The sequence below is a fragment of the Ictalurus furcatus genome, unplaced genomic scaffold (genome assembly GCF_023375685.1).
Source record: "Ictalurus furcatus strain D&B unplaced genomic scaffold, Billie_1.0 scf3, whole genome shotgun sequence".
Classification (NCBI taxonomy): domain Eukaryota; kingdom Metazoa; phylum Chordata; class Actinopteri; order Siluriformes; family Ictaluridae; genus Ictalurus; species Ictalurus furcatus.
Genome location: NW_026521052.1, coordinates 915,728 through 987,816, shown reverse-complemented (window position 1 = coordinate 987,816; position 72,089 = coordinate 915,728). Strand labels below are relative to the sequence as shown.

Here is a 72,089-nt window from a genome sequence, read left to right as displayed (position 1 = left end):
ATTACGAGGTATAGAAGATGGATGGATGGAAATGTAACTTTTATCCTTACCTGGATATACACAACAACTGTGGAAAAGGGGGGCATGAATTGGGACGTTCGTGAGGCAGCATGCTGTGGCCAAAAAGCGTTGAAATACAGCTCATGTTTTATAGATGATGATGAACAGTGCAGAAGAGCCGTGTATTGTCCTTATGTAAAAACTAGACAATGCACAGTAATAACGCCGATGAGCTGTGTCTGTGTACAGTAGCCCAAATCTGCCTTCTGTTCCAGGCGGCGTTGTGTCTTGTGCTGGATGGAGCTTGACTGCCCTCGTGTGTCCAGTTTAAATATTAGAACGTGGTATGGAGAGAAAAGGATATATATATATATATATATATATATATATATGTAAATGATGTAAAAGGCTTTCTATCAACATTAGAAAAAGGTTAGTTATTAATTTTGTATTTTTATGATAAATATAGTGCTATGAATATTACATAATGTTTGATTTTATAGAAGAGCCGTTAATTGTGGTTATGTCCGAACAATACAATGCACAGTAATGAGCTGTATCTGTAAAATAGCACAAACCTACCTTCTGCTTCAGGTGGCATTGTGTGTTGTGCTGGGTGGAGCTTGACTGCCCTCCTGTGCCCAACCTCGGGAACGGCAATTTCCCAGCAGCGGTATTCTGTCATAAGAGTACATTTGTAGTTAGGCCCGAGTGGGGTAAGAAATATTACATGGTTTATATTACTGTGTCCCCTTTTTAACCCGTTCATGATCATTATTGTATACATTACAAAGATAAAGGTAATGTTCTTCCCTATTTGTGGATATTCTCGAAGTGAAATAGATGAGGCCACCTAGGGAACACTAAGTTATCTAGGAGCAGTGATGAGAATGACATGTCTAATAACATTAGAAATACATTAATAATGTTATTATAATAGAAATCAAGGTGTGCACTTTAACATTATAAAATATACATACACAGCAAAATCCACAGAAACAAATCCACTCTATTGGAGTTTCATTTCAACACTTTTAAAGTGTCCGGAGGGGTCCACACTCCACACTGTCATTTTAACACTTTAATAGAGTTCACATCAACTCTTTGTATAGTTGAAATTGAACACTACTCAAGTGTTAGTTTCTTAACACCAGTGTGTAGTGTTAGAAATTAATTCTCATAGGAGTAATTCATTAAATCTCATAGTGTTAATTGCATACTATTAAATGAGTTGCCTCTAACACTATAAAGTGTTAATATGCTACTGCACAATTAAAATAACATTTAAATGATTACAAATCTAAAAGGCAAATAAAGAAAAAAACCAAGTTGGTTGCTTTATAATAGTTTTCTTTTTTCAAGGGCGTTAACATTACTGACCCCTCAGGTCAAGTCTTTCTAAATATAACAATCGGGCACTATGTACTCTCTTTGATTAATCTCATTAGAGCACTGCTGGTCAAATGGCCTAAAGTGTGTCAGTTCATTCACAGAGATGACAGAAAACTCATCCATTTGGTTATCTTCTATACAGTATGCATTGAAGTGGTCATCATAGTACATCGTTTTTACATTGCAGGAAATAATGAAAGCACTCTCTTCATATATTATTATATCACAGATCTTTTTGAACACAGGGAGATCATAGGTACATCCAGTGCATATGAACACACCAACCTGATACTCAGTACCATAATGTCTGACCCACTTTGTACTTGTAACACTCAAACAGGCTTCACTTTCTATTTTATGTCCGCTCTGTCATCACACTGAAGCGTGATAGTTATGTCAGTATTATTCATTTCTCACAGACCTGCCTTTCACCTTGCTAATATATGGAAGCACTGAATAAACAGTCAATTTGTCATGTTTTTGTATGAAGGTGTTAAAATGTTGAGTTGTACGGCCTTTCCTGCCTCGTGGACTTTTCACCGGTATCGTTTGAATAAATCAAACTGGTAATGAAAAGTGTCGTTACTGATAGGGAAGCAAAACAGAGACAAAGATCTGAATGTGAAAATCCATTGAATTTGGAAATGAAATTTCGACACCATTGAATTAATAGAATCCGTGTATCATATCATTCGTTCTTTTCGTATTCAATTATCCAATTATCCGAAAATGGAAAAATGGCTTATTTTATTATTCATTTACAGATCCAAAATGAAACAGACGAAAAAAAAAAAAAACAAGTAATTTTCCATTCTTTCAATGTCACGCTCAAGTTAAAAATAAGCGATTAGAAAACGGGTCAAATGTCCAGGTTTCATTTGAACATTTTTTTTTTCGATTGACTATGACCCAGAAGTTACTGGTTTCTTCACGTGTTGTGCTGGATAAAGGGGTTTTTATTTTGGTTTATTTGTTTAGTTTTTTGCTGAAGAGCATGGGGAGATTCGTACTGTTTAAGGGAGCCAAATGTGTAACCCTCAAAGAAGACTGCAAAAATATTAACTCCAGTTAAACCAGTCAATAATTCTTTATAATCCTATAAACGTTTTTGCATTTACGCTTTTACATTTTAGAAAATGGGCAAAATCAAGTTTAAAGAGAGGCTGTAATAAAAATACAGTTTTTGGAGTATCAGGGTCGGCGCAGTGGCTTTGTAGTTAGCTTCTTTGCTTCACACCCCCAGGTTGTACTCTGGTTTCCTCCCCTAGTCCAAAGACATGCGTTGTAAATTGTCCGTAGTGTGTGAACAGGTGTATGATGGGCTTACACCTCGTCCACGGTGGCCCCCGCCTTGTGCCCCGAGTCCCCTGAGATAGACTCCAGGGTGACCCTGTGTAAGATCGATGGAATATCTGATTTAATGAACACTGAAAAACTTTTCATTTCTTTTTTTTGAAAGCATGTAACATCAGCACGACGTTTGGGGTTCACCGAAATGGGACTATTGAAGACTCGAATAACCGGCTCTTTTTCCAGTCTGTGTAGCCTCACATTCCTGTTATTGGGTGACACGGGTGGAATCCAATGAGGTTTTCTACTGTTCTCAAGGTTTGGCATGCTGTACATCCTGAGATGCTTTTCCGCTCACCATGTATGTAAAGATAGGTTATTTGATGTTACCATGGCCGTCCTATTAACTTGACCCAGTCTAGCCATTCTCCTTTCGTCAACAAGGTGTTTCCACCCCGAGAACTGCCACTTACCGGATGTTTTTCATACAAGTATGTGTGTGTGGAAATCCTAGGAGAGCCGCAGTTTCTGGAATACTCAAACCAGACCATTTACAACCATGCCACGGATAAAATCACTGGATTACATTCTGGTGTTTGATGTGAATATTGACTGAAGCTCTTCATCTGATCCTGCTTGATGTTGTACATTGTGGTGTTGCCATATGATTGGCTGATTGGATAATTGTATGAATGAGCACATGTACAAGTGATCAGTGAGCACATCTATCTACCATAGAGGTATTTTGGGGCAATACTTGACAATGTACCTGACTTTGTTAGATTTGTGGCCAAGTTGAAGAAGCTTTTGACATCCCAATGGAAAAAAATTAATAAAACATTCCAAGACAAATTCACTTTCAGTCTTGTTTTTTGTTTTGTTTTTTTTCCCCCTTCATGTTAATCTCTTTCTACAGAACTCGTCCAAACTTCATACGTCAATGCAGTGAGCAAGATAAACTGTCTACAGCTGAAGAATCTAAGCATGCATCTGTTTTCACCCTTATAGAAAAAGTTTTGCAGTTCCTATCCAAAAGACACCAAGAGCCCAGATGTCCTTAGAAACTAAATGTAACCTCCAACTCGTGGCCTTTTCAGTAACTCGATTCCCAGACGTCGCCACACTGATCACAGTGCATCCTTCAAATCCACCGTGCAGCGGAAACGGACCAGTCGATTTAAACGGATTGTTGAAAATGTACGTTGTTCAAGGCATTTGTGAATTTGAAATTTCGCTACAAACCGAGTCTGAACAGTCGCCAGAATCTGAGGCAAAAACACACGAAGGAACGAGATCACGTCGTCATTGCCTTGTCTTTGGTGTTCTACATTTTTGACAAAAGTAACAACAGAGATGCTGCGTTAAAGTGGTCAAGAAAATTACACCAGAGTAAAAAAATCCCATTGGGTTAGATGATAAACATCGACTGAAACTCTCGATAGGACGTGACATTGTTGGAGAGTTGCATACGAGCGGACATTCAACAATATTTAGTAGAAGCCTTGTGGATGTTTTCGTCTGTGTTTGTCTGTAATATACTGGACTGTCCTACCAAGAGTTCGACCACGTACACATTCAACTGAAGCTCATACAGTCAGCATACTGAACTCTCCTTTTTGCCATAGTGCGGCCGCTTAACAGGATAAGGCCTCAGAAGTCAAGCACCAGTAGCTTGTGGCTAAAAAGCTGCAGCAGAATTGAGCTCGGCTAGGAGGTGACGGGTGACGGAAAAAAGCTGGGGAACCTCGGAAAGGAACACAGGGCTGTGTTCCAAATCTTTTATTGCCTCCTCTTCAAACTCCAAAAACCTCTGGGCCCTACAGCTAAATCCAAAGCTGAGGAAAACAACCATTCAACTAAGAAGGCCTTCTCAAACACAATGTTTGAGCGAAGGGAGGAAATGATCAAACACGGATCAATTGGAACACAGCCCATACAGCAAAACCGTAAAAAGTTGCCATAGAGTGTAAATGATTCAAAAAGACACAAATCTAAGCCCAAACACTTCATATGACCATTGATATGACTGCTAACGAAATCTATTGTACTGTAGCTACACTGCTACAAGTGTATATAAAGATACACCGATACAACCAGTTGAACATGAATAACACGCAAAGCACATTTCACAAGCACGATATCTTTCAAAAATGTCCAAAAGCACAAATTCCCTAATAAAGGAAAAAGACATGTTTGTGCTAACATGTAAGACTTGAGTTTCTACATCTTCCAAACAAGTACACTTGAGCGTCTTCGTTACTGTAAGCTCGGCTCTGAAAATCTGCTACCACTGTTGTACCAGTAAACACACACACAGACAGAGCAAGTTAGCAAAGATTGGTCAACAAGGTTTCTTCAACACAACCACCTTTTCATACACGTACGCTCACTTCATATTGTCAGTCCCTTTTTAAAAATGAATTAAACCATGAGCAGCTGTCTTCTCAAAAGTCCTGTTAGATAGACTGATAGAGTGCACAATTTAAGAAATAGGAACCAGTCAGAGAGAGGACATCGTAATAAGAACAGGAAGCACTGACCAAATAAGGAAATAGATTAAACCGGTACACGGCGTATGGGAGGCAGGAGATCGTGACCGTTATGTTGAATTATAATGTGTTGGATTATAGAAATAAATAAAGTGGTACTGATGTGTGTGTGTGTGTGTGTGTGTGTGTGTGTGTTTTAGGATGAGCTGGAGTGGGGCAAAGAGAACTGCATTCAGATCAAACGGTCACGACTCTCACTCACTCGCACACATCTATACACACACTTCTTGACACAGATCCCTAACTATCATTTCTGGTGTGTGTGTGTTACAGGTGGCTGAGTCGTTTGAGGATCTGAAGAATTGAGTGTCACAATTCAACATGCACATCAGCGAAACTTCTCCCTCTGACTACACCGGCGCGCGCACACAGAAATTCATAGTGCAGGTAACACACACACACACACACACACACACGAGTAGAACAGGTGTAGTTTAACAGCATATGTGTATAAAGAGGCTTTTTTCTTCAGGTCAAAATATATACAGCAGCGGTGCCCAATATGTCGATCGCGATCGACTGGTCGATCGCAAATGAAGTGCGGGTAGATCGCCATTAAAAAAAAAGATGTTAGTTGACATACAGGGCAGCCAGTCTGAGATCTCGTCTTTTCTCTCACCACGCGTGTGCGATCAAGCGTGCCAGTGCTAAAGGCTAGGGAGCGAAATCGCGGGGAGAGGACATTTTTCAGTCTTTTAAAGACTTCATTGACAAAACCCAGCTCCCAGTGTGCAAATTGATATCAGTCAATGGTTGAGCAGCGCAAATGGATTCATTGCCAAGTGCAGGGAGGACGATGCTTTCCCTGACTTCCTTAACTACCACTGCATAATACACCAAGCCTTATGTGCAAGAATGCTAAACATGAAAGAGATCATGGATGTGGCAACAAAGATCGCCTGTTCTATACGTGCTAGATCACTTCAAAGACGGCTGTTCCGTGCGCATCTGGAGAAGGCACACTGCGACCAATCAGCTCCTGCTACACACTGACGTGAGATGGCTTAGCAGGGGTAAATTCCTGCAGAGATTTCGAGAGCTCTGTCCGGAGATAAGCGAGTTTCTTTTTGCTGTTAAACATGCAGAATACACCCAACTCAATGATGATCAGTGGTTGCTGGACTTTTTTTAACCGAGCATTTTTAACCGATCTGACCAACTTAATTTGGAGCTGCAAGGAAAAGACAAAAATTAAAGGCAGTTAATGCCTTTAAACGGAAAATGCAACTTCTGTTCTCAAAGCTGCAGCACCATGTTTTTGGGAACTTCCAAAACCTCGCGTCAGAGCTGGAGACACAGCGGAAGGCTTGTGCGCAGTTTAACATTGCACGCTACACGGAGCAGATTGACAGCTGTCGGTCAGAGTTTGACAGACGCTTTCAAGACTTTGCTTTACTGGAGCCATTCGCCACATTCATGTGCTACCCGTTTAGGGACAATGTTGAGGTTGATTCACTCGCATCGAAAATTGCAACGCTGTTCACCTGAACTCGTCTGAAGTGGAGGATGAGATTTTGAAACTACAGACTGACATTCAGCTGAAGTCCAGGGCTCATGGACAGTTTTGGAACTTACTCACAGGGGAAAAGTACCCAAACATGAGGAAATGTGCCACCTCCTTGACTGCATTATTTGGCTCTACTTATTTATGTGAGTCAGCCTTTTCCCACATGAAGATCATTAAGTCCAAATACCGTTCCACAATGACTGATCATCATTTGGAGGCCTGCTTGAGGCTGGCTACCAGCAGCTACTGTCCGGACTATGCAACCCTGGCTGATTCTATTCAGTGCACGTCGTCAGAGTAAGGTAATGACCAAAAATGTACTGAATTGTAGCGTCCCATAAGGGTTCATTCAGTTATGCAAGGTACATGAACATATAGTGTGTGTGTGTGTGTGTGTGTGTGTGTGTGTATATATATATATATATAAGTATACGCAGTGTATATATAAATATGTTTCGCATTTTTAGTGTAGGTAGATCTCTTTGACTGGTCATGTTAAAAGTAGCTCGCAAGTCAAAAAAGTGTGGGCACCCCGATATACAGTAAATATAAATATTAGTCATAATTCGCAGCCTTAGAAGCACAAGCATCCAAAGTAAAATTGCAAATGCAGAGTGCAAAATTTTCACCATGATGACAAAGTCCAAGAAGTGTAACTTACTCCTGCAGAAAATAAATAATAATAATAATTAAGTATCAGTGATGTTTCCATTGTTCAGGTGGCGATTGCAGGCGCATTTTATCCGAACTGCTTCCTCCAGGGAACTGTGGACGAGGAGCTCGCCTCCAAGGAGCTCTATGGAAATGACCCCAGGACCACCATAGTGGTATTCAGTCAGCTTCCATTTAACTAGGGGATTAATATTATTATTAATAATATTTCTCTCTCTCCCTCCCTCTCTCTCTCTCAGGTGTGTAATCTCCCTCCATTTGCATTCCTCTACTATAAACAGCTCCAGTCTCTCTTCAGACACTGTGGTTAAGTCAAATCCATCTCCTTTGACAGCTCCAGGTGTGTGTGTGTGTGTGTGTGTGTGTGTGTGTGTTTAATTGTGATTTTCTATAAATATGTATTGTGGGTCTGTGTGTATCAGGGCCTATGTAGAGTTCTACCGCTCGTCAATGAGAGGTTCTGGCGTTCTCCCAGAGGTCTCTCTGTCTCTCCTCCTCGCGCAGCAGAGACTTCCTCTCCATCTCAACGTTTAACCTGCTGGAGAGGTGGAGACTTGGGCAGGGGGGTAGTGTATCTCACACCTCAGATATACACGGTACACACACACACACACACACACACACACACACACACTGCAGCGAGCATCATCAGATGAGTCATAGTTACATTTTAAGTGAGAGTAGTCATGTGACCACATCCCCTAGACAGTGTGATGTTTAGATGATGTTCTGTACATTAGTGCTGTTCTGTTACAGGTCTCTCTCTCTGTGTCTCTCTCACTCACTGTGTGTGTGTCTCTCTCTCAGGGTGAATGTGGATATTCAGAATCAGTCAGTGAGCCCTGTCGGGGTTCTGAGCAGCTCCATTGAGTTGGAGAATCTTCCGTCTAACCCTGTCTTTATCGTCAATATCACCGAGGTGTCTGTTCCGCCTCTTTCACTTTCAGTGCACAAATAAAAAAAAAAAGCAGTGGCTCCTGTGTGTGTGTGTGTGTGTGTGTGTGTGTAAGTCTGGAGAAACAGAGGTGGCTGACAGTGGCCGTTAATACACGGGCGCTCTGCCCACTTCCTGTCTCACTTTATCCAAATCTTCTGTGTCTCTCCCCTTTCTCTGAAACTCACACCAAACCTGGGAACTACTACAGAGCCAAAATACTGCATGTCATGGGGAGTAATGTGGAGGTAACATCTGTACACACACACACGTACACCTACTAAAGCGCCTCCATGATGGAGAATGGAGTGGTTACAGGAAAAATGCACATTGAGTGTACACGTGTGTGTGTGTGTGTGTACAGGTGTTCTTTGTGGACTTTGGTAACACTTCCAAGGTGCCATGTAACTCTCTCTGGAACTTCCTGCTGACCGGCAAGCTCTGCATTCCAGGTATTGTCTCCATGGCAACAATTTAGGCTGTAAACATTAAACACTTAATCTCCAACAACACGTAGTTAATCCAAAATAGTGTGTACCAGAAGTGTATATACTGAGGGGAGTGTGTGTGTGTTCGTTCAGGCTCAGGAGTTCAGCGTGACGTGTTTGGCATCGTCGGCACAGTCAAGAAGTCAGTGTTACAGAGTAAAAGTCTTTTAATTCTTTCAGTACAACAATTTCAAGAAACACAATCAAACATCACAAGCTCATCACACAACTTGGTGACGTCTTCCACGTCCTTCATCTGAAAACACACAGACGAAATAGAAATCACACGCTGCAAGGACACAGCCAGGTTCTGTTTTACACACACCTGAGAGGAGATAAACCAGCTGAACTTTCTAATCTTACATTAAACATCCAACAAGCAGCTTTCGGGTCACAGTGACTACGTTTACATGGACAGCAGTAATCTAATTATTGACCTTACTCTGAGTAAGATCATAATGTGATTAAGGTGTTTACATGCGTCGCGTTTAGAATATTCCTTTCATGTTCCTGTTTTACATGTTTTAGAACATAATTAGATTAACAGCACGCGTCATTACGTCACCGCGCCACGCTGTCCGACGTCCCTCCAGAATTTCACGTATCAACATGCAGTTCGTCTTCGTTATGGAACCGTATACAGTTTTGCATGTTTTTATTTAATTTTTTTACGAACGCTTCAAGTGCAGTTAATTGTCATGCCATACATGCTAATACACAACTGCTTGAAGCCGTGGGCTGCGTCCCAAATCGCGTAGTTACCGTCTATATAGTAGCCGAGATACATGTATTTTTCCCCATTACAGGCCTATAGTAGGAAAGTATGCGATTTGGGACACAGCCGAGCTCTCTTGTTCGCCGTAAAACTGCCGTGTGTGATCGTGTCCTGTCGCAAAATGCGGTGAAAACTCTCACACGACGTTCATAGTGTGATTAAGGTGTTTACATGTGTGTAATACACGTCCATAATGCGACTAAAACAGGAATACTCCACCTGTCTTAATTAGATTAGTGCTTACTTCGATTATGACCTTAATTAGATTAAGGTAAAAAATTGCTGTTTACATGGTAGTTTCTTAATTAGAGTATGGTCTTAATCGGATCAAGAGTGGATTATTGTTGTCTATGTAAACGCAGCTAGTGAGAGATTAATGACAAGTTCCTGTAACGCTTCTTCTGCTTTAAACTCGAACCTGAGGGTTACGACGCCATCTCAAACTAAAACAACATCTATTTACAAAGCTACAGTGCAGAAGAGTTACTCTGACCGGGGCAGGGGCTGGTAAGGTGTGAAAGCAGCTTGAAGTATTTCAGTGTAGTACATTCTGCTCAAGAGTCACTTTGGCTCCCTCCGCTCTAATCTTGGCCAGCTGCTGGATCTGCTGGAGCATTCAGCGCAGCTAAGCGTGCTTGAGTTAGTTGTCTTACTGTTTGTGCTGCGCTGCACGTTAAACACAGTCAGTCAAACAGGTGCGTAATGAACGCGCAGAGAGACAGAGAATAAGAGTGAATAAGTTCAGACGTTACCCTAACAAAACAGTGGCGTTATTGAGGAGTTGCTTGATCGGGTCCTGCGCAGGTGGTTCTTGCGGAGGCGGTCCTTGCGCACGGGATCTGGATCTGGACCGACGTCCGGACATGGTCCAGTTAATTTTTTTTTCCACAAAACTATAAGTGAACACAAAAGTATATCTATGAATATATATACACTAAAATAACAACAATGAATGCAAACTTGTCCCAATTTGTGAAGGTCAAACATAAGCACGCACCACACAGCGCTGACTGCCTCGTGCAGTGACGGTTAGCGCTTTTTCTTGTTAACAAAAACGTGTCGATTAAATAGTTTTGTTTTTTTTTTGCATAAAGAAGAGTTAAGCTCGTCTTGGGAATACATTAAGAAGATTGAATACAAATTTTGTGTGTCTTAAGACAAAAAAAAACGTTATGTGGAACCGTCATGCTAAGCATGGTGGGGGCAAAAAAACGAGGCGTTTACGAGCAAAAGAGTTTTTCTTTATGTAATTAATAGAATTTCCATACTCAAAGCACTTTTAATTCTTTTTTCATGTACAAAACTTGTTGAACAATTCGATTATTATAATTTAGATAAGGCTAATTATCTGACTAAAACCGGCTGGCATTTGCTCGTTACTTATTACAAACTATTTAACTAGCATTAGTTTAAAAACAAGAACACAATTCTAAACAGAACTATAAAAATAAATATCAAATTTTGCTTAAACATCCTTACTGTGACTGTATACTCCTGAGGAAAGCGCAGTTTGAAAAAACCTCCCTCGCGCTGTATCAACCCGCGCACACGTTTATTTTAAAATGTAAATTATATATACTATTTCATATTATATGGACTGATATTTAAAAAACAAAAGTCAAATAAAAGTACAATAAAAAATTTTCAACATAAGACACGGTACTATTTTCAGTGGAAGAATACTAGTTCAGTTTGGGTAGTGAGATGAACATCGGCGCTACATTTTCCTCTTTGACAATTAGAAGATGGCATGAGTTTCAATTCAAAATGGCATCTGTCCTCCAGATGGCGCTCAAACACAGACAAATACAGTAACCTACAGACGTTTAAAAGCTGATAGTTTCCTAAAACTCCCTTGTGGGGAGGAAAGACTGGTAATTACACCGTTTTTTTAGTTATTACGAATGTTATACGACTTAAAATTAGTAATTTTTCCTGGTTTAAAAGGCTGTATTCTACTGGAGAAAATCTAAATGGAGCAACGGAATTTTAAAATGATTGTCAACTCAACAACTTGTGTTCATAATTATGGTAAATAACACTTAAATTCCTTTTAAATAATGTGAAATAAAAGTGTGTGTGTGTTGAGCTATCCTGTTTGACATTAATCTTGGTTCGCTATTTCCTTAGAAAGCTGTTAGCCTTTTTCCTAATATGATCATGTTTGTGTTAGTCTACTTTTAATTAGGACTCTTTATTGTTTAAGATATTTAAAAATAAATATTTTATGCTGTTTATTTATCAATTAACCAACAGTATTTCTCATTGCTATTATTTTATTTCAGTTAACAGTGACCATGAGCAGAGAGATAACATTTAACTGTTTATGACCTCCTGATTTAAAGCTTAAACAAGAAAAGATTGGTATCTGGATCAGTATCATCTGTAAAAATCCTGATCGGAGCATCAGTAATGAACACCATTAAACTAAAGCGCTTTGCATCTGACGGGTAAATGAACTCACCCAATCACATCCTATATGAGATTATTCAGATATCTACACAATACACACAGAGCGGTTCGAGAACTGACTCCAGCCCAGAACCATGACAGTGGAAATGTCTAATAGTGCAGCTTTAAATATATTTAAGAGGAGCAGACTTCAAACACTGAACATTGAGGTTTATTGTATTTGTTTACAAGGTAAACAGGTTCACGGTTGTTTTGTGCATACAGTCTGTAAAATGAACTGAAAATATTAGATTTAGTTTATCAGAAGGTAAATTAATGTGTCATGGCTCACACGATGTTCCTAAATTCTGTCATAATTGACCAGCTCAAGTTTTCTCATGCCTACTTATATTTACTTATATTGTGGCACATTAATGTTACCATCTCTAAAATAAAAAAAAGAAAAGAAAAAATGTTTAAAAAACAAAAAAAACCCTAAACTTCAACTGTGCTCCTAAATTCTTGTAATTAGGAGCACAAGTGCTCCTAAAAGAAATTGTCTTGCGTCTCTCCTCCTGTAAACACTGTTAAAGATTTGTAAATGATCAGGAATGTAGCACAACATGGAAGTGAAAGCAGTGGTCTGTTCATTTAAATGTGAAAGTGCAATAAAAATATGTTGTCCCTAAAATCAATGAATAATCGAGATCTCAGTATTGATCAAAATAATCGTGATTATCATTTTGGCCATAATCGTGCAGCCTACCTGCATTATTAGATAAAAATCTTAAAAGTTCATGTGACATGGACGTTAAAGTCATTTGCTTATGTCATGTTTCATGTAGGTTATTTTTGCAGGAATGATGCCGTTTGTCAAATCATGTCGGATTTCCCATGTTAAATCATAGCACTTTTTCTCTGTCGGCACCACATACGTGTTTGGGACGTATTTTCTCAGAGGCTTTGGCTGTAAATAATTAAATTACACACACAAAACGTCATTTTTATAAAAATGCATGCGATTTAAAAAAAAAAAAAAAACTCCTTCATACAAATATGAATCATCTGGATGTAACTTACAGGCGGAGGCTAGTATGCAAATTTTTCGTGAAGATTGAAAAAACAAGTGTATTAGTCACATGACACTCTAAGAAACAAAAAGAGTAACGGTACCTGGGTGGACGAGTGTAGCTTTTTACGTTTCCCTCCAGGGAAATGAAACCTCCCCCACTCCTTCTGGTAGAAGAAATACCTGAGTGAGAGGAAAAGGACTTTTTAAAGATATGACCAATATATGGTCAAAACACTTACAGACATGAGCATATTGGTGGCGTTTGTCCAAAAAGCTTACCTTCCAACACGATCTGTTTTTTTCAATTCACTTTTGTTTGGACGATCGTAGCGCTTCTTCTCTGTTGGCAACACACACCTCTTTAGGATGTATTTTCTTGGAGGCTTTGGCTGTAAATAATTAAATTACACACACAACGTAATTTTTTTTTATAAAAAAAATCCTTATATAGGATTTCCCCCCGTATACTCTCAACGCAAAAGTTGATGATTTCCGTCATGAGATCGTGTTTGTTCTTCACGAACAGTACAGTGTCTCTAAAGTACAGGGAAAATACGTTTTCTATTTAAAGTAATTATTTAAACAGAGTGAATTTGGAAGTGTCATGCTTAAAAACAAGCTTATTTATTTATTTATTTATTTATTTATTTATTTATTTATTATTAATGAAAGGCAAAGCTGTTTTAAGAACATAATCCTAAAATCCACTAAAAAGTGGGCAAAGTGGAGTGTACTCTGAATGTTTTTTTGGGACAGAAATGTATGGTACAGTTATAGTAGACTACATACACACTAAGTACTAATACTTATGTTCAGTAGTATGTGAACAGTTTATGTAATTATAAACGTACAAATGATAATTTATTGACATTTTAAATGAGTTGGTGGACATTAGTATCCACTAGGTGGCAGCAGTGCAACTGTTATATCGCCTCACTGAGCAGTCTAGTGCTGTCTGAAACCTCTCCCTAGATCTTTTCACATTATCAATAGGTGATGTGTGTATGCTATAAGGCTGGTCTGTTTCATCTCCTTTAACTAGAATGACTATTGTCCCATGGCCTGTAGGGGGGTTGTGGAATATATCCTTACAATTACAGGGGTCTCTGGCTAGAAGAAGCACTTTTCAGCCCTCAGAATGTCATGGAAACAATCTTTCCAGCCTAAGTTAAAATAAAACTTCAGAGACAGAGGGTTTGTAGATGCCAGAGATGGAGGTCGAGGGGACCATGAAGAGGTGGCTCCAGCTGGCATCAGATCGAGAGTGTGGGCGCAAGAGCAGACTTTTGATAAAGGAGGGTATTTACAGTGTTCTAACTGGTGTGTTTTTTGCGCTATTATTAATTTGTTAAAATGTTCATATTATAGTCTATTTTTAATTGTTTATAAAAGTCCTTGCTTTTTTCAAGTGGCTGAATTAGTGCGCGCGTGTGTGTGTGTGCGCATGTGTGTGTGTGCGCATTGGTAGCTGGGTGGGTATATAGTTGTGGTCGGATGTTGACATACCCCTTGCAGGAAAAAGAGACCCTGTGTAATCTGTTTAAACGACTTTTACGCATGTTTTGCAGAGAGATCATTTTCACCTTGCTGTTTGGGTCTCTGTCCCACACTGTTACAATGCAGTATTGAGAGAGCGCGAGGGAGATCGATTTTCTATCAGAAACAGTAACTATATAAAATGGACGTCAACACGCACCACTCTGTGAGGTCATTTCTCGCTCTCAACAGAGTAGTTGTGATTGTTTAGTGTTTACGACAGGGCCAAAACATTCAAGGCCATGGTGTATTTTGACTGTTCCTGTAGCATAATCTCACCAAACTGTGTGTACATGAGTCCACAGACACTGAGTCTATTCACAGTTCCATGCTGTATAGATGTTCTGCTCATCCTCACTGTACCGTAAAGGTCAGAACCTCACATCTGTAACCTTGTAGCTTTCCTTAATAAACACGACTGCAACCAAGCTTATGTATCACTACTATTTTTAGATCTCCGCCTCTCAAAAGTATTGGCGCCCTACGCGTCCGGCTCTCAAATCTATTGGCGCCCTACGCGTCCGGCTCTCAAATCTATCGGCGCCCGATCCGAATTTTGCCACAGCAAGCACCACTCACATTTTCTTCAGGAAATGTCCCTTAAAATAATAAAAAGTCTGTCACTAGGCCGTGTGTCAAGATAAACGTAAAAACATCTTGAGCTTGTGTTCACCACAGACCTTATTTTTCGGCATTTAACCCAAAACCCCATTGACGGAAGTGCTAATACGCTGACTCGTTTCTGGGTTTCACGACTCATTCCTGCAGCACTCTGTAAGACGGGCTGTTATCATCAAACCATCGAAGTAGGATAAGCAGCTTTGGTAGTGATTCTTTAAATGAACCGATTCAGAATCCTCTTCTTGAATCGTTTGAGTCGTTCTCACTCGGCCAGTGTTGCACGTGTTGGTTGGTTGTTCTGGACGTGTAATCAGCACGTGTTCACAGACCGTAAATCCCGACCTCGTTGTAGACACGCGACAGAAATTTCATACTAAAGTAAGTATTTTATATTTTCTGGGTCTAAACAGAGCAGAAGTATTGCTAATGTGTTGTACAGATTCTATTGGACTGGTGAACTGTGTGGATTTGTATATTTAACCAAGTTTAATATGGCCTGCTTTGTTCAGTCAGAGACAAGTAAAACTGTTCTAATCTTCATTTATTTTCCATAGATAAAACAAATGTTTGCTTACACATGAATACATACTTTATGCCTTCAGAATGGTGGAGATTTGTCTCTTAACTATGGGAGGTGGGGGGTACTATAAAATGCACAGTTCTGAGACACTATATACCTATACTGTGAAATCAGTACATGTGTGTGTTTAGAATGGTTATAGCTTTTGGAAAAAAAAAACTATTCTTGAATCTATTAGTCCTTGTTCTGATGCACCTGTAACGTCTCCCTGAGGGCAGCAGATTAAACAGATCAGAGCCAGGGTGAGAGCTGTCCTTAACGATGGTTTTTCCTCTGCTGAGGCAACGGGAGGTGTAAATATCCATCAGGGAGGGGAGAGGTAATAAATACACTTAGAAATGTGATTACTTGATGACCGTAGACAAAACTCTATACATGTGAAATGTTTTGTTGAAGTTCAGATGAAACTCTAATGTACAGAATCTTCAACAGAGTTCTGCAGAAAGATTTTGAATGCCTGTCATTCACCAGAACAAATCTGCAGTTGATCAGTCTGTCTAAAAGAAAAAATCTAAACACACAATATAAAATTCCTGCAGTGTGAATAAAGCTTGTATTGCTTTTAGCAAACATGTCTAGTACTCTCGGTTCAATGTACACAATTTACCCCATTTAAATGCATTTTGGAAATTGTTCCACATGGCCTTAAAGTGTGAATATTCACTGTATGCCAAATAAGTAATCAAAGAATGGAATGGATTTTTTTCTTCTCTAATGGACCATTAATCACAATTATAAAAGATGATGCATCAGGTACAAAGTATCAGAGGTCCCCCCCACCACACACTCCTCCCCCCCCACAATGGTTGCATGACTTTTGCTACACCATTTCTATATGCATTCATTCATATATATATCATATATATATATATATATATATATATATATATATATATATATATATATAAAATCTCTCTCTCTGACACACTCCCGCTCGCTCTCTCGGACACACTCACTCTCTCTCTCTCTCTCTCTCACTTCCCCGAGTAAAGAGTGTGAGACATCACATCGAGAATGCAATTCCAAATCTGTAACGTGTAATTTTACACTATCAGAAGGAGGGACACGTTCAATCTCAGTCTTTAAAAAGATGTCTGGCAACGAAGGGGTGTGTGTGTGTAAAACAATAACATGCATGATGTATATTATGATCAGATCGTATACGTGATTATAAGCAGATTATTCCTCTAATCTTATAAGTGATTAAAAATGGAAACCGAGCTTCGGCACATCAGTAATAATAATAATAAGTGGTATGACGTGATCAGTGGATCGATGAGGCTCTCTCTGAGTCACCAGATCTCACTCTGAGAGATCTGGTGGAAAGTCAGAGTTATAGAGTTATAGTGCTGAGAAAAGTTTGTAAAGAAAAAATAAAAGTGTTTTTATAAGGTTTTCATTTCTTTGATTCACCCTCTTATATTAATGCACTTGTTCTTACATGTTATCGTTCCTATAGTAGCTGATAATCAAGGATGGGGTTGTGTGATGCGTTACCATGACCACCTGCTATTGTTATGCGTGTGTACATAATACGGGAACGCTTTAAGTGACCATTCCCATAATAGTTTATGATTTCTGAGGCCCTCATTGTATCTGCATTATTATAACGTATTGCACTGGGGAGCTGTTTACCAAACAGTCAGTAAACCCTGCTGGAAGTGTTTTTTTATTTATTTTATTTTTATTAAAAAAAAATTTTTTTTTTGCCCCCTATCACTTTCTGTGCGAGGGTGGAGTGAGTGTTCTCAGTCCCGTCTCGGGCTGAACCATCACAGCTCTATTAAAATTGTCATCAAGTCTGAACATTAGAACCCAGCTTCCTTTTTTTTCAAGAACACACTATATGGCCAAAAGTTTGTGGACACCTGACCGTCACACCCGTACAGTATACTCTTGTTGAACATCCCCTTCCAGATGTATTTCCCCTTTGCTGTTACAATAGAGTCCACTCTTCTGGCCAGTAAAGTTCTTCTGCATCAACCTTAACACACTGTGTCTTCATGGAGCTGGGTTTGTGTACAGGGGCGTTGTGATGCTGGAACCGGTTTGGGTCTATTAGTTCCAGTGAAGGGAAATTGTAACGCTACAGCGTACAGAGACGTTCTATACAGCTGTGTGGCAACAGTTCAGGGAAGAAGCACATGTGGGTGTTATGGTCAGGCGTCCATATACTTTTGGTTACATGGTATATCATGTTTATGCTGTAATGAAGATTCAGTGAACTGCAGGCTGGTGACTGATTTCAGCACCAAGGACAGCACCAGCTGAGGCCTGAGTCACTATGAGAGGCCGAGAGAAACAAGTCTCTCTCTCCATTTCTTTATCTCTTTCTGTCTGACTGATTGTCTTTCCATCTCTCTCTTGATCGGTCTCTGTCTCACACTCTGTGTATGTGTGTCTCACTGTTGTCTCTATCTCGGTCTCTCACTTTGTCATTCTCTCTCACTTTCTTTCTGTCTGACTGCCTTTCTGTCTCTATTGATCTCTCTCTCTCTCTCTCTCTCTCTCTCTCTCTGGGAGTGCGTGCGTGGGGAGGACAGAGTGCGGTTCTGAGACAAAATCTTTTCAAAATGTTTGGTAAACAGAGCAAATGATGTACTGCACACAATCATACACAAAGATCAATCATACTGTATAAGACAGATCTATTACAGAGAATCTGCATCTAGTAAGGGACTTGTATGACCATGCGTATGACAACAAGATTGAAATGGGGTTTTTACCATTAGATCAGGAGAAAGCTTTTGACCGGGTCGAACATGTTTTTCTTTTTAACATCCTAAAGGCTTTTGGTTTTGGTGAAAATTGTATCTCAATGATGAGGCTATTATACTCTGAAGCTACATTTATGATAAAAGTGGCCGGTAGCTTAAGTACTGCTGTGAAGGCTCAGAGGGGTATCAGGCAGGGCTGCCCCCTGTCGGGCCGACTTTACAGCATAATTATTTAACCCCTGCTATATAAGCTTAGGAAAGAATTGACGGGTCTACAAATCGACACTCTAAACGGTCAACAACCCACCAAATTATCTGCATATGCGGATGATATCACAGTCATATTGTGGTGTTTGTCTTTTAGATGCTGGTGAGACAGAGACTGTGGAGGACTCTCCTCCTCCTGAGAGTTTCAGGCTGGACCACACACTAGTGTAAGCATACCCACGGTTTCCTTTCACAACTGCGTATCTGAGCGTGTCTTTAACACTGACCTGTGATGTGTTTTGATAGCACCCCTTATTCAAGCTCCATAAGGGAGATGCTGATGACATTTGGGACCGCAACTTATAAAGTTGGGCTTAAGGTGCACCCTAATGAGCAGGACCCCCGTGTGCCTATCATGTGCTGGGGCAGCTGTTCTTACACCATCCAGTCTATAGGTCAGTCTGCACCCATTTCTTACAGACTAAGAATTCATGTATAAGATTTACAATATTCACTGACCTGTGTTAAGGGGTAGTTAGTAAAAATGTTGTTCTTTTTGGTAAAGAACTTTATGATATGCATTTGTTGTTTTTCTGTGCTTGTATTTTGTACAGAGAGATTATTGGTAGATGAGGAGAAGCCTTGTTTGGAAGTTTACCCTGTAGACAGGTATGACAACCCAACTTATTGTCATATCTCAGCCCAGCCAGGACTCGGTTTCCAGAGAAGCAACACCCACTTCTAACATGGCCGCTGAGGACTACACTTCCCACACACGCATGCGCTCACCTCCCCGGAGTTCTGATCTCACACACCTGCAGCCAATCACCTTGTCCACTCACCACGGCTTATTAAGAGACTTTGGATACAGAGACACTTTGTGAAGTAAATGTTCAGCAGACTAGTTTCTCTGTCGTTCTCCAAGCGTTACCTGCTGTGTTTATTCGATAAGTGACTTTGACCTTTGCTTACGTCCCCGACCACGATTTCTGTCTTGCCCCGTTTGTTTTGTTTGCATGATCGCCTGACCCTCGCTTGCTTCTTGATTATGGACTGTGTTCACCCCTCTGGATTATTCTGCCTGAACCTGCCGCCCGCTTCTGCTTCTGTATTCCCCACGGTACGTGACACTTATCAAGCCAGAATGAATTCTTCTTTCGAGGGATGTGTGATGATGTAATAAATTCTGTATCAGAGGTATTGTTAGTGCTGTTAAAATACTCGACGAAGCACTGTTTGCTTGCAGGATGTAGTAGTTAATTGTACACTAGAATAAATTCTTCCGATGATTTGATTTGCTTTTCACTTGTAATTCTAAATATAAAAGCATATATATAACTGTGTGTGTATATATAAATAGACTGCATCTGTCAGATCATTACTCAAGCTTCTGAGCATCATTCGCACTCTAAAGATATCTAGAAGATTGCTCAATTATGTGTTCGGGGTTCATTTTGGTAGCATTACTATTCTGAATCACAAATATCTGCAGGTATTATGCTATCCTTCCTCAGTTCTAATTCCTTCTATATCCTGTGATATTTATCCATATTTTGTATCCTAAATAATAAAAAATAGAAGTGTCATAAAACGTGCCCTTGTTTAGGAGACTATTTGAGTTCCCTGGCTCAGTTTGGCTCTGCATGCTGGACTGTCTCCTCTCACTCCTCTGTGCAAAATCACTTCATGCGACTGTTGGTAGGTATATTTATTTCATTATTTATTTATTTTTCTCTCACTTGTAGTCTTTTAGTTCTTTAACTGTGTGTGTGCGCGCGCGCTCCGTGCAGCACTTGTTCTTGATCCCCAGGTGGAAAGTTCCCCCTGCATTCTGGATATGGACATGTTCCACTTAGTGGTGAGCTGACAAGCTTGTTAAATGATACTTTAGGCACTATTAAATGTATATTAGCATCAGATTAGAGTATCATTGTTGTCCAGAATCTAAACCTGTCTATCTAACAGGTCATTGTCTGTGGTTTCTTTGGCTGTAGTCTCTGAATCATGTTTTGTGTTTCTATGTCAGGTGAGTCTGGTGCTGTCCTATTCAGCATTGCACTGCTTAGACTCCTCAGGGCTTAGTGCGGATACTGCACACCTGCATCTCTTCCACTTGGTCATTGTTGCTCACCTGGTCCAGATCCTCCTCACCTCTGTGCCAGGTTAGAGCATATTCTACTTAGAGCACGTACAACTTAACAATAGATGGTGATCTGTGTTATGTTGTCATTTGTTTGTGTTTATTAACCCTCGTTCTTACAAATGAGTAATAACGTGTTTCAGTATGAATGTTCTTTTGGGATGTTTTTATTGAGTGTGCTGTCAGGCACAGTTGTGTGGGAGTCAATAATGGGGCTGTCAAAGTAATTCACTGCAGCCAAGAGTGTTAGATTTGCGTAGGGATTTATTTTGTTTTTTTTTGGGGGGGTTTGAACACAATTTTTAAAAAGTGCTTAAATTTAATCCTAAAGAAATGTTTCTATACAGGCTGCAGTACACATGTTTTTTATTTACTATTTGTTTTTTTTATACTGTTTCAGTATTTAGTAGACTTTGTTTTGTGAATAGCAATGGTTTTGTGTCCGAGTTGTCATGTTTTGAGTTTTGCCAAAACTTACTGCTTATTAGAGATGCCGAGCAAAGGTGCTTCAAAGTATTGAGCAAAGGCTGTGAATACTTATGAACATGTGCTTTTTTTTTCATAAATTTCATACTCATAAAGATTTCAAACAAACTTCTTTCATGTTGTCATTATGGTGTATTGTTTGTAGAATTTTGAGGAAAATAATGAATTTAATCCATGTGGGAATACAGCTGTAACATAACAAAATGTGGAAAAAGTGACGCGCTGCGAATACTTTCCGGATGCACTGTATATAGTATATTGTATGTAGTGAAACTGATCTTGTTCTTTCCCTGTCCCCTATCTATCTGTAGGTGCTGGGGAATGGGAAGTGCTGTGTGCATATGTGTCTGCCTCCTAACCTGCTCCAGCTCTATTATAATCACCAGGAGCTTCTGGATCCCCTGCTTCAGGGGTGAGAAACTTCATAACTGAGCCGAGAAATGACAGGTTTTCTGTGAATGCTGATGATGCCATATCATGTGTACACATCATTGATTGTTTTGTAATGGGTTGAGTGTGTTGTGTCCATTTGTCCTGCAGGTGGTGCTCACATCCAGGCATGCAACAATGTCTCCAGTCACCTGAAACCCTTATAAGGTGATCATTCTTTGTTCTTATCTATAGCCTTCTGAACTTTGCTTTGAAATGGTGGTTTTAACCCCCTTACCCCGTAAGGCCGATATAGCGGCCTAAACGTAAACGTTATCCCCGTGAGGCCGGTGTACTGGCATTGCTCTGCTATGATTCCTTACTTATTTAATTATTATTTTTTGACCCGGAAGGTTGATGAAGTCATGACGTCACGACATGATTACAACATTACGCTGTCATTACAATGAAGATGATCCAAGCGTGAATATTGGCGTAATAGTAGAAGTTAACTAAAAATGCCAAAGTGAAAAGCTAATCGTGTTCCAGCTAAAGTTACACCTACAGTGAACACAGGTACATCTAAAACGGGGGGGGGGGGGGGGAAACATACACAGTTACACAGGCGAGAGCGAGGATTCTAGATAGTGACAGCAGTGAAAGTTCAGGCGATGTTGAAACCGAAACTGATAGTGATGCAAACTCATGATTCAGACCCTGATCCGTCTTCATCTTCAGCTATCATCTATAGCTCCACACATGGAGCAGTGTTTAGATTTTGTGCTGATATAAACTGGAATCAGCTCCCAGTCGATGTTAAATGTGCCACAGATGAAAATATCTTTAAATCTAGATTAAATACATTTTTTTTTTCATGTGCCTACACATAATCTAGGCTTGCACTTTATGTTCATATTGCACTATATTCTTTGCACTATTATTTATGAATTGTATTTGATTGCATTTAGACCTTTAAGGAGTATTACTAATTTTTTTAATTTCACACTCCTTTCAGTCTAACTTCGCATTTGCTTCACTCTCAGTTTACACTCACATCACTTTCGCTTCTCTTTTGTTGCTGTCAGATCCTAATGTGACTGAGATCATTAAAAGTGTCTAATTAAAGTCAGAATGATTTCCCCCTTTTCCAATAAAATAAAAAGTCACACATACTTGTTTAATCAGCTTAAAAAAACAGTTTCGCCCCAGAGGGCAGGGCATTTCCCACAAACTGAAACTGACTTTTCACCAAAGAACTGCTGCATCTCGTCCTTCTGCTACTAAAAGAAAGCAGTTTTTAGTGTGAAATATGAGCTCATTAGGTTTAAAACCATCCTGATGACAAAAACATCTCAGAATGAGAATCACACTCAATGACAAACCAGCGGAAAGCATCGAGTGATCAACTTTACACCAAACATAATGGAGAGTTTCATATTTTTAATATTAAACATTTAAATATTTGGATATTTTAACATTTTGAATGGTTGTATTTTGTCTCTTCATTATTAAACAAACATACATTGTGTTTCAAACATATGCAGTTTGGTGTCTTATTCACTGCATGACTTTTTATTATGTAATAGTAAATTCATGATCTTGTTTTTGGTTCAGAAGTTTCCAAATTCTGATGTCACCCTGGTAACTCTGCTGTTCAACTGACCTTCTCCCTCTTTCTTGTTCATGTTTTTTGCCTGGTGATTTGGATGTGTTTGCCACCTACACCTACGTGCAACTGGCCTTTGCGTGTGAGGCAAACAGGATAACCACTACACTACAGAAACCACGACAGGGCAGCCCTTTGGCTGTTGCCTATGGTCTTCTGATGAGAAGAGCACATACATAAACTTTTGTTCACCACGGATACACGGATTGTAACTTGAAGGTTCAAGTGCTACTTTGTGGTAGTTGGCACAAAAGGAAGCAATCATCTACCTGAAAATAAATTGGTCAACTGAATGTGCCATAGTCTTCTCTGTAGGTCTCTTAGATCTCTTTCTGCTTCCCACTTGTATTGATAGTGGTTCTTTGACCCGTGAACGGGGAGAAAATATAAGAAGATGCGGTCTCTCCGTGTCTGTCTTTTGTTAGCGACAAGCTAGCATGCAAACTGTGATGAGCGGTGTACATTTTCTGCAATCAGCCATCTATATGGTCAATGTTTTATATTTAATAAGCTAATATGTCTATATGCTGATTGGTCTTAAGCAGGGTTGTCCAATCTTCAGGTTTTCGTTCCAATCTGGCAGGAGCCATACCTGATTCCAATTGTTTGATCTGCTGATCTTGGCTTTCAATAGACTAAAGTGTGGCTTCTGCTTGGTTAGAATGAAAACCTGCAACCACACCGGCCCATTCTGGATAAGACTGGACAACCCTGATCTAAAGCAAATAACCACTAAGGTAAGTGCCACTTTGTGAGTTCAGAATCTGTCATGCTGACTCGACGTCACTCAATGAACAGGGAAGGAACTGGTAGATGAGAAGACTTCCCACTGTTGACGAATGGCAATTTCAAGTTGAGGGTGCGTTTTCTTTGCGTTTTCCTGCTTGGAGGTGGGGAATTACAAGCTGCAACCTCGAGTCAAGCGCATCATTACTCTTGCCTTCTTGATGAAGGAAAGAGCCAGGCTTCCACGTTCAGTGGAAAAGCAGAGACTACCTGTGATTTTGCAAGCAGCTGTTATCTGCCTTGTTACAAAAGGCTCAATGGAATGGAAACCGCTCCCAGCCTTTTCCGGGCGTAGACCTCTTGCTGATAGGTGAACTTGGCGACCAGTACTTTACGGAACATTTTCCAGTCACGTTCAGAGTCTTATTGAGCAACGAAAGAGCCAGGCTTCCACTTTCTGTGGAAAACCAGAGACTCCCTTTCATTTCGTAAGCAAATGTTATCTGCTTTGCTACAAAAGCACAAAAAAGGAAATCTGCTCTGTTCAAGGTCTCGCTTTCTGGCTGTTCCTAGAGGACCTGATCCTACCGTGATGACGACCGGTCAGTTATTAAAGCAAAGTTCAAAACTTCCAGCTTGTTTCTGCCCGGTCTCGCACCAGGGACCTTTCGCGCGGGAGCCGAAAATAGTTATGCTTAACTTTCCCCGTTCATTCTCTCATTCGCAATATACTTTTCGCCACATGTTGAAGCCATGGCGCTGTTCCGAGGCTTGGTTTTTATCACTACAGATGACTATATTTTAAGATCTCGCGAATAAACTATACTTTATCGGCTTTATTTTTTCGGCTTTCATCTCTTTTTGTTTAGGTCTTTTTTTTCTTCCAGACGTCAAATTAACATTCATCGTTTTACCTGAGAAAAAAAAGCGCAATTAGGGGGCAGGTAAAGTGAACTGTACACTTACATTTACATTCATTCATTTAGCAGACGCTTTTAACCAAAGCGACTTACAAATGACAAAATGACTTATTTACTCAAAAGAAACATCGGTATATTATGAATATCATTTGAATGGTTTGTAACTATATATGTAGGGTCAATTCAGGAATATCATTATACGTTTGTATGCCGAGTGAAATTTCTACTGTCTACTGTTCAGTGTCTGTTGTTTGTTCAGTAGTCAAACACACAGTAAAATAAAGTCTTTTGGTAACAAGTGAGCAGATACAATTATTTTAGATTAGGTTAGAATATATTAGAGTAGATGTGAATCTTTTCAATAGTTGTATAATTAAATGTTGGGTCATTGATCTTTTACTCTAATATGAAACCTGTCAAGTCATTTTAAAAGAATCAGTTACCATAATTTTACTTTACAAAACATTATGCATAACTATGTAAATGCTTTTATATATTTATTTATGTCAATTGTTCGTGTCTATGGGTACTATTCAGGCTATCAGCATGAAGAAAAAAAAATTCCCTGGGAGAATCAACGTGTCCTTCAGGAGAGGCCCATCAGGTCATTTACTTCGGGGCTCATCTGAAGAGGCAAGAAGCATTAAAGACAATCCTTCTTTGCAAGACAAGTCAACACCTCAAAGAGAAGATGTGGTCAGGAACAATGCCCGTTCTATTGTTTTACAGAGGGGAGGGGATGTTTCAGACAAGCAAGAAGTGTTAGGAGAATACATTCTTCAGTTTGGGAGGTACAAAGGGAGGTCCTTCCGGTGGATAGTGGATTGCAAGGAGAGCCTCCTTTCCTTTCTTGAATATTCAAGATGCTTTAAGGAAATTGAGGATCTCCGGCGATATCTTTCAGAGAGACCAGACCCAGTGCCAGTTTTGTCAGATGATGACAATGTTGTTGGACTTGGGGCATGAGCACAAGACACCTGGAGGAAGATCTGGAATACCAGGGCTGATGGGTATGCTGCCTTTATAATGGGGAAGAGCTGTGTTCCTGGAAGTAAAATGTACCGCTTGCAGCAATATCTTTTAAAGCAGAAAAAACAGGTGACCACAGCCCCTTCTGCTACACCTTCACCCTCACCATCAACTCCCTCTGCAGCATCCACTTCACGCCTTTCCTCTGATTATCCAGGTGAGTAAACCACATTTATATTTGTTTATATTGATTCTTACAGTCTACTGATGTATTTGTTTCATTTCACAGTAATGGAGGAAGATGAGGAACTGGAGAAGATGATGCTGAGTCTGTCTCCACCCAAAAGTCCTACACAGCAGAGTAAGTGAACCAAGAGGCTGCATTAATGTCATGTCTGTTATGTCCAGAATTATCTAGTTCAACCTGTTTATGGCATATTAAATTGCACATACTAGAGTTATACTAAACAAATTCTATTGTATATTTCAGAGTCACCTGCAGCCACTGGGTGTCCAGTCTTGTTCACAACAAGAGGGTATTTTCCACATCAGTTTTGGAGGAGTATCCTATTACCCACAGATTTATCCTTCATAACTCTTTTTCACACCTTTTTTATTGTTTTGGCAGTGTTCTTGCCTGTTCTAAAACTTGTGTTCTTTTGTTATACTAACTATTGGTAAAGGTTGACCATACCAGTGATGAGGGTGAGTGCACTTCATGAATATTATGCATGCTGTTTAACATGTTTGTATTGTCTACTCAAAGCTTTACCTGTTTTTAAAGAGTAACCTTTCAAATTAGGGTCAATTTGTGATCATTTTAATTTTTTAAATAATGTGTACAACTCAATCATATAGGTGAACATTATTTGAACTTGCATGAATGGAATTTTTAAATAAATATTCTATTGATGTAAGTTCTAACTGATCTAACAAAAGAAAAGACAGGTAAAGACATCTCATTCATATGAATGTTTTATTAATTTTTAAACTTATTGTTCCATGCAGTTCTGCCACAGCCAACACCACACGTGGTCTGCCATCCTCACATACCACCACCTTCTGTGCCTAGCACTTCCTCACAGAGTGAAGCCCCTGCATCACTTCCCAGAGTACCACCACTAGCTGCACAGTCAGTACCTACAGCACCTCCAACAGCTGCTGTGAAGTCAGTACCTGCTGAACATGCACCAGTGCCCTCCACACAGACAGACGCCCCTGTATCCAGTTGCATCCAAGATATTAACTGCTGGAACTGCTCCCTCCAGCAAAAAATCTGGATGAAAACAGCGATGGAAGCCATGGGACTCTGGCCAGGATCACGACCCGTGAGACACCTTATGAACATGGTTTCCTTGTGGCGTTATCCTCCTCAGCCTGAGCTTATAGAAACCAACACAGGCCTGCCATCACCAAAATACTTCCAGCTCCATCCATTCTTCATCTGGAAACCGGAGCACAGTATTATGGAAAGGCTCAGGAACAATTACATCCTGCCTTGTATTTACAGCTGTCCACATCCTCAGGTTGTTTCCTCTGGTGTGGGAAGACCCAGAATGGTTCTTGGTACCAGCGGGCAATATTATATCCTTTCCTCTCGTCTGTGCTGTAAAGCATGCAAAAAATACTGGTTCGCTGATAAACCCCAGTGGCTAGACATGCTACCAAAGCGTTTTACGAACATCTTGCCAGTGATAGATGAACTGTGGTGCTCTGGAAAATCACCAAATGATATGGCCAACCAGCTGTCTGAGGTGCTTCACCTGAAGTACGAAAGATCCCACCTAGCCTACCTGCTCAGCGTGCAGAACACCAGAGATGCTGAAGCAGGGCTGTATGGACAGAGGACCATCACTGGGGCACTGAGGAAGGATGACACACCAGCACCGTTTGGGGGTTATGAGGACACTGATGGGTGGTATGGGGTGTCTGTGACTGCACACTATGTGGTGGAGTGTCTTCTTCAAGAATATCAGCGGCAGGAGGCAGCTCTCACTCAGGTCCTACAAGGCACTTTTGGACAGGTGTTCGGTTCAGATCACACACGCAAAGTTGCTAGAAAAGTGACTCTCTCATCTGGGACAATGTCATCCTACGCTGTGATGAATGAGAACTGGATGATCCTGTCCTGGGTGATGCTGCAATCTAAAAGTGAGCGGTCCTTAGAGTCAATGTACTGTGGGCTGGCCAATCGCTACAGTGCTGCTGGTATCCCCAAGACCAAGTACCAGTGGGTGGACAGGTATGTATCATCACATCACGCATCACATCAGGTAGTGTATGCGAAGGTAATGAATATATTTAACTGATTTTTTTTATTTCCCTTTTGTGTAGTTAGGGACTGCTGTGCCGCTTTCAGAGTCATGGACCCAGCACCTTATGAGCACCTGCAGTGGGATGCCTGGAGGATCACTGAAGCTATCGTGGCAGAGGTTACCTCAGAGAACCTCAAGAATTTGTGTGCCGCTTGCCTGAAGTGCAATGAGAACATCACTGTTAAATTGGACTTATTTCACTGTATGCGGCGGTTCACCAGGGAGTGTGTGTCGGAGCACCATCCTCTGTATAGCTCCTTCTGTCAGTTCCTCTCTGCTGCCTTCCTCTGTAGTGGATCAGAGCGACCTGGTGAAACTGAATAATGCATACATATTCTGTGGTATTGTGCCTGCTAATCCCACCAAGCAGCACATCAGACAGCACTGCAGGACAAAAGTGCCAAATCCCAGAGAGCTGGTCCAGAGAGTGGAAGAAGTGCTTCAACATTTCCACCTTGCTAAGGATCCCAACAACATCTTCCTTTTTAAACCCTCCAATGCTAAAGGTGTGGTGGATTCAGCGTGTACACATCCTTAAAGGCTGCCTGAGTGACCCTGAGGTGGAGGAAGGAATCCTCTACAGACACGGGGGAACCTTACAGCTCAATCATGTAAAGGGTGATGGAGCTGCTGTTCCCATTTGGATCCCTGTCAGAGGCACCTCACAGCAGGAGGGGTTTCATTTCCACCAGGCCCAGTGGGTAACAGGCAATCGTGTCTCTCCTGAGCTGTTCCAGGCACAGGGAATGACTGGGGTGGCACACTGGAATTATCAGCGGCTGGTGGACCTGAAGCAGCCTGGGGTCATCCTACCTGCAGTGTTTGACCCTGTGTTAATGATGAATTTAAACAGTGCCTCTGTGAGCGTGACAGGACAGCCCAAATATCCAGCCTTGCATATATCCAGCAGGGACACAGGAGAGCGGTTTGGCCTACGGTATGTGGAGCCAGGCTGTCGACCAGTGCCTCTTGACTTTGCCAAGCATAAGTGCAGGAAGTCAGCCTTCGGAGATGTGGAGATTCCAGAAGAGTCTTCATCTAGCTTTGAATCCTCAATTCCATCTAAGGTACTCCTTTACACTTTGTTTTTATTTGATAATGGACAAAAAGATTTGTATTACTTCATAATTGATTGTTTTTCTCACTTGCATACACTCATTTTGCTCAATTTCAGGAATGGTTGGACGATTCCTCTTCTGCTGAGACCCCTCTTGCTGCAGAACCAGAGGCCAGCCCACAGACTGTCATCTTTCATCAGTTTTCCAGTCCAAGTCCTGTGACAGTAAAGGAACAAAAGTCTGACGAATTTCTGTTGGATGCAGGTAATTGCATTATTCATACAGGCACTAATGTGTGTAATCTGTCTGTCTCATATATGTACACAAAGACTCAAATACTTTAGTTAAGTAATTTTGTGAATCTCCTCTAGACCTGCTGAGCACACCACCACTGCCTATGGTTGCTTCTCCCCGTGCAGCTCGCATTGGACCCATAAAGACAGGTCGAGTCTTTGTGTTGGACCACAACAGATGGACGGATCCAGTGAGAAAGGCCATTGATGGTCTCCTGGCCAAGCACCACGGGAGCAAGGATCTCCTTAAAAGGGTGAATGCTGATTATGCTGCTATGGTACAGAGTGCCTGCACTGACCCCAACAGCCTTCTGCACTCAACCACAAAACAACACATAAACAATTACATAAAACACCTTGCTAAAAAAAAAACAACACAAATGTCTCTCTCAACACCAGCCCAGAAAAGCTCCTGGAGACACAACAGTTATGGCATCGTCTTAACTCATGCAGTGAAACCATCAGTGTCCCACTGACGATACTGCCACCCGCTCAGTTCAATCCACCTGCAAAGAGTGTTCCTGAAGACGTCCCTCTGACACAGGCAGCAGTTGAGAAGATGGTTAAAGACATCCTAGAGAAGCAGCAGGCAGCCCTGCAACAACAACAACAGCAGCAGCAGACACCAAAAAAACCAAATTAGATCCTGTTTAGCTTGTGGTCAGCCAAAGTCTCGTTATCTGGGTGATGGCTCCTCAGTGCATTTCTTTTATCAGGCCGGTGATGTTAAATACTTCTACTGCTCCAGGAAAGTCTTTGAGGCATACTCTGCAGAGGGCCTGACCAACCCCAGGATGCCATTTGAAGATTTTGCAGACACTCCCTTCTTTCAGCGGGAGCTTGAGGCCGCTAAGCAGAAGGGGGCAGAGAGGAAGAGGGTGATTGAAGAGAGAGGCAAGAGGAAATCATTAGTGGAGCATCCTTCTAGTCGTCTGTGCAGGTTCTGCCGCCAGCCAATAAAACAAGGACCCAATAGCCCTCATATCCACACTGGTTTCCCTGGAGTGGCAGGCAAATACATTTACTGTCCTTCTAAAGTGCTCTCCCTGTATCAAGTACAGGGAATGAATGCAGAGACGGCATGGGCAGAGTTTCAGCAGTCCCCATTCTATGAGGCTGAGAGGGAGAGGTGGATTGTTGAAAAGAGAAAATAACTTTGTTGTGAAACACAGCATTTAAGGTCTGTGCATGGCATGTCTGCTTCCAAGCCAAGCACAAGCTTGGATTTTGGTAAATAGTTACAAAGCCACAAACATTGTGTAATACTGTTGTCCATGAATCTCATTCTCTTTGTTCTGCTCTCTCTCTCTCTACCATTGTGGAATTGTGTACAGACTTTGTATTTTTTTTATTATTTGTCTGGTGTATTCGTAAATATGTTTTATCTTGCTTGTATTTGTAAATGTTTTAAAACTCTTAGTCCTCATTTGCAATACATTTTCAAAAACTTACTATAACACACTCTACATATATTATTTAGAAAGTTACTTTAATTTTGACAAACTGAATTTCATGTTCTCCTTTAACAGTTAATTTTACACACTGAATGTGTATCAAAATAGTAAATGTTGACAATGCCTCTTTTTTAAGAAGTTACATAGTTACAATATGTAACATCTAATATAATAAAAATAAACTAAAACATGATCAAAACATCAAAATGTTGTGTGGTGTTTTAATTTTAAATATAAATATTTGAAATAGTAACTACTAATGACAATGTCCACATCAATAATGGTTTATTAATGATCATTTTTACATTTTGCTCACCTTACACAAAGAAAACTCTTGGGAAATAACTTTTATAATTTATTTTTAACATCATATTGTTTTCATATGTTCATCATATTTTTATGGATTCGACATTAAAACAAGTTTTTTTAAATCATATTTTAGCCAAGGTGGGATTCAAACCGATGTTTTTAGGTTAGGGTGGTCCAACACGCCTCCTGGGTTTTCCTCACCTTCTATTGTCAAGTCTGCACTCTACACCTACGCGCAACTGGACGCCGCATGACGGGTAGAGATACTGTCCTCTATACTAACGGGGAAAGCCTGCCAATGCATGAGAAGACCCATGACACTTTGGAATGTTGAGACCACGAGCGACCAAAACGTAAATGAGCCTTGGAGTCACTCTTAAGCCTTGTCTCATTCTCCATCGCGGTTACGGCTGGTAAAGAAGGTTGGCACATTGAAACGATCAAAACATAAACCCTCAGAACATAAATGAACCAAGGAAATGCACTTAAGTCTTGTCTCATGCTCCCTTCCTCTGATGGCCAAGAGAAAATGGCACTGGACTTGGAATGCACTGGGGTCTCCCCTACGCAACTTGAAGCCTGCTCAAGGCATGTCAGCGGTCTATGTCAACTAACTCGTGTGCACTATCTTGCCGACTGCAGAGAGAAAAGGGCACTGGACTTGAACTACACTGGGGTTTCACCTGTGCAACTTGAAGCCTGTTATGAAATATAAACGAGACTGCAAAGTTGTTGTTGAAGAAGGGTCTAACATCAGAACATAAATGAACCAAGGAAATGCACTTAATGCCCCAACCCTAACCACTTTAGTGGTTCGATACCTCCTCCTGCATGGCACCTCCTACTGCTCCTCCTCCCTCCATGCTCCCTCCCTCCTTCCTTCCTCCTCCCCCTCCGCTACGCTTTGTTTCCCTTCCTGCCGTTGTACTTTCAGGACAACGTGCACTATGAAAAAACAATTGGCTTGAAAAAAAATCATTTTTTACATTATATATATATATATATATATATATATATATATATATATATGTGTGTGTGTGTGTGTGTGTGTGTGTGTGTGTGTGTGTAGGAGAGAGAGAAATATATAAGTAAGTTTTTACTAAAACAGTCTTCTAAGTCGTTTTAAACAAACACATTATAATAATATTTAGTACTGTGCATACAGTATTAAATAGTTATATTTATAGTTTGTTACAAAAAATACTAATAGATTGCCTCTTTTTATGTATACAGATAGAAGTTCTTATGCTACTTGTATACAGCGTTTGATGCCTTATGCGTGACAAAAGAAAAAGGTTTTTGACTTTTTTCACACACGGAACAGCTCTTTTTCTAGACATGTGGGTGGCTCTTAAAAGAGCCGTTGTGTTCGCGTCGTTCGGTGTTAAGAGCGTTTAACCGCCGAGGCAGTACAGGGTGCGTCCCTGGCGTTTCAGGGCGTACACCACATCCATGGCGGTCACGATCTTTCTCTTGGCATGCTCGGTGTAGGTGACGGCGTCGCAGATCACGTTCTCCAGGAACACCTTCAGCACACCGCGAGTCTCTTCATAGATCAGACCAGAAATACGCTTTACACCGCCACGGCGAGCCAGACGGCGAATAGCCGGCTTGGTGATCCCCTGGATGTTATCGCGAAGCACCTTGCGGTGACGCTTGGCGCCTCCTTTGCCAAGTCCCTTACCACCCTTGCTTTTTTTTTTTTTAAATGAATTTTATTGAATTTATGCAAAATTTACAATCTTACAAAGTCATTCAGAAAGAAAAAAAAAATACTTACATAGTCAAGGTACAATTACACGCAAATAGTGTCCCACACTGAAGAGTCTTTAAACCAAGATGTGCTGCTTTTTAGTCTTCTTAGTTCTTTTTGAATGTCTTTGAATATAATATCACTGGATATAAACGTTTGATTTATAGTCATTCTGGCTCTTGTTTTCCAGAGTTTAGATTTAGTCAAACATATTATGAACCAAATGAAGTCATGCTGGGTCTTGCTACAATTTTCTTTAAAAATGCCATAGAAAATTGAGTTCATATTTATTTCTATATTAAGACCAATGATTTTTAATTTATCCCATGTTTCTTTAGAGCGATAACACTCTAACAGGAAATGTTCGAGTGTTTCCTCTTCATTACAGTTAGGCATCGGGCATTTACTGGTTTTTACGAAACAGCTCCATTTTACTACCGCTCTTACAGGGAGCCTTCTTACAGCGACTAACCAAGTTGTATCTCTCAGGTGTTCAGATAGGATTTTATTCTGTAAATTTTGGAGACGTTCTTTGTTTTGGTCTTCCTCCAAATTTCTGAAAGCCACAGGGTTACTATAAACTCGATCAACAATTAAAAGATATATTTCTTTGCTCGAGTCTTCCACACAATCGATGTTTAGATCTTTAAATTTGTTAGTGAAGTCGGAAAACATCAGCTTATAATACGGAATTCCTTTTCTCGATGGTCCTTTTTTAGATTTCCAGTTGGAGATGTTCCCTATCCATTCGGTTTGCCTGGCAATACCACTCGCGATGATTTTGCACACTGCTAATTTAGTTTTTAGGGATATATCGACAGCCCCAAGGCCTCCCAGTTCCCTTCTCTTAAAAAGGAGCTCACGTTTTGTAACCTCACGAGTCGTATCCCATATGAAATTACAGCATATTTTATGAAGTCTTTTTACCCATACATCTGTTAGAGGTAAGATACATGATAAAAACAGTATTTTTGATAATAGAAAAGTTTTTTATAATATTTATTCTAGTTTTATAACTTAGATTACACGATTTCCATTTATCAATTTCATCTTGTATTATTTCTTCTTTTTTTGACCAGTTATGGTCGACACAACCTCTATCTATATATATATATACCTAAAACCTTTAATTGCTGAACTTCTGGGACATCTATGGGAAATTTGTTTTCTTCATTTCCAATCCAGACACATTCCGTTTTAGCTTTATTTAGGGAGGCTCCAGAGACTTGCTCATACTCGCTAAAATATTCAAAGATGATGTCTAGTTCTTGTTTAGATTTCACAAATAAAGTTATATCATCAGCATAAGCAGAGATCACGACTCTGTTCTTTCCTAGTTTAAGGCCCTTAAGTCTATGATTATCTTGGATTTCTTGTACAAGTGGGATTATAGATAAAATATATAGGGCTGCACTCAGAGGGCACCCTTGCTTTACACCCCGCATAACTTCAAATGGTTCAGTCAAAGAACCGTTAACATTTACTTCAACCGTCGATTTAACATAAAGACATTTAATCATGTTTATGAAATTTTCAGGGAATTGATACAGTTTTAAAATCTCCCACAAATGGTCTCTTGAAATATAGTCAAATGCTTTTCTTTGGTCCAAAGCCACAATGTAAAAACTGTCACCATTTTTATCAAAAACTAGTTCTCTTAATGTGTTCAAGTTGTCCCACATAAATCTTCCCTTTATTGCACGTTTGTTGTTTAACTATTATTACGTCCAAATAGTCACTCATCCTGTTCATAATGGTCTTTGCAAAAATCTTATAATCGACATTCATTAGGGTGAGATGTCTCCAGTTGTTGATATCACACATTTCACCCTTTTTATACAACAAGGATAAAACGCCTTCATAGAACGAGTCATGCATGTAACCTCTAGCGATCCCATCATTGAAGGCTTGTGTTAATAATTTAGCCAAATCTATGGCGCATGCATGATAAAAATCAGACGGGAGACCATCTTTCCCTGGAGACTTTTTTAAATTTAATTGTTTAATGGCATCAACAACCTCAGCCTCTCTGATTTCCTCACCTAAGTTCTTGGAAGATGGGTCGACACTATTTTTTACATTCAAAAAGGTTTTTAAAAGTTTATTATCTATTTCAATTGAGTTATACATGTTTGAACAAAGGATCCGAACAGTATCTCTGACGTCTATAGGATTTTTCACTATAGTTCCATTATCTGTTTTAATGGCTTCGATATATTGGCTTTCTTTCCTTTTATTAAATAGTGAAATTGCTTTTGTTTGATTTAGAAGTTCATCGGAAATTATTCCTGCTCGGACTTGAATGTTCAGTAAAAACTCATTATTAAAAGTTTCTATCTCTTTTTCAAATCCTTTAAGTTGTTTTCCTCACTTTCATCTCTTGTATTTTTCAGTTTTAGGTTTATATATTGTGTCATAATTGTATTGTACTTCTCATTTTTTTCTTTATTAAAACATAGACATTTGTATTTAAGAAATTTTTAATCTGGATCTTAAAAACTTCCCACAAATCACAATAATTGGTAGTGAAGATATCTAAAGTTTTAATCCTATTAATTTCTTCTTTTAATTCTATAATCAATAAAGGACTTTTCAAAATTTGTGTGTTTAATTTCCAATAGTTTCTTCTTTCTTCATTTTTAAATCTAATGCCACATATAACTGTCAAGTGGTCCGACTCAACCAAGTGTTTTGTTGTATAAAATTTTGCCTCAAAATTATTATTAATATATATCCTGTCAATTCTAGTTTTACATGTTTTATCAAACCTTGTGAAGTCCACTTTCTCTGGATATAATGTCCTAAATATGTCGGTGAAATGCTGTTCATTCATTATAGATTTAAGGACACCACCTTCTCTCCTAATTTTACATATTTTGGAAGAAATTTTATCATTAACATCTGTTATTGTATTAAAGTCACCGCATACAATGGTGTAGAAACCGACACACAGGAGCATTTTAAGCTTTTTAAAAAGCCGGATTTTACCAACAGTATCCTGTGCTGTGTATACATTTATTACTCTAATTTTTTTTGTGCAATAAAACACATCTATAAACATTAATCGACCTGGACTTATTTCACACTCTTAATTATTTTAAATTTATTGTTATAAAATAAGGTCGCAATACCGTCAGCTTTACTTTCGGATATTGAAAAGATTGAAGGACATTTGATCCATAAACTTTGAGCGTCCTGTACGTCTGCAAAACTGCTTAATCTGGTCTCTTGTATACATAAAATATCAACATGTTCTCGACTCAATATATTTAACTTTTTCACTTGATTAATTTTTGCCTGAATCCCTCTAACATTACATGTGGCAACAGTTAAATCTGAAAAAACCATAAAAGTTTAAAGAAGGATCTTCTCCGATAGATATTATTGTATGTCCATTAGTCCACATTTTCTCAACATTGTCCACATCATTTAACCTTAATTCCTGCAGACATATATCACATTTCTTTTTAAGTAATATAGGCATTGAAGTTAAAATCAAAGACATTGTGTCAAAAAAAAAAAAGAGAGAGAAGAAAAGTAGGTAATATACATCATTCTTTAACCTTTTTTGCATGGTCAACATTTCCAGGAGAATTCCTCTTTCGCCTTTGGCGTTTATATGGATAGTCTAGTGTTTTTACCTTTCACCTTTTGTTGTCGGCGATTGTCTGAGTTGTTCCACTTTCACCAGCTGGATGCGATGACTCCTCTCGGCCCTGTAGACTTCCTGCAGGTGTAGAAATGATCTGGGTCGCTCCGGTCTCTCCCTCTGAGCACGTAGGCTCCTCTGGGGCTTGCAGACCTCCTTCAGGGGTTGAGCCGATCCGAGTCTCGCCGACTTCTACAGCTGATAGCGCAGGAAACTCCGATGCTTGCCGTATCTCCACAATCGAAAGACAGGGCGGAGATGCTCCGCTGCTTCCAGCGGGTACTTCCAGTGTTTTCCGTCTCCCTTCCGGGGTCAGAGATCCGGCGCCACTCTGAGTCCTCGCTGTCTTCGCTGTCGCTGGTATCGGTGCTGCTTGAGTCACTCCCAGATGTTGAGTCTTCCTCACTTGTGTGTAGTTTATTTTCTTATTTTCTTCCGTCGTGGTTTTTCTTGAGTTTTATTTTATATCTCCTGACTCCATACCATATCCCGAACTGGTCAAGCAGCTTGTCAGCAGGGTTCAGTATCTCACCAAACCTTAAGAGGTGTTGTTCTACATCCGAGTCAGCGATTCTCCCAGTCCAAAACTTAACTACAATGCTCTTTACGTCTTGGGGAGCTGATGTAGTCATCTCCCAGTTTTTCCAGAATTAATTTTCTGTATTATTATTAAAAATTTGAGAAAATGTTTGAAGTGCCTGTTCTTTGGTAAAACATATTTCATACTCTTTTCTATTAGGCATTGCAATAAAAGAGTATACATCTGTAGTCGATATCCATTGACTACTTAAAAGGTTTACCCCGACTTCAGACCTGTCCGGCGCTTCTCGTTCTCCATTGTAACGTAGTCTGACCCAGTGCCTCCCCGCCGACGGCGAGGAGGCCACACGGGGTGACATACCGAACCCCGGGTGGCGATAATTATCACCTCGTTAAAGGTGTTTTTGTTGTTGATGTTGTTGTCGTTAAAGTCTTTAGTTTCAAATTACTAACGAGGGTACCACTTGCAAAAAGAGAGTATTAATTACCGCCCTTGCCTCTGCCAGATATGATGCTGCTCTCGAAGTCAAGCCGCTCAATAAAAGTTCTTGCGCAGCGCCCACCTATATATAGCCACACTCGACAGGACCTAGTTGAGAACAGGCGAGGAGGCGGGCCTAACGCCAACGGTCACACAGTAGCTCACTTTTTCGAAAACAATCACTAGGCACTGCTTTTCACCTGCTAACGTCTTCTTCTTCCCCATTCTCTCTCTCTCTCTCTCTCTCTCTCTCTCTCTCAGTCTAAATACACACACAGATACAAAACATTATTAGTATTATCAGTACTAATGTTTTGGTTCCATTAGTAGCAGCAGTAGTAGTAGTAGTAGTAGTAGTAGAACACAATAGTAAGGAACTTTGGGTAAAACATACATAGTAAAGCATACAGCCAAAACACTCATCAGCGTAAGGAGGTTAGAAAAAGCCGTCTGTGTTTGTACAACATTGACATTACTGTTTCAAACACAAGATGTTCCTTTTGAGCACGTCCTTGGACTCAAGGCCCGTATATACTACGGTCCTACGTCCACTGCAACTACAGGTCGCACATAGCAGCACAAGCCTTTATTAGTAGGCCCAGCATTCAGCGGATCAGCACCAATGTCTGTGTTCACTTTGAAGTAGCCCACATTCTACCACACAAGTACTTCACTAACTTACAAGCACCACAGAAAGGAATGCAAACACATCTCTCAGGCCTTGCTTTATCAGCTCTCGCAAATGCACGATATAATGGACTCTCGAAGGTCGAAATTAGCTACATTGTCTCAAACCCTCATCTCATTCTTAAAAAGTGTCACTCACAAGGAAAGCATATGCACTTTGACAGTTGTGCAAGAGAAACTAACATAACACACATCACACACAAGTAGGAATACAAAGTCAGCCTTCACACTGTCTAATCACTGGCCTTCTCTTTTCCCATACGCACTGTGTTTGAACCTAAATGTCATGCATCAACCAAAACTGCACCTCCAGAATGACAGCTGAGTTTAAGATTGGCAAAATATGTCGCAGCAGTTGCATTCATCAAATAAACTATGAGCAATTAAGTAGTGCCAATGAGATAATTACAGCAATGTGTAATGTCCAATAAGCTCAAAAAGAGTCGGACACTTTATTCTACTTGGCCAATCAAACATAATTATGAACTGGGATTCTGATAGTTGTGTGCCTTTAACTCACTGAGTAGAAAAATGAGGTCAGCTATATAGACAACACCTTTCATTACGTATTTAATTACTTGGATTGAGGTCATTATTAGAAGTAGTAGTAGTAATAGTAAAATACCTACAACCTACCTTCTGTTTTAGGCGGCGTCGTGTGTTGTGCTGGATGGAACATGACTGCCCTCGTGTGGCCAAACTCGGGAACGGCAATTTCCCAAAAATTGCAGTATTCTGTTATTAAGCTTTTAAGGGCAGTGTTTAGAAGTCTATATTTGTAGTACTTAGCAAATAGTGGGGTAAGAAGTATTAGATGCTATGAAAATTCATGTTTCTCTCACCACTGGGGCAGAGGTGGCTTAGTGGTTAAGGTGCTGGTTTACTGATCAGAAGGTCAGGTCACCATATCATGACCCTGTGCTCTGACCCCAGCTTCCTGACATGTTGGGGTATGTGAAGAAAACAATTTCACTGTGCTCTATTGAATATGTGACCAATAAAGACTCATTATATAGACTTATACATGACATTTTTAATTCTAAAACTGCTGCTAAACTATGTGCAGACTAAATTATGTGCAGATGTAAAAAAAATGCTAAACACATTCTCTATTTGTCTGTGTGGTTTTTTGTACTGTATGTGTATTTCATCAGTGTTGCTATGAGCTTATTTCTCATAGAATAATAATAATAATAATAATAATAATAATAATAACGCAGCTCATCAGTGTTATTACTGTGCATTGTCTAGTTTTCACGTATCAAGGACAATACACAGAGCTTCTGAACTGTTTAACAGCATTATTATTATTATTATTATTATTATTATTATTATTATTATTATTATTATTAGGGCTGCAACTAACGATTATTTTCATAATCGATTAGTTGGCCAATTATTTTTTTGATTATTCGGATGGAGTGGAGCGAACTTTCAGTACCATTTGTTTTTGTTTATTTAAAATAAAGTCCACAGACTGAGTGTAACAAATATAAACTTCACAGTAAAACATTACACAACTGTTTGTACAAAACAGATAAGAACCCAACACACACACACACACACACACACACACACACACACACACACACACACCAGAATATATATTATTAATTTGGGACTATTGTTTAATTCAGTGCTTTTTTTTTTTTTTTTTTTTGACCCAAAAACTGATCACAGCATTGTTGCACTGAATTATTTATAGTAAAAACACTGATTACACCTGTGACAAGTGCATATATTGCATAAAATGTCAACTGAGAGGCATTCGATTTTGGACAAGATGTAAGGGGGAAGAAGTTGGAGTGTATTTAAAAAAAATAAATAAAATAAAAATAATTTCTTTAGATTTGTCAGTGTATTTTGTGAAATGATGTGGAATTGTGTTGACGTTCCTGAGTGAGTGTAAAATGCAGACAATACGAATGCGTTGTGATTTCATTTAAACTTAAAACTTTCATTTAAAACTCGGAATGTGTGTGTCTGCGAGTGTCGTGAATAAAATTAGCCTTTTAGCCTAGGTCAAAAACTTCAGAGACAGAGAGTTTAGTAGATGTCAAAAAGTGAATAAACTTTATTGAAAATCAATAAAGTGTGAAAGTCTGCAGAGTGTCTGAATTATGCATACACAAACATGTCTTTATATACCTATCTCCACAGCATAGTCTCTGTAGGTGGGGTTTTGCTTTTCCTCGTTGAAAATAGACCAATCTTCTTTTGCCACAATTAAATATTCATGTCTGTGCGTTATCTTAAATTTGTGGAACATGCGCAGTTAGTTGTTTTTCTTGAAAAGGTTTCATGAGGACAAGGTTTCTTTTACAAAAAAAGGTTTCTTTTACACACAGGCTTGTGTGTCTTGACCTTGACTCCCTTCTTAGGCCTCAATGAGCATCTGTCTGTCTCTATTGGTTGTCTGTATTCCTGAAATTAGCAGCTGATATTATTTCATCTCCTTTAACTTATCTTTTTAATCTTTCATTAGACACTGGTGTTATACCAGAAATTTGTGAATTGGCTTTTGTTGTTCCTTTATTAAAAGAGGGAAATCCCACTATATTAGACAATTACAGTCCAATTCCAAAGCTTTGTGTCCTATCAAAATTTTTAGAAATCCTTATCAGTGAACCGTTGACATGTTATCAGATTGCAAAAAAATCTTTTCTAGTAATTAAAGTTTCATAAGAAACATCACCACAACAGTGGTTTTGAAAGTCTTAAACAATATTGCGTAATCTCTAGATAAAGGTGATTACTGCACTTCCCTTTTTATCGATTTATTAAAGGCTTGACACAGTGGATCATGAAATATTGCTGCAGAGATTAAATAATGTTGGTCTATCAAATCATTTAAAAATTATTGAAGTAATCTCTAATTCTCTAATCAAAGGAATAATTCCTCTCATAAAGGGGTCTTCTACTCTCATGTTTAGTTAATCTGTCAAAGAGTTCTAGTCTGTTGTCTGCAAAAATACAACCCCAAATGGCAAAGATTCATTCTTCTCCCTTCCTGAATTCCTCTCTTAATATCCTTCTGGTGAATGAAAAAACAAAATCCTTTAGTCTAGGACTATTTGTGATGTACACTAATCTAACATGTTAATATCCCATCTGTGCTAACGAGTGATAATCCCAATAATACAGAACTAAAATAGAGTAAATGAGGTTGAGATCTAGACATGTATTTACAGTTCTCTAGTCTCTTTTATCCCACTAATTTTAATTCAAAACAACCTATTGAATTTGTTTTTACTGTGTACAACAATAGTGTTTAGTTTAAAGGGTAGACGTGCATGCACCCCTTTGTCCCTTATTAACTTACAACTGTTCCACACTCAAAATATCACTCAGACCCTTCATACATGACATTTAAACTTTGTTCACTTTCTGTAAATCTCTCTAATCAGGAGTAATGCGTATGTGTATTTAACTAGTCTAACAAAAATTTATCATCTATGAGCTTAGTTTCAATTTAATACAAATTGTTTCCTTCGCTGAGCGCCATTTGTGAAAGGCGTAAAAAAGTTCCATTATAAATGTATCCATTTCATTTAAACTGTATTTGATCATATTAAGTTGGTGTTAAGTCTATTCATGTCACGAACTACATTTCCCATCCTGCACTGTGGGCCACAAACATCTCTGCCATGTACTGCAAATCCCAGATCACACACCTGCATTAAATTCACAACACAATCACAGCTACAGTATAAAGACTTTCAATTCACTCACAGATTGTGCAGTATACGCTCCATTCCTCGTGTTTGTGACCACTGCACTGTATTATTTAAATATTGAGACTTGTGTTTCGTATACATTGTATTACATATCCATAGCACACCGTATATAATATATATTTGTATATTCACACATTACTTTATTCTATTCAACAGTCTACGGTTCAGTAAAGAAACAAGTCACTCAAACTACACTGCTGCAAAGAGACTGTAAATGAACTAAACTAACAAACATGTCACTGCAGTGAGACCCACATCAGCACAACAACAGGTCACATCAACAGCAAAAGAAACCACCACGTAACATGCAACACTGTCTGATCCAGACACATGTAATCCATGCAAATCCTAATTCAACATTAACTATTCATCTTATTCTAATGTGAAGGACTCAACACATCTGTAATAGACAGAAAATATGTTACAAAAAGTTTGAAAATAAGTGTAGACTAATATTACCATCAAATCTTACTAATTATTCATCACTGGACATAGGCAATGTTTAAAGAGAAATATACAGCAAATTATTCATCATTGTGCAACACAAATACCTCATGCCAAAAGAACTTACACTTAGACTGCTCGACTTAGTAAAACAGCAGTTACATTATTATTATTATTATTATTATTATTATTATTATTATGTATTTATTTATTTTTTGCTTTGAGTTCATTACAATCATGACGCGAGTGACCAGTTGGCATGGCAACATCAGGGCACGTAAAGATTTATAGACACATACAGGAATCAAAGATACACAAATTAGTGATGGTTATTCCAGCTCTTTTCAGTGAGTCAGTTCATTTGGCTCAGCAATAAACTCCCAAACGACTCTTCATTCAGTTCGACTAATGGCTTTTATAATTCAGCCAAATTTAGCAATATTTGGTGGATGATTAGTATGTGTGCACATATATCACTTAACTTGTTCAGTGTAGGCTAATTATACTAACCTTTAATTGTACATCATTTTGGATTATGTTTCGCATAAAACCTTAAATAATATAAAAACAGACATTATTACCCATGTGTATTAAGTGTTTTATTTAGCTTGATCTATCCAAAACTCAAACCATTCCAAACAAACCACACTCACTACACTGCTGGACTACAGGTAACAGCAGCGCACCCCTCACTCACGTACTCCAGTTTTAATTGAAGGTTCACATTTCAAATTCCTGTTGGAATCTTTCTGACCATGTTCATGTACAGTTTGTATAAGATTTAGTTCCACTTATTCCTACTGATTATTGTGAAATGTTTAACAGAGGTACAGTATATTTTGAGATGTTTACATAACCTTTGAAAATAAATTATTGGTTTTAACTTTGCTTTCTGTTTCTGTTGTAGATTTTTAGCTTATTTATTAAATGATCTGGCAGATAGAAAATGGGAGTGAGAAATTTTTGGTAGGTTTAGTATTGAGCCATAAGTTTAAAAAAAAATAATGTTGCAGTGGCACGAAGCTCAGTAGAATTTTCTGCCATAAGTTTAATTTCCCCAAAGTTCTATGATTTTGCTGTAGCAGTGACATTGATTTGGGACATCCATCCATCCAGCCATCCATTTTTTGTACCGCGTATCCTACACAGGGTCGTGGGGGAGCGTGGAGCCTATCCCAGGGGACTTTGGGCACAAGACAGGGGACAGCCCTGGATAGGGTGCCAACCTGTTGCAGGGCACAATTGCACACACACTCACACACATTCACACACTACAGATCATTTGGAAATGCCAATCATCCTACAACACGTCTTTGAATTGGGGAGGAAACCAGATTACCTGAAGGAAACCCCCGAAGCATGGGGAGAGCATGCAAACTCCATGCATATGATACTTGTTGTTATTGTTGTTATTGTTGTTATTATTATTATTATTATTATTATTATTATTATTATTACGAGGATCCCGTTGTGTGCTGGAGAGGCTTTTCCAGCCTGTCTCTCTACCACACCTTAAAGCATCTTAACAACACATGACAACAAATGAAAAGAACTATCAGGAACACCACAGAGGCTGCTGAGAGAGCTTCAAGAAGGCTCTGGAGGGTGATCAGCAATTTGGACACAGGCCAGGTCCAGGGAGTCTTAGGATTAAAGACCCGAAACACCCAGTGACTCCAGGTCCCATCACTAATGTGTCCAAAAGCACATTGCAAGATGTATGGAAAAAACATGATAATATTAATAATAAAAATTCATTCATTAATTCCATAAAAATCAGAAAAGTTGGCTGGACTAGAAAAAACATGCACAATGACCATCCAAGCTGTTTTTTATTTTATTTTTATTTTATTAATTACATTATTTTTGCAGACCCAGCAGATATAGTCAGGTTCATAAATATTTGGACATTGGCAAAGTTATTATTTTTAAAAATATATATTTTTACCACAGTATATTGGAGTGGAAATAAAATAATATCAATATTCATTCTTTCATTCCAACTCCAATATACTGTGTTCGACAGCTAAAATAATAACTTTGTCAAGTAACGTAGAGGAAACGTTAGCATTGTCTGTACACCAAAAAAAAGAGAGAACCTCTATGTTATGTTAGTATCAGGGTACTGGTATTGCACCTCCCCATAGTCCACCTCCTCTGTATTAAAGGTCATTTTAGATAGCAACTATAGAAAATATAGTAGTTTAAAAAAAACAACACCCTACTACACACTCGTCTCCTCATGCTGCAAGTGCACACTGGTTTTGGCCTAGTAGGGCGAGTAAGGGAAATTGAACACAGGTTATTGGGAAAAAATAAAATGTAAAGCAAGGCAATGCTCCTAAGCATACCTCCAAAGTTATAACAAAATGGCTTAAAGACAACAAAGTAAATCTACTCGAGTGGCCATCAAAAACACCCTGACCTGACTCCCAAAGAAAATTTCTGGACTGAAGTGAAAAAGCATGTCTGAGCAATGAGGCCTTCAAAACACTTCTGTCCGGAGGAATGAGCACAAACTACAGCAAATCGTGAGAAGCTTGTGGAAGGCTACCCAAGTTCAATCAATGAACAGGCAATACCACTAAACACTAACAAAGTGTATGTAATTACTGTAAACATTAAGCATAAGGGTTAATAATCTGTCATGTACATATGTTTATAGTTGAATCATTTTCAGACATGGTTTGGTAATTCTAGACAACATGGTTCAGGTTAATTGGGAAAGACTGGAAATACAGTAAGTGAAGAAAGGAAAAGTGAAGGGATTTACAGGAAGAGATGCATGAAACACCTCACACCTATGGTTAAATGATGGGTTGGTGGTTAAATTATGGACTGATGGATTTTATCTGTATTAAATGGTGTTTTTATGAAACATCATAATAAGCAGGGAAATGAGGTAGACTGGGAAATATAGAAGTTGCCTACTACTTATTTGTGGAGGCGGGGTTTGGTTGAACACCAGTTTGTGAATGGAGGGCGGAGCCGGGGAAAAGTGAGTGGTAAGGATCTACACCTGTGCAGGATTTTGTAACAGGTGTTCTGTGTTTCAATGAGCAGGATAAAAGGGGGAGAGAGAGGACAGACACAGGACAGCCATGTGTCTAGATATGTGCATAGTGAAATAAAATTCCTGAAAAGAGACATAAATAGTGAAGGAAAATAAAGAACTGATTTTTGAGCCTGCCCCCATCTCCTCATTTTCAGTCCACCCGTATGCAGAGATTTTTACTTAGTGTACTGTGTTCACGTAACCATAGAGATTAAAGCTGTTTATTTTTAAATCCACATTCATACACAATCTTTTATAGAATTCACTGTAAACAGATTATGTTAAAACACACACACACAATTAGAAAACATCATTAAAAGGTAAGTAGCATTTACAATTTATTTCTTGCCATACCAGCATACCATAGAATAAAAAAAGTAAAATAAATGAGACAAAACCAGCATGAATTCATAAAATGTATGTACACTAAATAAAACTCTCTGTATATTCAGTATTAGGCCTATTAAGTAATGTTCTATAAACATAACATAACATTTATTAGAAACATAACATTTCTCAGTCCACCTTATTCCACTGCTTCTTACAGTGTTTCATAAAAACACACACTGTAATGCACAGAAAATCCATCAGTGCATCATTTAACCATGCAGCCATTATATCCTTTTACTTTTCCTCTCTCCACTTATTGTATTTTATGACTGACAATTAACCTGAGCCATGCTGTCTAGAATAATCAAACCTTCTGGTAATTTCCAAACCAAACCAAACCAAACCAAAGTTCTGCCTCTTTTGTTACAGTAGCACACCTTATACAGTAGCTTGTACTGATATTATAGCTAGAACACCACCATGAGAGAATTACTATTAACTTTATCACCTTAGCAACACTACAGTTCAAAAGTTTGGAGTCACTCAGAAATTGCCTTGCTTTTGAATGAAAATCAGAATTTTTAAAATAACATTGATCAGAAATACAGTCATTATTATAGCTGGATTTTTAAGGGAATATCTACGTAGGCATGGAAAGGCCCATTTTCACCAACCAGCAACTCCTGTGTTCCTGTGGCACATTGTGTTAGCTAATCTGACATTATCATGTTAAAAAGTTCATTCATCATTAGAAAACCCTTGGTGCAATGATGTTAGCACAGCTGAAAACCGTTGTGCTGTTTAAGAAAGCCATACAACTGGTCTTCTTTGGGCTACTTGAGAACCTGGAGCATCAGCATTTGTGGGTTTGATTACAGTCACAAAATGGCCAGAAAGAAAGAGCTTTCTTCAGAAACTCATCAGTCTATTGTTGTTTTGAGAAATGAAGGCTGTTCCATGTCAGAAATAGACAAGAAACTGAATATATCTTACAAAGGTGTGTAGTAATCCCTTCACAGAACATGACATGAATGAAGTTGTTACTTCTATCATGCAGTTCCACTGCAGTGGCTTAGTAGGTGGCTTTGTACTCAACCTATTTGCATTAAAAGAATTAGATATCATTTTATATTAACAATATTTTTTCCCCTTCATATATTGAAGCCATGGATTTCTAATAATTTGACAATTATATGATTGTACGATATTGACCCATAGAGTAGATACAAGTAAAAAGCAGATGCAGTTTGTCAACTTTGCTCATTTATTTATCATCAGTAACCACTTCATCCTGCTCAGGGTCGAGGAGGATCCAGAGTTTATCCAGGATTAATGGGCAAGAGGCAAGAATATATCTTACATCAGTCCATCACAGGAGACCACGGACACACACACAGACACAGAATCACAGACTCATTCACACCCTGGGGCAAGACAGCATAGGAGATCCACCAACCAGTAGGTCTATGTGTGGTGGGAGAAAACCTGGAGGAATCCTGCACAGACGCAGGGAGAAACTGCAGTTCCACATAAACAGTATCCTGAGCTCAGGATCGAATCAGGGAACATGGAGCTGTGAGGTAAACTGGTCTACATGAACCATACTCATACACAATATATGGTAAATCCACTTGGAGGAAGGAGTGGGGAGGATTCATTCATTAATAATTATTAGGGCTGCAACTAACCATTATTTTCATAATCGATTAGTTGGCCGATTATTTTTTCGATTAATCGGATGGGGCGGGGCAAACTTTCAGTACCATTTCTTCTTATTTGAAATAAAATCCACAAACTGAGTTTTACTTCAGACTAAAAGTTTACACAAGTGTTTGTCCAAAACAGAAAAGAACCCAATACACACACACACACACACACACAAACTTAAACACCAGAATATATATTATTAATTAGGACTGTAGTTTAATTCAGTGCTTTTTGTGCAGCCATGAAAATAATGCATAAATACTATGAAATAAATTATATAAAATTTTGTGTTTGAATTAGACATTACAGATCTTACTCACGCTACACTCTGTATCAGCGCGTCTACACCGTGCGTGATCGCAACGCGGCCTCGTTACTAACACATCACAGGAGATGATTTCTCCTCCATCTGATGGAGACTGACGTCATGTTGGGAATAATAGGTAACGCTGACAGAGAGTAAACTGGAGAAAGTCAGTGTCGGTGACTCTGAGTGTCTGCTAATGCTAGCGTGCGTATGACGTCATGCGTCATCGTGACTTATACTACCGGTTAGTAAAAAAATCGCTAGTGATACATTTGAGATGATATTACCTTTCTAAAATCCACACAGTAGAGTATACAGACAGTAGAGTATACAGTGCATAGTGTAAATGTACAGTACTTCATTTGGGACAGAACTTTAGTATTTACTCCCCGAAGCGTGTTTTCTGAACAGAAGTAACGTAATGCACACCATCTAGTCCATAATGACTTTTTTGACTTTTTTTTGACCCAGTGTAAAATGTTAAAGAGCTATCTCTATATCTCTAGATATAACCCATGCAGTATGTTAGATGGTGGTATGCTGTGTTCAATAGGACTATTGTGAGCACAAACAAACACTGAAATCTAAGAATGTTTTTTTTTTAACAGATTAATTAGTAAAAATGTGTCCGCACAGGTCTGTTAGATCTTTTAACATATAACAGGTAGTGCAATAATGGAAAAATGTATAAATGTAAACATAACACACTATGACTGAGTATTCAGCAAATTAGCTTATACCAAAATATGATCATAGCATTATAGTGATAGCAGCCAGGTAAAGTGTACATAAAGTGAATATAGTGACAATAAATTAGATCCTATGTTTTTTTTATAATACAGTACAGTAAATTCAGTTGTTCTATTAGTGCAATTTCAACCAAATACAGTGAAGTGTAAAAGTTTGTACCCCCTTTTGGTTTTCTTTTGGACAGAAGGGTGTTAAATGTCCTAAACACTACAAAATTTGACTGTAAGTAGAAGTTAATTTATTATCAGACTCAGATATCCATGTTAATATTTTTAATACTGCTCATTACTGTTAAATGACTTGAAAGAGTCAACACATCGGGATGGTCATGGCAGGACCTTGATTTTGTGGTCAGTAACCAATTGTGTGTTGATTTTGATGTATGTTTTGGATCACTGTTCCTGCTGGAAGATCCAACCACGGCACATTTTAATCTTTCTGCAGAGGCAGTCAGGTTTTATTTAATATCTGTTGATATTTGATAGTCCATGATGCCATGTATCCTAACAATATGTCCAGGTCCTCTGGCAGAAAAACAGCCCGAAAACATTAAAGATCCACCACCATAGTTAACTGTGTACATGAGGTACTTTTCCATATGGTTAGGGTGAAGTCAGCTAACATGGGCCACTTTTTGGTAAATGATTTATAATGCCATCAAATAAGCTATCATGTCTCATCATCTCATCAAATCATGATATCTAATGATATTTTTATAAATTAGCATGGGCCTCTTCAATATAAATTCTTTTAAAAATATGAAAAAGTATAATTGTTTTAAAATTATGAGGGTTTAGAGTATCGGCAGGAACCCTCTTGAGCCACAACACAATGTTCAGGCAAATTGGGCGGCTGTTCAGTTTAAAATGGGCCAATATAAAAGATAACGGTAATTTCGACTGAAATCATTTTAATTTTAACAGTAAATTGATAATATTGTGTTCAGTGTGCCATAGCAGCAACACCGTAAATATATTTCATTTAATAGAAAGCACATCTTCTCCACAGCTCTCGTGGTACAATGAGTTGCACTGACAACAGCACACCCTAAATGTTCCCGCTGCATTGAATGCTGAAGGACTGTCATGGTCTCTCCTTTCTCCCCAGCAGTAACCTCTACACAGGGTTTACCCACCTCCCCAACCACACGAGTAGAGTAAAACTGATCTTGTAGGCCAAATACATCACAATTCCACAGATGTGATGGAACATCTCTGATTGCAAGTTCCTCCAGCAGGTCTTCATACTGTGGAAACCACTTTCCTAACACACTACATTGCTGTATGGTTCAAGCTGCTTGGTTTGTTTCCTGCTCTCCAGGTCCTCCCTCAGTAGAGTAGAGGTTGATGGTAAACTAACTGGTTTCTATTCCATTATTATTTGTAGTTCCTTAGTTAAATCTGTGACCATAGGCACTTCTACTGTTTGTTCTGCATGTTGTTTTAAGTTCCTTTCTCCCCTTTTTCCTTTAGGGCCAGCCTGTGTTGGGGTTAATGAAAGTCTGGCTTTCCCCTCTCTACCGAACCCCCTATTTTCCCTTACGGTCCCCACATAGGAACCCATAACAGGTTGCGTACTCGGTTTAAGAGGTGGAAACGATTCAGGGTCATTGAAGGATTCAGCCAATGGGGTGAGTGACTTTTTTGGCATTTCTGTTAACATTGATTTCAGGGTCTGTGCTGAACTCGCTGTGAATTTCTTTCTATATCTTGTTTTGCTCCAGGTTACTGCGCTGTTGAAAAACCTGAATGTCCAATTCCCTTATTTCAGACAAAATGGTTGCTATTACTTCATCGTAGTGTTCTTTTAAGATCTCTATATTATTGTCCATCCACTGTGCTGTGTTTTGTTTGACCTTTTCCAGTGTTGACTGGTTTGGAGAAGGTTAATGAAAGATGTGAATTTTGTGACCTGTCTGAACACACTGGTGGATAAGGATTAGCCGGTGTTGTGGCCACCAGAATTTCTGAACGATGTAGAGCCTGTAACAATTTGAAATATTTTGTCAATGTTAAATCTACAGCAGTTTTTGATTTGAGACACCTTGAATTTGGTTTTCACTTACATTTGCAGGTTCCCTTATCCGTCCAGAGTCAGCCAAGACTTAAATCTGTTGTGCAATACTACAGACATATTGTTAAAGTAAGTTCACTTTAAAAAGGAAGAAAGATGGAAACAGCCTGTGCAAAGGGGAAGAATGAATAGGGGCAGAAAATCCTTTAAGATGAAATAGAATTCAGAAAGGAGAAACAGTCAAGGAAATTATTCAATCAACACAACACCAAATCAGAAACAAAACACATTCCTGTGTATGTATAGGGAAAAATGTAGAAGTGATGCCATCTGGTGGATGAATTAAGGAATCATTCCTTTGATGGACATCTTGGAACATGTGCATAAAATACGCCTTGTCTTTCTTCACAGGACTGCAATTTTGAGGTCTGGGTGAGCTACTGGCATAAAATGGAGGAAGAACATTCCAACAGGAGAACAGGAAAACTTTCTTTGCAAAGTTGTATATATCCTTTTCTCTTCTTTGTTTTCAGTGTGCACACTCTTTGTAGACTTTACGTAGAAAAGGATTGTACTTACTCCTTTCAGGGTTTGGTCATCGTTGTTGTTTGAGGTTTAGTAGAGCTCCTTTCCTCTCTGGATCCCATTTAAAAAATTTATTTATTTATTTTACTAAACATATTCCAGGGCTCCAGGAAAAAAACAAAACCTTGGAGCCATTGGTTCCTAAACCCAAAATATTTATGTGCCAAATCAAATTTTCAGGAGCCAAAATAGTGATGTCATATGACATATGATGATATCATTGTTAAATGGCTACCTCACATTGCCTTTTCTTTCCCTTCTGTACTGTCTGCCTTTGTTTACTCTGCCTCCCATAGTTTACACAATGTATTCTTTACATACACAATATGTGCAATGTTCAGTACGTCATATAATAATAATAATAATGAGTCTTTATTGATCACATATACATTACAACACAGTGAAATTCTTTTCTTTGCATATCCCAGGTTGTTAGGAAGTTGGGGTCAGAGCACAGGGTCAGCCATGATACAGCGCCCCTGGAGTAGAGAGGGTTAAGGGCCTTGCTCAAGGGCCCAACAGTGGCAGTGCTGCCCCCATCTTGAATCATATTACCGTAAATACTTAAATGTGCAGTCATTTGTTTCTTTTTTTTTAACTTTTTTATTCATTTCCTGCTTATTCAGGCTCAGAGTCATGTAGGCTGCATTGAATTTTATTTTCAATTCCCTCATCTCTTTTTCAGCGACTTTATCACTAGCACGTTGCACTGCTTTCACGATTGGGGTGGCACGAGGGGCAGACCTAGCAATGACACAATCCCTGCCGTTCTTATGTTTTTTTACTGTCTCCATGCTTCTTTACGGTTTCTTTTTTAAAATGACTCGAACCGGTAATGAACTCTGTTTTACCAGCAATATCTTGTCCTGCTTTAGCACAAAAGGTGCAGTACATTTTCCCTTTGTCATAACGTAACCAGGCGAACTCTTGTAGCCAAGCTGATTTAAACTGTCTTGTCGGGATGAGAGCTGCAGAGACAGGAGAAGACTCAACTCGCTGCGCTTGGCTGTCATCATCTGTAAAAGATTGCACACCGATTGAAACGGGCTGGATGACTCAAATGTCACTTGAGAACTTTCACTGGTCGAGTTGGTCTCAACATCGTCGGCATCTGATGTAGAGGAGGCAGGGTTTGGACAGGCAGGGAATGAGGAAAAAGTCTGATATTTTTCTTGTCAGCTGACTAACGTTAGTTAACTACGCAGTTAGCTAGCCTACATATAACGGATAAATTCACATTCTAACCAACTAAACCACATCAAACTAAATTAAACACCTTTAATAAAAAGGCTCAGGCAGGGTTAGGTTAGGGGATGACTCAACCCAACACTCATTGGTGTGGGAGGTGGCACAGGCACAAAACCTTGTCCTTCATTCTGTATATATTTCTCTATATGTATTTAACATTCTATGAGAAAATATCAGTTGTATAAAAAAAATGGAAAAGAAATTATATAATTTTTTAATCTATATATTGTGTTAAAAACGAATTCTGCCACTTTAAAAAAAATGAATTTTCATGAATCTCATGAAAATGAATCACATGTAAATGAATCAACGTAAATGAATCACATGAAAATGTATCACTTGAATATGAATCTCATGAAAATGAATCATACGTAAATGAATCACATGTAAATGAACCATATGAAAATGAATAAATAAATTAAAGACTTTAAAGAAAATCTGTCTAAATGTAAGACGTTTTAGGTGAGGTTAACTATTGGGGGTTGGAGGATCAGTTTAGAGAACCTATTATTTGTTTCTGATGGTTAAGTTCAGGGTTAGGGTTGGCCCCTAAGTTTCAACATTGGAAAAAGGAGTTTTTATTGGTTAAAAATTAGGTGATTAGAGTTTATTGTTTGGGTAAGCCCCTAGATTTCAAGATAAAAAATGGTTTTAATGGTTGGAATAGAAGTTCTAATTGGGTGTAAGGGTACTGGGTCTATGTTCCCCATCCCTATTGTCCAACTTGTACAGATGAAATTTAATCTGGCCCAAATTTAGGGCCGAACCAGGAAAAAGTTCCATTAATTTTGTCCATGTTCCCTCTCAGATCCTTCTTCCTATTGATTACTCCCCTCCCCCCTGAGAAGAAATGCCTTTCTCTCTATTAATATATACCCCCACACACATTTTATATATAATATTATATTATATTTATATTTTTGTGTCACGATATGGAGGTTGAGACGGATGCAAGTGCAGATTTTTCAAGTTTAATAAAGAACTAAACAAAATACAAAAGACACTGACATTGGGGCAAATCACTGTGGCAAAGACTAAACATAAACCAAAGAAAAAAACACAGCACCAGGGACAAAGGTAAAGAAAGACAAACGTGAGACAAAGAGTGCAGTGAAAACTGGCTAAATACACAAGTGCTTACCAGGAATGTGATCCAGGTGCAGGTGGTCATGTGACTGTGATGCAGTGGCTGCTGGGAACTGTAGTTCAGATTTCCTTCTCTGATTACATGACATAATGGTGTATGGTGTAATATGTAATATTACTCTGTGCGTGTGTGTGTGTTTATACAGAGGCTGAATGTGTTGGCCACTCTTGGGTAACTTACCCAAAATACATCAGAGCATCATCACAGCTCTCATTACTGTGGATGTCCACGCCAGAGACATCGTCACGGAGCTCGTCAATGAAAGGGTACAGACACACCTTCTCTTCAGAGCGAAGGGAATCATGGGTGTGGTCAGATCTGATTGGTCAGAAGCTGTTAATAAATCTTTTAAAAATAACTGCAGCTCTGACAGCAGTGCATATGCAAATCAGTTCCCAGGTTTATACAGTATGAACGCACTCATTATAAACTATCCACGCTATATCGTCAGCGAGAATGCTCAATTCGTATACAATGAGATCGTATATATATCACATGTCTTTGTGTATGTGTTCACGTAGGTGGACTCGAGCAGTAACTTTGAGTAGCAGAGGCAGCTGTGCTAATACTGGGACGTGGATCTGGATAACTGCGTGGCCAGAATGGCTCTGTATCAGTACGTCTACGGATATGAGTACCTGGGAGCCTGCCTCCGTCTGGTCATCATCCCGCTCACAGTAAAGACGTGTTAACAATACGTTAAGAATTCATAATGCATAATGTAGTGTAGTGCATATTATTATAATAATATTTATTTAACTACTATGTGTAATGCATTACGGAGGCTTTATAACATGCTTCGAATGCGTTTATCGCTCGTTATAGGCGTGTGAAAGAGTGAAGTCTTAAAGATACGTTTGTGTGTGACCTTTCCATCAGGAACGCGTTTAATGTAAAAAAAAAAATCTTCTTGGAAATGACATGCTTGTGCTTGTTTGTGATGGTTTTTAGGACCGATGCTACCTGTGTCTGATGGGTAACACCTTGAATAACATGTGTGTAGAAGGTGTGAGCTTGATCCTTTCACCGTTAGCCAGACAGAGCGTCTTGTTGTTGTCCAACACGGAGGTAATTTTCTCAATCCACAGGCACGTCCACAGGTACGTCACTCACCACCCACTTGTGCGTGTCGGCGATGTCACTGCCGAGAGACGGTTTGATGGTACTCCACTCCCGTGTGAGAGGGTCGTCTTCACCATACAGCTCGTCCATGCTCACTGACTGCGGGTTGAGCACGTCGGTCTCGATGGGCTTGTATAAGGGATTCACCTCGCAGCCTTCTGTCTCGTGGAGGGTGCGCAGTGCGTCAGCGAGGGCACGGTATGCTGTGGTTTTACCGCCTCTCGTAGGGCCCACCAGCAAGACGCCCTGGTGCACTAGCATGGTCTCGTACAGCTGGATCACCCTGGCGGTCATGCTGGAGACGGGCTGCAGGGAGCGGGCGCATAGAGCTGCCTCGATGTTCGACTGAAGCGCGCCGTAGTCATGCTCGGGGACGCCCACGCCAGGAAAGAGGTCCGACAGAATACCGCTAAACGCACACAAGAAGGATTGGATTGACTCGATTGACACTAGGTTCAAGATTTTCAGATTATGGATGTTCAGATGTTCCAGGATTCTTTACTTTTCATCTGGTATAACATTACAAGGTGCTAATGTTATATACTTTAAATGCTTTAAAAAAAAGTTATATAGTATATAATTACAGCTTTTTAGTTGCAAAGAATTTGCAAATGTCAGTTAATTGTATTTCCTAATTTGTCCTGGAATTTCCTCCTAGTGCCTGATTCCAGTGATCCTGTGATAATGACCTTTGATACTCCATATGTAAGCTTTGGCGTTCTTTACTATTTATCAATTTATTTTATTTTAAGTTCTGCGTCATCCTTGAGTAACTTGGGCAGGTTGGAGTATCGTAGCGCTCTAATCAACACCACGTTCTCACTCAGGTGTGGGTTCTCTCGCATCAGAGACCTGGAACACACACACACACACACACACACACACGCTCGATTTATTCCAGCAAGACATCTGTTACATTTATAGATAGTTTTAATTAACAATTTAGAAAAAACAACGGATGAATCTAATCTAATCTAATATGTTCACCCTGTTCGTAGACGGACATACCCGGCCATGACGATAACAGAGTTGACGACTCTCATGCTGAAGTCGTAGTGGTCCTGCCGGGAAAGCTGCTTGCTGCACAGCTTATACAGCTGAATCATCTTCTTCGCCAGAGTCTCACTGAACTTGAAGCCCTCAGCTCACAAGTCCACCTACAGCAAAAAAGACAACATGAAACAGTTCTGTAACACGCCAGAATACATCCGTTATTGCGTTCATTACATAATGTAATGAATGACGGCACCCGAGCACACCTCTGCGATGACGGCGTGGTCGGGCACAATCATGGAGACGGATCTGAAGCGGCCTCCGGGTTGTCCCGGAGCTCGGTCCTGCCTGCGTAGCCTGGGTTCATCGTGATTAAGGCAGCTTCCTACAAGTGGAAGCAAGGGAAATGATAATGATTCAAATCCTTGCTAATATTCTGAAATCGATTGCAACACTGAGTGAGTCTGTTACAAGAATCGATTCAGCACAAATCTCGAATTAAAGGTTAGGGGAACAACCCACAGTATTAAGTACATAGGATCATTATCATGATTAACAGGGCGATTCCTAATACCTGGTGTCAATTCGTAGATACCAGGTAATGGGAATAGAGTCGATTCAAAGGAATCAAGCTTTGGAGTCGACTCTATAGTCATTGTGAATATGGAGTCAACTCCAAAGCTTGATTGTGGGGGAAGCATGACTGAAGAACCTTGATTTCTCGGTTTGGGAACAATCCCAAAGAAATAGTCGGGAGACGCAGAGCGTTTGGCATCGTTGTGACAAACGCTGAATCTCACAGCCTTTTTTTTTAGTTTTTAATTACTGAACAACTAAGACACAAACCCCTCGTTTATTCCTTCACTTTCATCTTTCACTACTTTTTTTATTTTACATTTTGTTCTGATTCTTTCCCCCTGAATGTCTGGCTAGAACTTTCTAGAACTGGGAGCTAATGCTAAATTTAATGTTCTGTTAGAAAAGACAGCTTGATGTGTGGTTTCATTAAATTCATTCAATTTAAATATCTTGTCTTTCTAAGAAAAACTGCTGATTAAGCAATGCACTATACCATATTCATAAGAAAGTAGAACGTTGTATTTGTTATTTGACGTTTGTGTAAATTCAATACGTCGTTTTCAGCTAGTGATTAAAGAATTGGTTCATGAGTCATCTTTGTCAGATATGCTGGTGGCGCTTTCTGATTTTAGTCATTTAACCATTCAAAAGAGTTATTTGTGTGTGGAACAGTGTTGCATTGCACCCGCGAATACCTGCAGCCTGGAATGGAAAATAAGATTTATTTTGTTCCAACACTTTTGTTGTTGTTGCTGCTGTTGTTGTTGCTCCAAAACTGAAAAGTGTTACAATGGAAGCAGAAGTAAGTGTAGCTTCTTAAATTGTGTAGTGTAACGCAGTGTTTTTCAATCTTTTTTGAGCCATGGCACATTTTTTACATTGGAAAAATCTTGCGGCACACCACCAACCAAAAATGTTACAGAATGACACTCTGTAGCCTAATACAGTATATATAATTACAATATAGTTTCTCAATTTATTTATACTCACTCAGTGTGAAACCTGGGCCTGTTTAGATGAACACAAAGCCGATATCCTGGCAGGAATTGAAGAAAGGCATACACGAAGCTCTTCTTCAACAGCTTTCAGTCTCTCTCTGTTTTTAGTTTTTATAGCAGTTAGGCTTGAAAAGCTCAGCTCACACACATATGTTGTGGAAAATGGGAGCAATGTCAAAACTTTGTTGGCCGGAATGGGGAATTCCTTGGCAGCAGTCAACCAAAAACTGTCCAAAGGAAGTTCAGCAAATCTTAGCTTTAAACCACGATCTTGTTTCAGTTCAGTTAGTTCCTCCTGCTCCTGTAAAGTCATGTCCTTTCCAACAGCAGTCAAGGCATTCAGTGGAGGCTGAAGAGAAATAAAATGACAACTTCTCCTCAAGAGTTTTCAGATGTTTAACTATTACCTCGCACAGTGCAGCAGGGTGATCTTGCCGTTCCTCTGTGAGTGGGAACATCTCAAGGTTGGCACTTTGCACATGTTGTTGCCAGAGGTGCACCTTTAAATGGAATCCATTTATTTTATCCATGCTTGTAAGCAGGTTCTCATTTCGGCCTTGCATCCGTGTGTTCGGTTCATTCAGATGATGAAATATATCTGCCAGGTATGCCAGCTTTGCACACCACTCATCACTTTCAAACAGATTTGAGTAATCAGACCTCTCATTTGTCAGAAACACTTTAAGTTCCTCCCGCAGCTCATACACACGGGCCAGCAACTTGTCACGCTACAACCATCGGACCTCCGTATGGAGCAATAAGGCTTTATGCTCCGCTCACATTTCCTCACACAAAGATGCAAATATACCTTTTCAAAGGTCGTGTCTTTACAAAGTTCCCTATGCGCACAACATCATCCAACACAGGAACTAGTTCTGCTGGTAAAGTCTTTGCAACGAAGGCCTCACGGTGCAGAAAACAGTGTGTAACAATAAGATCTGGGTTTCTTTCCTTCACTCTGCTAACGAAGCCTTAGGTGTGCCCGACCATGGCTGCAGCTCCATCAGTGCAAACACTTGTGCAATTTTCCCACGTAAGTCCTCCCTGGTCAAGATATTCCGATTTGACCCAAAAAATTTCCTCCCCTGTTGTTTTTTCTGGCAGTGCCTTACAAAATAGGAAGTTTTCTCTAATGGCATCTCCATCCACAAAACGCACATTGGCCAAGAGCTGAGAATATCCGTAGACTCATCAAGTTGCAACGCAAATTTCCTACTGATGCGTATCTTTTCCAAAACATGGCTTTCGATGTCTGTAGACATGTCATCAATACGTCTGGCGATTGTGTTATCTGAGAGCGGGAGTTTAGATATGTCTTTAACCGCGTCAGGGCCGAGCATCTCGTTGACAGTGTCTTTGCGGGCAGGTAGTATTAACGTCTCTGCCACAGTGTGGGGCTTTTTTCATTTAGCTACAAGTTCAGCAACTAGCTTTGAGGGCTTTCTAATTTACCTTTGTGGTTTTTCTCATTAATGTTGCCTGTTTCGGTGTTTTCACGCAGGCAAACAAAATAGTCCATCGGCTTGTTTTGAAGCGACGGGTGTTTCGTTTGGAGATAGCGTTTAAGCTTGCTTGGCACCATGGCGCTATTGGACTGCTTCTCGCCACACACCAAGCATAATGGAGTCGGGGTCATCTCATCGCTGGTGAAAGTAAATCCTAACGAAAGATAGCTTTCGCTGTATTGCCTCGAGCTCACCGTCTTTGCTTTCTTTTTACCACCACTCATACTAGGCCCTTCACCTGAGTCACAATCTTGTCCAGGGCCCAGTTCGGAGTTTGCATTTTTCCTTTTTAAAAACTTCTCCATCACTGCCACCACGACCTGTCGCATGCGTCACTAATTCTCTTGTCTCTAAGAAGGTAGGAGGCAATTACCTGCTGCCACCCGGACGAATATTACATTACTCTGCCAGTCACTATATTACAGCACAGACACTCAACAATGGCTTATTATTTGCAGATAATAATGAATAAATTTTAATAAAAAAGAATTTTAAGACTAAGTGAAATTGGACAATTTCTTAAGGCACGCCTGACGATCTCTCACGACACACTAGTGTGCCACGGCACAGTGGTTGAAAAACACTGCTCTACGGTATGTAGACTGTATTACATGCGTGTTGAGCAGAGAGGAGATATTATAATATTATACAGTATCTGGAAATATAGTGTGTGACTGCTGCTGAAATAAGGAAGAGACTTAGGATTCCCCTTTTCAAATCTGAAACCAAATTGCTGAAGCAGCACAATACTTACCTGAACAGCTTACTCTGCAAAGTCTTTAGTTATTTAAACTAAGCATTGGTGGTTCAGTGGTAGAATTCTCGCCCACAACGCGGGAGGCCTGGGTTCAATTCCCGGGCAATGCAGAAGTGAGTTTTGAAAGTTAAGCCTTCACCAAAAGCACATTACAAGCCTTATCATTTCTGCCCAAACTAGACCAACTCCATGCTGCTGAAATATACAAGAGACTTAGGATGCTCCTTTTCTATTTTGAAACCAAACTGTTTGATCAGAACAATACTTAATGAAAAGCACACTCTGCATTGTCCTTAATCCCTTAAGATAAGCATTGGTGGTTCAGTGGTCAAATTCTGACCGACCACGCGTGAGGCCGGGGTTCAATTTCCGGCCACTCATGACTGACTTTTGAATATTGAGCCTTCACCCAAAGAACTCTGCAAGCCTCATCACTTCTGTCCAAAAAAAGGGTAGCAGACACAGTCCATGTTGCTCAAATATACAAGAGCCTTAGGATGCTCCTTGTCAATTTTGAAACCAAATTGCTGAGTCAGCACAATACTTACCTGGAAAGCGCCCTCTGTGAAGTCCGGGTTAGATTCCAGGCCAATGCACAACTGAGTTTTGGAGACGTTTGTGTTGCTTGAGCCTTCACCCAAAGCACTTCACAAGCCTTATCAATTCTGCCCAAAACTAGGGTAATGGACAAACTCCATGCTGCTGAAATATGGAAGAGATTCTCCTTTAGAATTTTAAACCAAATTGCTGAAGCAGCACAGTACTCAGCTTTAAATCGCACTCTGCAAAGTCCATGGATTTTTAAGATAAGCATTGGTGGTTCAGTGGTAGAATTCTCACCTGCCACGCGGGGGCCAGTCACACGTAGGTGTAGAGCGCTGACTAGCCAATAGAAAGTGAGGAAAATCCAGGAGGAGGGTCGGACGAACCTAACGTAAAAACATCCGTTCAAATATTTATATTATATTATCTGTTACATATTGTATCTATGTAATTTTTTAAAAGCAGCATTGTCAACATTTACTATTCCGATACTCTTTCAGTGTGTAAAATTAACTGTTAAAGAAGAATGTGAAATTAACAGTTTGTCAAAATTAAAATAACTATCTAAATAATATATGCAGGGTGTGTTATAGTAAGTTATTGAAAATGTATTCCAAATAAGGACTAAGATTTTAAAACATTTACAAATACAAGCTAGATAAAACATATTTACAAATACACAGGACAATTTTGTTTTGTTTTTTTTAAATACAATGTTGTCTATACACAATTCCACAATGGTAGAGAGAGAGAGAGAGAGAGAGAGAGAGCACAGAAAACGTAGAATGAGATTCATGGACAACAGTATTACACAGGATTTGTAACTGTTTACCAAAATCCAACCTTGTGCTTGGCTTGCAATCAGACATGCCATGCACAGACCTTAAATACTGTGTTTCACAACAAAGTTATTTTCTCTTTTCAACAATCCACCTCTGCCTCTCAGCCTCATAGAATGAGGACTGCTGAAACTCTGCCCATGTCGTCTCTGCATTCATTCCCTGTGCCTGATACAGGGAGAGCACTTTAGAAGGACAGTAAATGTATTTGCCTGCCACTCCAGTGAAACCAGTGTGGATATGAGGGCTATTGGGTCCTTGTTTTAGTGGCTGGTGGCAGAACCTGCACAGATGACCAGAAGGCCCTCTGCAGAGTATGCCTCAAAGACTTTCCTGGAGCAGTAGAAGTATTTAACATCACCAGCCTGCTAAAAGAAATGTACAGAGGAGCCATCACCCATGTAACGAGAATTTGGCTGACCACAAGCTAAACAGGATCTAATTTGTTTTTTTGGTGTCTTCTCAACTGCTGCCTGTGTCAGAGGTACGTCTTCAGGAACACCACTAGCAGGTGGATTGAACGGAGCGGGAGGCTGTATTGTTCCTGACCACATCTTCTCTTTGAGGTGTTGACTTCTCTTGCAAAGAAGGATTGTCTTTAATGCTTCTTGCCTCTTCAGATGAGCCCCGAAGTAAATCACCTGATGGGCCTCTCCTGAAGGACACGTTGATTCTCCCAGGGAATTTTTTTTTTCTTCATGCTGATGGCCTGAATAGTACCCATAGATATGAACAATTAACATAAATAAATATATAAAAAGAATTTACTTAGTTATGCATTATGTTTTGTAAAGTAAAATTATGGTCACTGATTCTTTTAAAATAACTTGACAGGTTTCATATTAGACCAAAAGATCAATGACCCAAAATTTAATTATACAACTATTGAAAAGATACACATCTACTCTAATATATTCTAACTTAATCTAACATAACTGTGTGATCTGCTCACTTGTTACCAAAAGACTTTATTTTAAGTGTGTGTTTGACTACTGAACAAACAACAGACACTGAACAGTAGACAATAGAAATTTCACTCGGCATACAAACGTATAATGATATTCCTGAATTGACACTACATATATAGTTTAAACCATTCAAATGATATTCATAATATACCGATGTTTCTTTTGAGTAAATAAGCAATTTTGTTATTTATAAGTCGCTTTGGTTAAAAGCGTCTGCTAAATGAATAAATGTAAATGCAAGTGTACAGTTCAGTTTACCTGCCGCCTAAGAGCGCTTTTTTTTCTCAGGTAAAACGATGAATGTTAATCGCTGTCTGGGGAAAAAAACAAATAAACAAAAAGAGATGAAAGCCGAAAAAATAAAGCCAATAAAGTATTAACTGGTTTACGCGGTAGCGGAGGCAATTCAAAGTGTAGATCTTCAAAAAAAAAAAAAACAAACAAAAAAAGAAAACACCAAGCTTCGGAACAGCGCCATGGAATCAACATGTGGCGAAAAATATATTGCATCCGTAGTGATAAGAACTACCACTGAGAATTAACTGGAGAAGTTAAGCGTAACTACTTTCCGTTCCGGGAAAGTTAAGCAGAACTACTTTCAGCTAACCACCCTGGCAGCAGTGGGATTTGAACCTACATCCCCGAAGAGACTGGAGTCTAAATTCAGCGCCTTGGACCACTCAGCCACATTACCCCAGGCTGATGTGGTGGTAAACCCGTTCGTGGTAAGAAGGTGACCGGGTCATTCCGCCGGACAACAAGAAATCTGGCATGGGCGCGACAAATGGGCTGTTGTGAGACTCAAGTGCCTTTCGCTTAACCAGCTCTGCCGGAGACATCTAACCATTTCCAGCTGAAGACAGAGCTAAGGCGTGGTCTTTTGGACGCGATTCGTCTAGGCTTAAGACCCCATGGTCCACGGTCACATCGGTAGTGTTTGCGGAAGAGCTCTTCTGCTATGACCTTACATCCCACTTACAGTGGTGCTTGAAGGTTTGTGAACCCTTTAGAACTTTCTATACATCTTCAATACCAGGACCTAAAACATCATAAGATTTTCACACAAGTATTAAAAGTAGATAAAGAGAACCTAATTAAAGAAACCAGACAAAAATATTACACATGATCATTTATTTATTGATGAAAATGATCCAATATTGCATACCTGTGAGTGGCAAAAGTATGTGAACCTTTGCTTTCAGTATCTGGTGTGACCTCGGTGTGCAGCAACAACTGCAAACAAACGTTTCCGGTAACTGTTGATCAGTCCTGCACGTCAGCTTGGAGGAATTTTAGCCCATCCCTCATTATAGTACAGTTTCATCTCTAGGATGTGGGTGGGTTTCCTCACATGAGCTGCTTGCTTCAGGTCCTTCCACAGCATTTCTATTGGATTAAGGTCAGGACCTTGACTTGGCCATTCCAAAACATTGACTTTATTCTTCTTTAACCATTCTTTGGTAGAACGGCTTGTGTGCTTAGGGTTGCTGTCTTGCTGCACGGCCCACTTTCTCTTGAGATCCAGTTTACGGACAGATGTCCTGACATTTTCTTTTAGAATTTGCTGGTATTATTCAGAATTCATTGTTCCATCAATGATGGCAAGCCGTCCTGGCCCAGATGCAGCGAAACAGGCCCAAACTGTAATGCTACCACCACCATTTTTCAGAAATGGGATACGGGTCTTATGCTGGAATGCAGTGTTTTCCTTCCCCCAAACATAACCCTTCTCATTTAAACCAAAAAGTTCTAGTTTGGTCTCACCTGTCCACAAAACATTTTTTCCAGTAGCCTTGTGTCTTGTCCATGTGATCTTTAGCAAACTGCATGCAGGAAGCAATGTTCTTTATGGAAAGCAGTGGCTTTCTCCTTGCAATCCTGCCATGCACACCATTGTTGTTCAGTGTACTCATCATGGTGGACTCATGAACATTAACATTTGCTGATGCGAGAGAGGCCTTTAGTTGCTTAGAAGTTACCCTGGGATCCGTTGTGACCTCGTGGACAATTACATGTCTTGCTCTTGGAGTGATCTTTGTTGGTTGACCACGCCTGGGAAGGGTAACCATGCTCGTGAATTTCCTTCATTTGTACACAACCTGTCTGACTGTGGATTGGTGGAGTCCAAACACTTTAGAGATGGCTTTTTTTTTTTTTTGAACTTTTCCAGCCTGATGAGCATCAACAACTCTTTTTCTGAGATCCTCACAAATTTCCTTTTTTCATACCATGATACACTTCCACAAACATGTGTTGTGAAGATCAGACTTTGATAGATCCCTGTTCTTCAAATAAGACAGGGTGCTCACTCACACCTGATTGTCATCCCGTTGATTGAAAACACCTGACCCTAATTTCCCCTTCAGACTAACTGCTCATGCAGACGCCAACAATGTCTGCACCATGCACGCTTCCTTTACAGAATGCGCTTAAGCAAGGTCTTTACAAGAAAAATAGGATCCAAACCCACATGGGCTGTGCACAGCGGATTGGCAGTTCATCACCTTAACCTCTTGCTGACATAGCTCACGCATATGAAATTACATCCCGGTGTGTGGAGCAATAAAGAGGTTTCGGTGCAGGTTCTTTGCCCCTGTCGTCTGGACTGCGGAACGCGTTCTGCGTTGATGGACCTCCAGAGACGCCAGAGCCTTACAGCAGCTGTGGCCAAAAAGCGTTGAAATACAGCTCACGGTTGCGAAACACGTAGCCACAGTGCTAGCTTTTCACATTTCTCCACCCTCTCTAGTGCTAGCTCAGGGACCTGTACAAAGCTTCCTGTTTGTAGGCGTGAGACAGACTGCAACAAAGCCAGATATTGCTGGAAAGAGGAGGCAAAGTAACAAGTTTGCGACGAGGATGGGATTCGAACCCACGCGTGCAGAGCACAACGGATTAGCAGTCCATCGCCTTAACCTCTCGGCCACCTCGTCCGAGGCCCGCCGCTTTTAACGAAAACTATGCAAATGAGGATTTAATGTTCGCTGACTAGATAACTGCTTCTCAAATAGATTTTATTCAAGTCTTGAGGTATGAGCTGTGCCGTCATATAAACTGAAGGGTGACGATGCGGCAAGACGGCCCAAAGGTCTCACAGAACGGGACAATTCCATAGTTGAGCCGTCGCAATGCAATCCAATCCTTGGGCGGCTAGGTACCGACTACCTATGGACTGCCCATCTCAGCGAGTTAAATTTCTTTGGAAAATGTAACTTTTACCCATGACCTGAGAAGGATTACGAGGTATAGAAGATGGATGGATGGAAATGTAACTTTTATCCTTACCTGGATATACACAACAACTGTGGAAAAGGGGGGCATGAATTGGGACGTTCGTGAGGCAGCATGCTGTGGCCAAAAAGCGTTGAAATACAGCTCATGGCTGCGAAACACGTAGCCACAGAGCTAGCTTTTCACATTTCTTCATCTCTCTCAAGGATATTCAGCTGGCCTGCCGTATTCGCGGAGAATGCGCTTAAACGACAACTCCGTCTAATATACACAAAGGCTCTTTTAAGAGTCACTTCATCGTCTCAGAAAACAGCTAATTTTATTTCTTGGGCTGTTTGAATATTTAGATAATATTTACAAAGAGAAGGGGACACATATATATATATATATATATATATATATATATATATATATATATATATATATATATATATATATATACACATTATGTATATTACATAATGTTCGTTTGTTTTATAGATGATGATGAACAGTGCAGAAGAGCCGTGTATTGTCCTTATGTAAAAACTAGACAATGCACAGTAATAACGCCGATGAGCTGTGTCTGTGTACAGTAGCCCAAATCTGCCTTCTGTTCCAGGCGGCGTTGTGTCTTGTGCTGGATGGAGCTTGACTGCCCTCGTGTGTCCAGTTTAAATATTAGAACGTGGTATGGAGAGAAAAGGATATATATATATATATATATATATATATATATATATATATATATATATATATATATATATATATATATATATATATATATCTGTGTGTGTAAATGATGTAAAAGGCTTTCTATCAACATTAGAAAAAGGTTAGTTATTAATTTTGTATTTTTATGATAAATATAGTGCTATGAATATTACATAATGTTTGTTTTTATAGAAGAGCCGTTAATTGTGGTTATGTCCGAACAATACAATGCACAGTAATGAGCTGTAACTGTAAAATAGCCCAAACCTACCTTCTGCTTCAGGTGGCGTTGTGTGTTGTGCTGGATGGAGCTTGACTGCCCTCCTGTGCCCAACCTCGGGAACGGCAATTTCCCAGCAGCGGTATTCTGTCATAAGAGTACATTTGTAGTTAGGCCCGAGTTGGGTAAGAAATATTACATGGTTTATATTACTGTGTCCCCTTTTTAACCCGTTCATGATCATTATTGTATACATTACAAAGATAAAGGTAATGTTCTTCCCTATTTGTGGATATTCTCGAAGTGAAATAGATGAGGCCACCTAGGGAACACTAAGTTATCTAGGAGCAGTGATGAGAATGACATGTCTAATAACATTAGAAATACATTAATAATGTTATTATAATAGAAATCAAGGTGTGCACTTTAACATTATAAAATATACATACACAGCAAAATCCACAGAAACAAATCCATTCTTTTGGAGTTTCATTTCAACACTTTTAAAGTGTCCGGAGGGGTCCACACTCCACACTGTCATTTTAACACTTTAATAGAGTTCACATCAACTCTTTGTATAGTTGAAATTGAACACTACTCAAGTGTTAGTTTCTTAACACCAGTGTGTAGTGTTAGAAATTAATTCTCATAGGAGTAATTCATTAAATCTCATAGTGTTAATTGCATACTATTAAATGAGTTGCCTCTAACACTATAAAGTGTTAATATGCTACTTCACAATTAAAATTACATTTAAATGATTACAAATCTAAAAGGCAAATAAAGAAAAAAACCAAGTTGGTTGCTTTATAATAGTTTTCTTTTTTCAAGGGCGTTAACATTACTGACCCCTCAGGTCAAGTCTTTCTAAATATAACAGTTGGGCACTATGTACTCTCTTTGATTAATCTCATTAGAGCACTGCTGGTCAAATGGCCTAAAGTGTGTCAGTTCATTCACAGAGATGACAGAAAACTCATCCATTTGGTTATCTTCTATACAGTATGCATTGAAGTGGTCATCATAGTACATCATTTTTACATTGCAGGAAATAATGAAAGCACTCTCTTCATATATTATTATATCACAGATCTTTTTGAACACAGGGAGATCATAGGTACATCCAGTGCATATGAACACACCAACCTGATACTCAGTACCATAATGTCTGACCCACTTTGTACTTGTAACACTCAAACAGGCTTCACTTTCTATTTTATGTCCGCTCTGTCATCACACTGAAGCGTGATAGTTATGTCAGTATTATTCATTTCTCACAGACCTGCCTTTCACCTTGCTAATATATGGAAGCACTGAATAAACAGTCAATTTGTCATGTTTTTGTATGAAGGTGTTAAAATGTTGAGTTGTACGGCCTTTCCTGCCTCGTGGACTTTTCACCGGTATCGTTTGAATAAATCAAACTGGTAATGAAAAGTGTCGTTACTGATAGGGAAGCAAAACAGAGACAAAGATCTGAATGTGAAAATCCATTGAATTTGGAAATGAAATATCGACACCATTGAATTAATAGAATCCGTGTATCATATCATTCGTTCTTTTCGTATTCAATTATCCAATTATCCGAAAATGGAAAAATGGCTTATTTTATTATGATGTTATTATCATATTATTATTATCATTATGTTATTATGATATTTGATGGCAGGAGGGTGAATAGTCTGTGAAAGGGGTCCTCCACAATACTGGTGGCTTTGTGGATGCACCGGTAGTTGAAGGAGGTATGTGGTGGGTAGAGAGACCCGATGATCTTTCCAGCTGTCCTCACAATTCGCTGTAGGGTCTTGCGGTTGGAGGCGGTGCAGTTCCCGTACTACACCGTGAGACAGCTGGTCAGGACACTCTCGATTGTCCCACTGTCGAAGGAGCATATTATTCGAATATTCAGGTGTCTGGGTATTGATTGTACCCTTTATTGCCATGAAGTCAATGAGAAAATCTGGTCAGGCCTAGCAGAACAGTTACCCCAGACATTGTGTAAGTTATAGGTGTTCATTATTTATCACGATTATTAATTGATTTTAGTGACAACATTTTTTTTATTGCACTTTCACATTTATTAAGTTTTCTCATGCCACAATATAACACACAAGTAGACATGAGAACTTGAGCTGGTCAATTATGACAGACTTTAGGAACATAGTGTGAGCCATGACACATTAATTTACCTTCTGATAAACTAAATGTAATATTTTCAGTTCATTTTACAGACTGTATGCAAAAAACAACCATTAACCTGTTTGAAGTCTGCTCCTCTTAAATATATTTAAAGCTGCACTATTAGACATTTCCACTGTCATGGTTCTGGGCTGGAGTCAGTTCTCGAACCGCTCTGTGTGTATTGTGTAGTGCTGGCTCAAATTTAGCCTATTACCCAAAAACACTTAAAATTCAACATAGAAGCCAATACTCACATCTACCTCTGAGCCCAGTTGGAGATAGAAAAAAATACACCAGCTGTAAGTGAGAAGAAGCAAGGGTCCAGCTTTATTGTTCCGTTCCACCACACGAGATCCGATGAGAATTCTCAGAGGTGATCCCAATACCCTGAGCTTAAGCTCCAGTATTTATACTGTATTTACACACTAAATAACCCAGATGTTTCAAGAAGACTATGATCTCACTACCAATAGGGTTAAAAAAGAGCTCATTTACCTTACTCTTATGTTCCAGAAAAGGGCTATTTCACTTACACATAGAATTGAAACCAGGGGTTTTAATTTACACATAAAATCAGAACCCAGGCATTTCTAATAACCCAGAAAATAAAAACCCAGCATTTCTAGTTACTCAGAGGATCAGAAACTTCATTTTTCAGTTACCCAGAGGATCAGAAACTTCATTTTTCAGTTACCTTAGGGAAATTAGATGACGTAGACAAGACTAAACAACCGGGAGGGACCTCGGTCTTATCGTTATCTCGAGGGAGGGGGGGGCAGTTTGCTTATAACTGGCTCTCTTCATGGTTCTCTTAAAATTGAGGCCTTCCATGCGAGACGAGAATCTCCACCATCGGAATCATGAGTAAGTTTACATTTTCCTGTATTTCTAGTTTATAATTTATTTTCATATTTGCACTATATTTCTTATTTTATATATATTTATACTACTTGAAAAGCAGTTTACTGTACTTCCAACTTCTTAATATCATTACAGTTCTACTGTCCTGCATATCCTACTATTCTGTTTTTTATAGAGTTTCTCTATTACTATAAGATATTATTAAAGTTATTCATGTGTGTGTGTATGTTGTGTCTACTTGCCCGCCCTTGACTGTACGAGAGTGTGTGGGGGTGTGTGCGTGTGGTAGCACTCCTCAGCTCGTATACTTAGTGTATTACTCATTACTCTTAAAGATCTTTAAATGTTTTTCCAATTTCTCCACATCTGACTAATACCGCTTCTGTATGTCTAGGTGCCCGTCGTCGGTCCCTCCTCTGCCCGTTACTGGACCTGGATCTGGATCTGGATCTCGATCTGGACACTCATTACCAGCTTGTGCATCTCACTGCTGATATCATGGTGCTACTCAACTACCTTCGCAGCACCCCCCCCAGGAATGGAAATGCGGGGTTCCCCCCTCCCCTTCGATACAGAATCTGCCCCGTGCACGTGCGTATTGATGCCTCTGCACAGTCAGAACCCTCCTCCAGCTTCCAGTCCGAGGATGATGTCGTTTTCTCTGATCCGGGCCCCGACCATTCGTCCCTCTTCTCACCTACCAGTCCGCCCAACTCTCAGTGGTCTTCTCACTTCACCTTTGCTGAACTCCCCATGTCCCCAGGACGCACCCCATTCTCTTCCCCCTCTCGCTCTCCTCCAGACTACACACCCACCCGTCCTGTGAATTACCAATAAAATTACTTTTTATTCACACTAAGTCTCCCTCATGTTTATTTCATGTCATTTTTATCCACAACAGTAGATATCTGAATAATCTCATATAGGATGTGATTGGGTGAGTTCATTTACCCGTCAGATGCAAAGCGCTTTAGTTTAATGGTGTTCATTAGGGATGCTCCGATCAGGATTTTTACAGCTGATACTGATCCAGATACCAATCTTTTTTTATTTAAGCTTTAATCAGGAAGTCTATCATAACAGTTAAATGTAATCTTTCTGCTCATGGTCACTGTTAACTGAATAAAATAATAGCAGTGAGAAATGCTGTTGGTTAATTGATAAATAAACAGCATAAAATATTTATTTTAAAGTATCTTGAACAATAGACAGTCCTAATTAAGAGTAGACTAACACAAAAATGATCCATATTAGGAAAAAGGCTAATAGCTTTCTAAGGAAATAGTGATCTAAGGTTAAGGTCAAATTGATATTAAATGCAACCCATAGTAATTAAACATTATTTAATTTCTCATTTTATTTATATTTTATGAAGTTATTATAATATCTATTATTTTATATATTAAATGATTTATTTATAACTAAACACATTTTCTGTCTTTACATTTTAGTAGTTTTATTTTTGTTTCAGTTTTAGATCGTTTCCCCAGTACGGTGTCCATGTCTGCTGATAATATTGTGTTTTGGGGGGATAAATCAAAACATGGAAACTGGAGTTGACTTTTCTAGTGATATCTGGCAACCGTGAGTGTAAGTGGAGTGAATTAGAGTTAGTGAAGGAGAGCTGCAGTGTACTGTATATTTACAGACTGAACAGTTCTACTCTTGATTATGATTGGTGAGGAATTATTTAATAAAGAAGTCTGAATTAAACCCACCTTGTAACGTTATTATTAATTTACTCCACCCGAAGCCGCTGTGTCTACACGAGCAGGTGAAAGTTCAGGTCATTTTGCGGGATCAATAAAAGATGGCGGTTGTGAGATCGGAGAGTTGAGAGAAGCAGATGATGTAGAGTCACTTCATCAAAATGGCTTCTTTGCAGTATTTCCACACTTGTACAGTGGACTGAGGAGATGAAAAGCAGTGTGAAAGGAACTGTTGCGCGGTGTAGATGTATTTTGGACTTCCTGTAGTTTTAATTCCGATTGTATTATACAACTCCGAACAGGTCACTTGCACCGGTGTGAATAAATATTTATTCACAGTCGCACAAAGTACTTTTCAGTCACAATGCGAGTGAAATGGTTGCACCGTAGAGCCCCGAGTTTATCTGCAAAGTTTGTTTCCCACTCAGCGTGATTAGGTTTAATGTCCCCGACAACCTCTGAAGCGCTATTTAGCATCGTGCTAATTTCATGATTTCCCCTCGCTCTGGAGCTCGAAGTGAAGCTAGCAACTCGAGGGCTGAAATGCTAATTCCGTTTCGGGGTTTTGGCACTACAAAATGACGTCATCCCTGCGCCACTCTATGGTGATTGGCTGTAGTGTAGGAGCCGCTTGATTTGATCTGCAGTGGAGTTTTCTGTGAGCGGAGGACGGAATTTAAATGTCAATATCGCAGTCGATCATGTTCATTTAATCGCAGGCAGTCAAAATCGTAATCGCGATCGATATTCCATTAATTGTGCAGCCCTAATCTGCACTAAAGAAGTTTTGGGAGCAAGCAGTTCACATTTTCAACTATGAAGTCTGCAGGACAGACAAGTGCTACAGTGCATTTACAATAGCTCTCAGTATAGCTCCATTCAAATATTCAGCAACAATGGACACATCAGCCACCTTGCGTTTGCAGATTGAGCTCATTTTAAACCAGACACTAGAGAGAGACATTAGCTGAGAGACATGAGGTCATTTCCAGTAAGGGAACATAGTGAGTATCGATGCTCC

The 72,089-nt window shown here is 39.5% G+C and overlaps 2 protein-coding genes, 2 long non-coding RNA genes and 2 other non-coding genes across 8 annotated transcripts; 3 read left to right on the top strand and 3 right to left on the bottom strand.

Annotated features, from left to right (window-relative positions):
• The first annotated feature begins 5,209 nt into the window (after positions 1–5,209).
• Positions 5,210–8,334, top strand: LOC128604812 (uncharacterized). Of its 2 annotated transcripts, XR_008385311.1 has the most exons (5): positions 5,210–5,415; positions 5,505–5,618; positions 7,458–7,750; positions 7,833–8,006; positions 8,218–8,316. It is a non-coding gene; the product is annotated as an uncharacterized LOC128604812 (long non-coding RNA). The 2 variants fall into 2 exon arrangements; XR_008385310.1 differs by having other exon boundaries at positions 7,833–8,334.
• Positions 8,335–16,777: 8,443 nt separating this feature from the next.
• Positions 16,778–22,302, top strand: LOC128604801 (E3 ubiquitin-protein ligase UBR2-like). 2 transcript variants are annotated; one of them, XM_053619896.1, is made up of 5 exons: positions 16,778–19,851; positions 20,338–20,429; positions 20,522–20,589; positions 20,758–20,893; positions 21,669–22,302. In XM_053619896.1, the coding sequence occupies exons 2-5, from the start codon at positions 20,375–20,377 to the stop codon at positions 21,713–21,715; spliced, it is 306 nt and encodes a 101-aa protein (XP_053475871.1). In that variant the 5' UTR covers positions 16,778–19,851; positions 20,338–20,374; the 3' UTR covers positions 21,716–22,302. The 2 variants fall into 2 exon arrangements, with proteins under 2 accessions (XP_053475871.1, XP_053475870.1); XM_053619895.1 differs by having other exon boundaries at positions 16,778–20,429.
• Positions 22,303–32,561: 10,259 nt separating this feature from the next.
• On the bottom strand, positions 32,562–55,081 carry LOC128604830 (histone H4-like). The gene is made up of 3 exons (XM_053619905.1): positions 54,990–55,081; positions 54,050–54,187; positions 32,562–33,146 (listed from the first exon to the last, which is right to left on the bottom strand). Exons 1-3 carry the CDS (start codon positions 55,079–55,081, stop codon positions 32,831–32,833), a joined length of 546 nt encoding a protein of 181 aa, XP_053475880.1. The 3' UTR covers positions 32,562–32,830.
• Positions 55,082–55,102: 21 nt separating this feature from the next.
• LOC128604816 (uncharacterized) lies at positions 55,103–58,862 on the bottom strand. Its single transcript, XR_008385315.1, has 4 exons — positions 57,554–58,862; positions 56,251–56,369; positions 56,000–56,148; positions 55,103–55,843 (listed from the first exon to the last, which is right to left on the bottom strand). It is a non-coding gene; the product is annotated as an uncharacterized LOC128604816 (long non-coding RNA).
• A 1,000-nt stretch (positions 58,863–59,862) lies between these two features.
• Positions 59,863–59,933, top strand: trnac-aca (transfer RNA cysteine (anticodon ACA)). The gene has a single exon. It is a non-coding gene; the product is annotated as a tRNA-Cys (tRNA).
• A 5,091-nt stretch (positions 59,934–65,024) lies between these two features.
• trnas-gcu (transfer RNA serine (anticodon GCU)) lies at positions 65,025–65,106 on the bottom strand. The gene has a single exon. It is a non-coding gene; the product is annotated as a tRNA-Ser (tRNA).
• Positions 65,107–72,089: the final 6,983 nt, after the last annotated feature.

Bases quoted from the DNA above. Each gene is read 5' to 3' on its own strand.
- LOC128604830 (XM_053619905.1), bottom strand. From the start codon at position 55,081: ATGGACGAGCTGTATGGTGAAGACGACCCTCTCACACGGGAGTGGAGT. The intron at 54,188-54,989 runs GTGGGTGGTGAG...CTGACCAATCAG, and splicing joins GACATCGCCGACACGCACAA to ATCTGACCACACCCATGATT. The intron at 33,147-54,049 runs GTAAGTTACCCA...TCAATAAAATTC, and splicing joins GATGCTCTGATGTATTTTGG to ATTTAAAAAAAAAAAAAGCA.
- LOC128604801 (XM_053619896.1), top strand. From the start codon at position 20,375: ATGCTGGACTGTCTCCTCTCACTCCTCTGTGCAAAATCACTTCATGCG. The intron at 20,430-20,521 runs GTAGGTATATTT...CGCTCCGTGCAG, and splicing joins ATCACTTCATGCGACTGTTG to CACTTGTTCTTGATCCCCAG. The intron at 20,894-21,668 runs GTTAGAGCATAT...ATCTATCTGTAG, and splicing joins CCTCCTCACCTCTGTGCCAG to GTGCTGGGGAATGGGAAGTG.